This window comes from Dermacentor variabilis, chromosome 7 (genome assembly GCF_050947875.1).
Source record: "Dermacentor variabilis isolate Ectoservices chromosome 7, ASM5094787v1, whole genome shotgun sequence".
Lineage (NCBI taxonomy): Eukaryota > Metazoa > Arthropoda > Arachnida > Ixodida > Ixodidae > Dermacentor > Dermacentor variabilis.
In genome coordinates, this window is record NC_134574.1 from 26,663,253 (window position 1) to 26,719,522 (window position 56,270).

General features: G+C 45.0%; 1 protein-coding gene and 1 long non-coding RNA gene across 2 annotated transcripts; one reads left to right on the top strand and one right to left on the bottom strand.

Moving 5' to 3' along the window:
- Nucleotides 1-7,567: 7,567 nt before the first annotated feature.
- On the bottom strand, nucleotides 7,568-45,024 carry LOC142587378 (AB hydrolase superfamily protein YfhM-like). The gene is made up of 6 exons (XM_075698333.1): nucleotides 44,649-45,024; nucleotides 39,106-39,230; nucleotides 31,393-31,505; nucleotides 27,692-27,860; nucleotides 19,858-19,994; nucleotides 7,568-11,780 (listed from the first exon to the last, which is right to left on the bottom strand). The coding sequence occupies exons 1-6, from the start codon at nucleotides 44,850-44,852 to the stop codon at nucleotides 11,503-11,505; spliced, it is 1,026 nt and encodes a 341-aa protein (XP_075554448.1). The 5' UTR covers nucleotides 44,853-45,024; the 3' UTR covers nucleotides 7,568-11,502.
- Nucleotides 45,025-45,158: 134 nt separating this feature from the next.
- On the top strand, nucleotides 45,159-51,900 carry LOC142587379 (uncharacterized). The gene is made up of 3 exons (XR_012829505.1): nucleotides 45,159-45,443; nucleotides 48,977-49,004; nucleotides 51,553-51,900. It is a non-coding gene; the product is annotated as an uncharacterized LOC142587379 (long non-coding RNA).
- Nucleotides 51,901-56,270: the final 4,370 nt, after the last annotated feature.

The window sequence follows — 56,270 nt, forward strand, 5'->3', positions numbered from 1 at the left end:
CAGTACTCACCTACGGGGCAGAAACCTGGAGGCTTACGAAAAGGGTTCTACTTAAATTGAGGACCACCCAACGAGCTATGGAAAGAAGAATGATGGGTGTAACGTTAAGGGATAAGAAAACAGCAGATTGGGTGAGGGAACAAACGCGAGGTAATGACATCTTAGTTGAAATCGAGAAAAAGAAATGAGCATGGGCAGAACATGTAACGAGGAGGGAAGATAACCGATGGTCATTAAGGGTTACGGACTGGATTCCAAGAGAATGGAAGCGTAGTAGGGGGCAGTAGAAAGTTTACGTGGACGGATGAGATTAAGAAGTTTGCAGGGACAACATGGCCACAATTAGCACATGGCCAGGGTAGTTGGAGAAGTATAGGGGAGGCCTTTGCCCTGCAGTGGTCGTAGCCAGGCTGCTGCTGCTGCTGCTGCTGATGATGATGATATGAAAGAAGAAGTGCAAATGTGCACATGGAGCTATGTGGCCAATGGGAAAAAGAGACACATAGCCGAAGACAGCGGTCCAGCTGCGCTCTGGAACGATGAGGGAAGGAGCTGGAGGCCAGACAGGGTGGGTGGAGCGCGGAGACGGCGACAATCCAGTGGAAGCTGCTCTTCAGTTGCTGTGGCCACGACTTGAGAGCTGTATGGGAGCTTCACCGGAGATCGCATGGCTACAGGCCGACGGAGCTGTTTCCCGGACTACCTGTGGCTACGATCTGCAGGCTAAGAGGAGTCGGCCGGACGATTTAGGCGCCTTGGTCAACTGCGGGCCAAACATCGGACGCAGCGATGTCGAGTCCACAACGCATTGGCGGGCCCAACGACGTGTCGTCGGAAACAGTGACAACTAGGCGTGGCAGCTACGTCGATGGACTTGATGTAAATATTTTGAACTTCATAACACATTGTGTGTAAGGACTTTAGACAACATTTTCAATTAATTCGCTTTGTGGATAGTCTGTCATGTGTTAGGTTTTTGCTATTGGGTTATGTAACGCGTACTTACTTGACATATGTATTTTTCTTATGCTCATGCCCCATAAAGGCTTTTCCTAACTCAAACGTTTTTTGCATCGTATTTACCACCATGCGACATTGACAAAATATTGGCGAGACTGCCAGGATTTATTTCCTGAATACTTGGTCTCACACTTCGCAGAACATGGATTATGAGAAGCTGTTGAGAGTAGTAAGTTCTCTGGGACTGAGCCGCGAAAAATCGCTTAGCCGTTTTGATCGAGCGCAGAAAGAAGCTTGAGAAGCACGCGAAGCGGAAAAAGAAATTTTGTTCTTAAAGTTGCGTTTGGCCGATGTGTCTATCGGATGAGATGAGGCGGACAGATCGTCTGTTTCTTCGGAAATGGAGCCACAAAGAAAAAAGGACAATTTGTCCACGAAGGCTAATGGCTCCATTTTACGATAAGAGAGATGACCTTGATGCTTACCTGCATCGTTTTGAAAGAATTGCTTTGGGACAAGGTTGGGAGCGATCTGAGTGGACGACAGCGCTTAGTTTGTGTTTAGTTCGAGAAGCATTGAACGTGTTTGGAAAAGTGCCAGCATCTGAGTCAATGGGCTACGACAAAGTCAAGACAGCATTACTGCAGAGATTCAGGCTAACTGCAGACGCATTCCGTGAGAAATTCCGGAATAGTAAATCAGAACGATCAGAGACTGGTAAACAGTTTGCTTGCCGTTTGACAAATTATTTTGATAGATGGATGGAAATGGCAAACACAGAGAAGACGTATGAAGGAGTCAGGGAGCGCACTGTGATTGAGCAGTTCTTTACTTGTTCTAGTCGAAAACTCAATGTTTTTCTTAAAGAACGTTCACTAAGACGTCTAGATTACTTTGCAGAATCTGCTGACCAATTTCTGGAATTGCAAGGCTTCAGGAATTTAGGTAAAAACGAAGAAGAAACGCATAAAATAGGCGATGATGGAATCCAAGTTAGGCAAGGTACGGTACTTAAGGTACTTAGATGTTTCTTGTGCAACCGCGTCGGTCATCGTGCAGTAGATTGTCATGTAGAAGGGAACCGACCGCAGGCGCATATCATTTGTCAGCACTGCAAGAGACGAGGACACCGCACAGAAGACTGCATACTACAGAACCGAGAAAAGGCAGCAGGCGTGGTTTCCCTGAATGGTGGAAAGGCAGCATCAACGCAAGAATCGACCAAGGATATCCAGGATACACATGATGTGTCGAAAACCATGGTTTCGGACAAGGACGCGTTCGAGAAGACAAGACTATCACTGGGCTTCCTGTAGTTGATGGAGAGATCAACAGAATACAAGTCTCGGTTCTACGATATAGTTGGCACCAACACGGCCTTGGTGAGACGGAGTTTGGTTCAGGAGCAAGAACTAACAGGAGAAACAGCGGCGGTTATCATGGTCGACAGCACGGTTAGGCATTACCTGAGGCCAGAATTCAAGTTTCTACTCCCTATTACTCCGGATGGCTGATAGTGAAGTGCGTAGATAAGCCACCATATGATTTAATATTGGGCAATCTACCAGGTGTAAGAAGCGTGGAGGACCCTGATATCAAGTGGAAGAGCAAATGCACCGACACCGGAAAAGCGAGAGAAAAACAGCAAGAGCACGATCCTAACATGGCGACACAAAAATTAAGACTACGGAAGAAAGTCCAGCAGTTTCGTCGGCTGTAGCTACAAGATCAGGTCCGCAGCGAACTTTGAAGGCACAGAAGGTACGTACGACCGAAGTACTTGCAGTAATGCCAACAGAATTTGCGGAAATGCAAAGAAAGGATGATTCGCTACAAGCCTGCTTTGAGCAGCAAGGAGAGTCAACGACAAATAAAAGAGGAAGAACCATTTTTGAATTCCAGAAGAAAAATGGATTGTTGTACAGGAAATGCAAGTTTACCTCGGGCAGAGAAGTGATGCAGTTGGTGGTCCCTAAATCACTACGACAGACAGTCTTGAATTTTGGGCATGACAGCATCATGGCTGGACACTAAGGTTCAAAAAGAATGGTGGCTGGGATCGCAGAAGAATTTTTCTGGCCAGGACTACAAAGCGAAGTAAAGAGATATGTGAAATCCTGCTACATTTGTCAGTGGACGATACCAAAAGGGCGAATGAATCGAGTTCCACTGGGAAATATGCGAACCATTGATATGTCATTTCAAGAGTAGTCATAGATATCGTAGGACCTATAAAACTGATATCAGCAAAAGGAAACCACTAAGCTCTCATGATGGTCAACATGGTGACAAGATATACAGAAGCCAGTACCTTAAAAGGCATAGATTCAATTCAGGTTGCCAAGGCCCTGATAGAGGTGTTCTCTCGGTATGGTCTTCCACGAGAAATTCTTAATGACCAGGGATCCAACTTCACATCTGACCTAATGAAGGAGTTCAACAGGTTGCTCTCGATAAAGCAGTTGCTCACAACACCATATCATCCTATGGCGAACGGCCTTGTGGAAAGATTTAATGGCACATTGAAGAACATGATAAAGAAGATGTGTCAAGAAAGACCTATGGATTGGGACCGTTACCTAGCAGCATTATTGTTTGCAAACAGAGAAGTGCAACAAGCAAGCCTCAGTTTTTCACCATTCGAGATGCTGTATGGACGCATGGTTAGAGGTCTGTTAAATATACTCAAGGAGGTATGGGCAAATGAAGGACTCGACAATGAAGTCAAAATGACATACACGCACATGTTGGAACTTCGAGAGAAGCTGGAAGAAACATGCAAGTTAGCACATCGGAGTTTGGAGGAAGCCAAAAAGTGCTATAAAACCTATTATAACAAGAAGGCAGTGACACGACGCCTCAATCCAAGAGACAAAGCACTTATCTTTCTGCCCAGTGATGGAAATAAACTGTTGATGCAGTGGAAGGGACCACTTGTGGTAACCCAGAAAAGGAATGAGATGGATTACAAGTTCCTGGTGAACAATTCTAAAAAAGTACTTCACTTAACATGTTAAAGAAATATGAAGAGAGACATAATTTGCAAGAATCCAACGTTGTGAACATGGTAGTCACAGAAGAGAAAGACGACTTGGAAGTACACACCTATAAGTACAAGAAAATCATGGGGCTAGACAAAGCAGTCATTAATCCATGTCTGGATGGAGAAGAAGCAGCGGAGTTAAAAGCATTATTACAAAAGTATGACAAATTATACTCCAACCTACCAGGAAGAACAAATGTTATTGAGTGCAAGTTAGAATGCACCACGGACGCACCAGTGAACGTCAAACAACACCCATTGCCACTCGCAGTTCAAGAGCCCATTGAGAAGGAAGTTGACGAGATGTTATGTCAAGGCATCGTTGAGAGGTCTACATCAGCTTACAACACACCCTGGTCATGGTAAGGAAACCAGATGTCTCTAATAGGTTTCATGTAGACTTCAGGAGGTTAAACAGCATATTAGTGTCTCATTCTGAGCCAATACCAAGAGTGGACATTGTTTTTATAAAGGTGGCAAGAAAAAAGTTCCTTTCAAAGCTTTACTTAGCGAAGGGGCACTGGCAAATACCCATGGAGCAGACATCCAAAGAAGAGACGTCATTTTCTAGTACAAATGGGCTATTTCAATTCAAGCACATGCCATTTGGACTAAAGACAGCCGCTGTAGTATTTATGAAACTCATGAGAAGAGTACTTCACGGTCTGGGAAATGTGGAACTGGGAATGTGGGAATGAAATGTGGTCTGGGAATGTGGAAATGTTGAGGAAATTTTGGTGGCGCAGACACTTGGGAAGAGCACCTGGAAGCATTAGAAGAATTATATTATAGATTACAGGAAGCCAAACTGACCATCAAGCCAACGAAGTGTGAATTTGGTTTTCACACGGTGTCATTTTTGGGACATAATTAAGGCATGGGATGCATATCGACAAAAGAGGAAATACTAGAGAAGATTCAAGAAGCAAACCCACCAAAGAACAAGAAAGGAGTACAGTCTTTTCTGGGAGTGAGAGGGTTCTACAGGGACTTCATTCCACATTATCCAGAGATAGCCGATCCTCTGGTGGAATTAACAAAGAAAGGTGCAAGCGATACAGTGAAATGAACAAAAGCCCAAGAGGACACATCTGAAACACTCAAGCAGCACATGGACAATCCTCCCATTCTGTTGGCACTCAACTTAGAAAGAGAGTTTGTTTTGTGCACAGATGCATCAGAGAAAGTGCTTGGGGCAGTGTTGCTACAAGAAAGAGAATGTGTTACATCTGGTATTCTATGCAAGCAAATGATTGCTTGAAAGGGAAAGGCACTACTCAACCGCGGAAAAAGAATGTTTAGCTCTTGTATGGGCCGTCAGATGGTTTCACATATAGCTGTATGGAAAATATTTTAGGGCACAGACAGATCACCAACCCCTTGATTCTTAAACAAAGCAAAGTTGACTAATTTCAGAGTGATGAGATGGAGCCTTATGCTGCAAGAATATAGCTTCCATGTAGAAAACATCAAGGGAAGAGAAAATATTGGAGCAGATTTTATGAGTAGAACTTCATAGTACATGGCGTGACAAGTGTTATACCAGTTTATTCTAGCAGCGTTGTGGTATAGGAGTGTTCGACAATGCCTTTTTTATGAGGAATAGTGAACTCGATGATGAGTACAGTGCAGTGAATAAGTGAAATGAAGTGAGGTGTGGGGAAGGTACCCAGTGGTGTAAATGACAAAAAATGGTGAAAGACAGCAAGTGTTACTGTTGGACCGACATATGAAGACAGTGGAAACATCCAAGTCAAGGAAAAAGTAGTAGTTTTTCACAAGGAAAAATTCTTGAATGTGGGCATATGTCATGAGCCAATAAAATTGGAGGCTTATCAAGGTTAAGCCCAGTGGATGCTTCGCATCCACTGGGCTTAACCTTAGCGTATCCTTAGCGTTTGGAGGCATCTTGACCGCATACACGCCCGGCGCAAAGACGCTGGCGCGGTTGCGGGCACAGAGACTGACGCGACGGCGGGCGCGCGCCACTTCATCCCTGGCGTGACGTCACATATCACGTGATGCAGCGATGGTGGCGCCGCCGCCACGTCGCGCGCGAGGGCGCGAACCGAAGCGTGGAGGCCTCCGCCGAGCGACGTCCGACGGCGCGATATGAGGCCCCATCTGCAGCCGGTGTGACGTCATCACGTGACGTCACATCATGTGATCTCACTTCAGGGTCAATGGTGGCCACCGCCGGGAGGCGACCGACGGCGCGATATGAGGCCCCATCTGCAGCCGGTGTGACGTCATCACGTGACGTCATGTCACGTGGCCTACTTGAAGGTCACTTGAAGGTCAATGGTGGCCACCACCGGGAGGCGACCGATGGCGCGATATGAGGCCCCATCTGCAGCCTGTGTGACGTCATCACGTGACGTCATGTCACGTGACCCCACTTCAGGGTCAATGGTAGCCACCGCCGGGCGTCGTGCGAAGGCCCGAAACCTACGTTAATATGCTTCGCATAAAAGAAAGAAAAAGCAGCAGATAAGAAGAGGACCAGAAAGCACGAGGAGTCAGTGGAAAAAAAAAAGACGTTAGAAAATAAGAGCGTCCGAATAAAAAGAACACAATATATGAAAGAAGAAGTGCAAAAGTGCTTGTGGAGCTACGTGGCCATTGGGAAAAAGAGACATGTAGCCAAAGACAGCGGCCCAGCTATGCTCTGGAATGGCGAGGGAAGAGGGAGCTGGAGGCCAGACAGGGCGGGTGGAACGCGGAGATGGCGAAAACTCGGCGGAAGCTGCTCTTCAGCTGCTGCGGCCGCGACTCGCGAGCTGAGCGGGTGCTGCACCGGAGATCGCATGGCTGCAGGCTGACGGGGCTGTTTCCCAGACAACCTGCGGCTACGATCTGCAGGCTAAGAGGAGTCGACCGGATGATCTACGTGCCTCGGTCACCCCACTGCCCTGACTCCCTGACCCGGTCAACCGCGGGCCAAACGTCGGACGCAGCGATGTCGACTCCACGACGCATTGGTGGGCCCAACAACGTGTCGTCGGAAGCAGCGACAACTAGGCGATGCGGCTACGTTGATGGACGTCGTGTGTAAGGACCTTATACAACATTCTCAATTAACTCGCTCTGTGGATAGTTCGTTGTGTGTTAGGTTTCTGCTACTGGATTTGCAATGTGTGCTTTCTTGATATATGTATTTTTCTTATGCTCATGCCCACAAAGGCTTTTCCTAACTCAAACGTTCCTTGGGTTGTGTTTACCACCATGAGACTTTGATAATGATAACTCGAAACTGGCGTCATTATGAAAATTTGTTTCAAGTAGATACACTTGGAAACTCGCAGGCTACAACTAGAAGGTTGCAATATGTGCTGTGACATAATAATCGAAAAGTTATTTTGTCAACTTTTGTTCATATGTTGATTACGCATTTCATTTCTCATGCAAGTAGTATCTGTCTAGTAATCCAGCTCAACGACTAGAATTATGCTATATGCCAAAGTCGATTCTTAATAATTCTGCATGGCAAAAAAAAAGAAGAAAAAAAAAACGGTACAATATTATTTCAAAGCGTGCCTACAAAGCTTCAGCTATGTAGCATAGGAAGAAATTCACTTGTAAGAAAGTTGTTTTCCTCTTCATTCATTTATTGTCGATGATAATCACTGCTTTTTATGTGTCTTCTTGGCAGATCAAAATACACCCATTTCTGAGGAGTATCAAACATTACAAACATCTCCTGACACCTCAAAGTAATGAAAGTGAACACCGCAAGATTGGAAACATACCAAACTGTGCCCATGCCCAGACAGAATGTCTGCAATTTGGCACAAACAGCTACGTGTGTTTGTAACAGTGTCAGCAGAGATCTGGCTCATAAAACAAGCAGTGAAAAAAGTGGTTTTAAATCACAACTGCCACACTGTCATGACATTACTGCCTCAGCATGAGCTGTATTATTATACTACTTTCTTGCATATTCACATATGTGGGAACCATAAAATGCCCCGAAATGAGTACCGTGACACAATAAAGTTTAAAAAAAAAAAGCCACAGCAAAGTCACAAGACCACTGCATTGTCATGTACACTGCTCATTACCACAATACAAAAACCACTGTCACTACTCCCCACAGAGAATTGGATTTAAGTCACTTTTGTACAAAACAACGCATATTGCATGTTTGATTTAACACACACAAGAGCCACACTTGTAACCTTGGTAACATTTAGTTAATTTCTTCAACCTTTGTGATACTGCATCTACCAATTTTAGTACAGTCGTTTTAGGTGTAGCTAAAGCAAGTCGCAGTAGTGTAATCAACAACTACGGGATAGTTGGCATCACGCAACATTGTGATGGCTTTGCCATGCAGCACTAGTAGAGATTACTATCACAAAAAATTTTCAGCAGGAATAAAGGACTGCAACTACCACTATTGCTGCCAAAAAGGCATTTTTGTAACCACTATGTCTCTGTAATCTGTACACTTTCAAATATGGTTGCAAAAAAAAGGTATACTTCTGGAGTATTAAAATTTTGTCATTTCTGTCTACCATAGACATAGGTGAATATGCTTTTATCAAATATTGTTTCTCTCTAGGATAAAAACATTAGGCTAGAAAGATATCTTCTACAGAAAGAAGGAGGCTAAAGGTGGCTCACAGTAGCTGCAATACAGAGTATATGCAGTTGAACCACAATTTAATTATTTGCGTTCACAGCAAAATTTTGTTCGTTGTATCAGAACTTCGTTGTAAAAGAACAAACAAAAATTGCTGCTAACAAATCCGTGGTTGGAGCTGCAGAACTATGCAAACCAAACCAGGCCAAGCCAAAGCTTTCGTCTGAGATGGACTCTGCTTTTTGTTAATAGCACCAGTGACCAAAGCACTTTTTTCAGTATAATGGTTTAGCTGCACAAAGGAGAGCATTCGAAGCTGCAAGGGTTGCAGCTTTTAGCTGCTGGTGTGTATAGCACTTGAAGCCATGTGCAAACAAAAATTTGCTTCGCTATATTCTATGCTGCAGTGGATACCGAATTTTGTTATAGCAGTAAAACACTAATCGAAGTAAGTAATTGCCAACAAAATTTTGTACCTACTTTGTTATATCTGATGATTCATTACATTGAGGTATATTGGAATGCAGTCAGTATGAATACACGGACTCTCAACCCCCTGAGTAAATGTGCAGGTAGCAAAAATGAGGCCCTGCTGCAAATGCATATTGAGTTTGATCATTTTCATGCAACGAAAAAATAGTTGTTATGCACAGTTGCCGAAATTAGTGCAACTCTACGACAGATACATTCAGAAGAGCATGACAGGCATGCAAAAGCAGTGACATTTGATTCCAAACTCTTAATGCCCTAGTTTAAAGCTGCACCATCCATAAACTCTGTCTCAAAAGGCTGATTGTATGGATTCTTTAGCCACAATTTTCTTTTTTTTTTTTCCATACTGCACTGTTTTTTAATCTACTCCAAAAGCCCCTACCACAATGCCATGCTGTGCAACTATAAAGAAAGATATCGTGCAAAAGCGCTTTCCCACAAGATGTTTCAACACCAACTAACCCAATCAGTTAGGCTATAAATGAAAATAAGGTTAACAAGGCAGTGCTGACTTGACGCTTCCAGAGGAGCATAAAACAAGTCGCAACAGTTGAAAGTTGTTCTCACCTGCACGTCAATGCATCAGCATTCAAACCTTGAAAAAGTAGCATTTGGTGTTTCAAAATGACATCATTAAAGACCATCCTTCTATACTTGCGGACAACTTTTCTTGCCGAGGAAGAGAAAGCTATGGGGGCGGTGCTTCTGCAAAGAAGTACATTTGTATGTAGTCCAGACGAGCTTGGCACCAGTTTGGGTTTCCTCAACTTTGCACAAGTTCTTTACTTTAGTGAACGAAGAGACAATTAACTTGATGTGAATCAATCAATGTTTAAATAATATGATATGTACCGAGTTCTGAACAGTTCTGAACAGCAAGCAACACAGCCTGAACCGGAAACCCAAAGCGGCCGTTTGATCTCGGCATCGGTTGGGACTTGGAACGCGCAACCGACGCTGGCGTTGGAAGTGCCAACGCCGCCGTCAGCTAGCTTACTCGCTCGTTTGTACATGCCGATGGTTGCGATTTCTAGAGGCAGTTCGCATAGTAACAGCTCAGAAGCTGCAAGCATTTGTTTTGTGTACCTTGGCAGTATTTCGTTGCTGAACTTCTTCAACAGCCCTCAGGAGAGTTGATTGGCAGGACAGGAAGCGACGAACACTCACCAGAAGATGCGTGCGCCATTTTGCCTTTGAGGAATGTGTAAAAAATGCGACGGTCTCGGATGCACAGAAGTTCGAAAGGGTAAACTAAAAATACAATAAAATACCAGTAGCTGACTGGTGAATGTTATGGATCATTTCAAATTTGGCAGTTAAAAAGCAAAAACGAAATATTATTCTCTATTTCCCACTAAGAAAATGTGGACAAAACTGCGGGACTACTTCCAGCAGCAGTAAAACAGGCCCCGCTTTGTTTCCGCAGCCTTCACTTCATAGCCAAGAAAAGCTGTCGAGAATTTCGAGTTTTCGTTCAATACTTAATGAGCCCCCCCTCTCAGCTCCCCCATCATTCTGCCGACTCATCTCAAAACACTTCTGAATGAAGTTCTTTTTCTAACAAAAAATTCTGGCTAAACACCACCTAGTGGATGCCCATCAGTTCTTACTGCATGCTTAGGGAACAGATAAGAAAAGAAGAAACAAGATCAGTGATATCATTGTCTGCAACACAATGACATGACCACACATTAATTAACTCAATGGTATAAGGGTTAAAAACAACTGACTTAAAAGCTGTCCACCACCACAGGAGCTACTGTGTCTGTCTGCTCAATACCGATGGATCGGTGCACATGAAAAAAAGAAAGTTTGCACAATCACAGAATTATAAATAATATGCGCCCCCAGTGTGACATGATTCACACCACATGCACATGCTTTACTACATGCATGGTGCACAGAGCACAATTCTCGTGATTATTCCAAGAACTAATTTGACAGAAGTCAGCCAACAATAGCAGCACTAGTTTACGTTCTCACATGCCTCCCCACATGTTTGTGGCAGCAAAGCACTACACTCTGTGAAGCTTAACAACAAGAAGAAGCTTCACTGAGACCTACGGAAGAAGGCGAACTGAGCCATCAAAAGACTGTACACATCTCAAACACGACACCGCCCAACTCGGCTGTGCATGATGGCCTACAACCCATGCAGTACTGCGACAAGTACGACCCATTTTCATTGATATGGTCCAAACTATCCACAATTGCACCTCTATTTAAAGACACCCTTGCAAATGGCAGAGTGGCTTGGCTTGAGTTGAGTCAGAGCTGGACATTTGCATTTCCACGTTCATGCACACACAACAATAGCGTTCGGGAGTCTCACGAGTCCTGGAACTCTTGTTTCACTAGAAAAGCACAGCTGTTTTTCCAGTCAAGCACTCGCATGTAAATGTTCATGGGCGCTGTCCAGGCGCTAGCAGAGGGCCTCGGTGCTCTTGAAGAATTGCCGGATGAGGTCGTTCACCCGCTCGTCCCGCTCCCTGTGCACCCAATGTCCCGCGTCGGCCAGGTACTCAACACGACCAAAGGCCTGCAGAATGCTGAGCTGTGCGAGTTTGAGTGTCAGGTAGCGGTCACGCTGGCCCCACACGATGAGCGTGGGCGTGTTGAGGTAGCGGAAGCGCAGGTCTCGGAGGCGCTCGTCTCTCCGCCACAGGGCGCGGTAGTGATTCAATGCCGTCGTGAGAGCTCCTGGGCCAGAGTAAGAGTATGCGATTTGAGGCAGTACATGACAACGCCCACTTTAGTTGCCCTGCCCAATGAGGAATTGATGTTTTTGAATGAGTACTGACATGATATTGACTCCTGGCTAACATGCCCCCACCCTGATCACATTTTCTTTGTTACGACTTTGTTATGAAACCTTACCAAGATGACCACTGTAGTGCTACAAGAGCTTCCGAAGTCAGGTGTATTTTTCCTTGTCTGTGAATATCTACATAAAACGTTTACAGCAGTATAGAATACCAACTCACCCATTTGTGGACAGAGAGGAGATGTTACCACTCAGAATGCAGAGACATGAGCCTTGCGAATCTAGCTTTTGTGACAGTCATACAAGTGGCTAAGTTGTAATCAATTCCTGCAAATCTCTGTTTAAGCAACGTCCATCAAGACCACAGAAATCAGCAGATCAAGCACTGAGCCCAAGCAAGGAGGGGAGAAATTCTCAGAAATATGGTGTTGTTAAACTAGTATACGGACACGGCATTTTAGGCAAACTTTCAAATTGATAAAAATCCCACAGGCATGACAAGGGTAGGGGGTGATGTAATAGCATACATATTAAAGATGACTGACCTTTAGATGCTGCACACAAGCAGCAGCTAACTTGGATCAGCAAAGACCGACAAGCAACACATTACTTTAAGGCCACAGTGACTCATTTAGAAACTTTGCTGTCACCGATGTCACCTCCGTCAGGAACTTCTCCTAATAAACTGGCTCAAAGTGAGCACCCGTCTGAGACATGGCATCCAGTGGTGGCCCAAAAAGGAACCACACGTAGCATCACAATTTTTTCCATGTATGCATCTTTTGCAACCTTACGCCAACACATCCTTCAACACCTCGAGAATTCAGCAAACAGAACCTATTTTTCCTAACGATGCAAAACTTGTGAAATCGCACAATAAGCTCAAATTCGCAAACCTTTAGAAGAGTTCTGTATGAAGGTCTGATCATACAGAACTGTACGTTTGGACCTTACAAGGTCTGTGCTAAGGTCTGTTCCCATCTCAACCCCCCCCCCCCCCCCCCCCCGCAAAAAAAAATATTAGAAAAAGTCAATGTCCTGAATAGTTCTACTTTTTCTAGGAACCAATTTTGGTTTCAGCACCCTGGAGCTAGATGCATCGTGACATTATGATCCACTGGCTTGGCTTGCTCTCTTCCTGCGATCCATCCTTGTAGCTACCGCCCGTGAGCATGGCCAGAAGAAAGGAGCACAGCACACTGATATTTACAGTGGTATGTTATCTTAGTTCGTCGCCCAGTTCTGGGCCGCCTGCCGCAGAAGAGGTGAAAGAAAGGAGGGAGGCACCAGAATGTGCTTCTAGGGATGGAACTGTGAGTGGCGTCACGCATGGTTCCACCAAAGACAGAAGAGCGTTCGGTGATGTGACCGAAGGCACGGTTCCCTTCAACACCACTGGACAGTAGTGTCCTCCGCACATAACAAACATCAAAAATCACCATTATGCCTGCCCTATTGTGGAAGTTTTGCCATATTGCAGTCATTCCTTGCCTTTCGCTTTGCGTATAGATGACAGTTTGCGGCGGCATAGCGTCAACCAGAAGGCGTTTAAGATCACGGCATCGGGAGCACTGGCAGCAAGGCTTTGCTCGGCGTGCTGCTGCATGCCCACTGCGCCTTGTGATGCTTAGAAGGCCAGGAAACACTCAAGCATTGCAGAAGAGTCTACCGGTCTAAATGAGAATGCTACAAAATATCCCTAACACCCAAATGTCATGCAGGAAGCAGGACCTTCAGCCCTTCAAGCAATTTAGTGAGCTTGAGACTGGGAAAGAAATCGCTTAGTCTGCACTACAACCTAGCACTTAAACATTTACGTTACATACTCATAGCCATCCTGCGAACTTCTTTAGGATCCACATCATCATATATACGCCTTATTGTTACACAACGTCAACAAATTTTGCTCTACGTCAAGACATCATGATAATGTCAATAATGCGTAGTCCAGCATTTTGAGACGAAATTTAGTTACCAAATTGATATAGCGCCTTATGTTTCTCAACCTTCATATTTGCTAAGCGTCACATGCAAACCATGTATGAAGCGCATAAATTTCAAGGACAATAAGATCATAATGCACCATATGTGCTGCGGGTGCGAATAAAACATGCAAGGCTGAGCTGAGAAGGATGGTGGCTTGATTAGAGGTAACGTGTTGTCTTCCTGTGCACTTAGTGCTGGAAGTCACGAAATCTAGAGTTTTGGAGACGTGTGGAAGCAAGAGGTCAACAAAGCATTTGTTCCTCTTTGCCTGCACTCTTCATCACGCTGGCATTGCGACGGGGAGTGCTCGCGATCATCGAGCGAGACCTGTTTGTGTTTGCCTGTGCATATGTTGAATTGCAAAATATACCACTTTGGATGGACTTTAGTGCGCTCCAATTTCATTCCGGTTCAGAGAACTAACAAATTCACCGATAATTACGATACTCCTTAATGGGAAATTTGAGCGGTGCTCTATACATGTTTTAATTTTGCAATAGAGTGGACTCTTTTTAAACAGAACTTCTGTTTCTGTTTAACAGGAGTTCCATTTACTAAGAGACATTGCAGAGAGCATTGTATAAATACAAAACCAACCAACCATGAGGATAGTGTTCCATTTAAGCGGCAGTTTAGTTTAAGCGAATTCTATTTATCGAGATTCCACTGTATATTGGCTGGTATAGACCATCTGCCTTGTGTGGCACATTGCAAACGGACCGAAGTGTGAAGTGACTGCCACGCTGCCATGCGGAGCAGCAGGTGGGCGCAATTCGCAGCAGCCGGTGACCTCTGCTCAAGCAGCACTTTGTTTCCATACAGACAATGCACCCTATTATGGTGCCACCTTGCAGCCATAATCGCCATTAAGCCAGTCTTGTGCAGCACTACGCCTTTCTTCTTACACTTTCACCATACCCTCACTTTCCTCCTCGTGCTTTTCGCTATCGTTGTCTTTCATCACCCACTGTGCTCCGCATTTGCTTTCATCTTTCGTTGTGCTCGTTCGCTCAGTTATGAGGGACACCGAGGGACGCCGCCGCCACCACTCGCCGCAGGAATGGATGCCTAAGAACTGCGCTCTAAAATTTATAATGGTTTGCGAATCGGTTCACAACACTGAACAATTTTGCAAACCGGTTTGGCAGAGTAAGCTTTATTCTGCCCGTTGGTGACATGCTGCAGAGTGTTAATGTCTTGTATGCATGGTGCACGCGCAGGCTTTGTCAGGAGGTGGAATAAATGGGCTCCCTAACCCATGAGAGACAGAAATCAATGTTTATTTTTTTATGTGAATATCAATTAACTTTATTGCTGCACACCTAAAGCAAGCATACGCAAAAGTACGGTCATCTTAAACAGTGTCGTTGCAAGAGTATATGTTACATGCTGTGGTGCCTCGATGTATCGTTGCTCTTGTCTGTGTTTCCTTTTATTGTTATCTATAATGAGTATAGCAAAAACAGAAGATGTCACGATCTGCCTGGATTCATGAACAAGGGAGGGCTCGAGACACCCTCCATTAGACAGATGCTCCACAGCGTAGTGGTGATGAACGATGACTGACCCCGAGCAGCTGTGCTCGTCGGTGTTTATTGCGGTGCGGTGACCAATGTTGCTTACCGAGCTTGGCGGGCCAACGAAGATTATGCCCAAGGGGGTGTCACATGCTTGTTACACCCCCTTACCCTCAGTTTGTTTGTCGACAACAAACGTCCAAGTTCAAAGTGCAAGGCACTGCCTCTGCCCTAGCCGGGTCGACGGTGCCTGCTACCCAGGCGAGTAATGGTCCGGTGGCCTCCACTGTCGAGTACTCCGCCTGGGCACCAGTGTCGATGGGTCGGGTGTGGCAACGCTGGGTGCTGCCTGAGCCAGCCTCGCTCCATCCGGAGGGTCCACAGTGGTCGGCCTTGTGAGTGGTGACGCGCTTGACACCGGCCCAACAGGCACCGCACCACTGGCAACGCTTGCCGCCTCCGAGGTGGGTGGTGCTCGGCTGGAAGCGACTGACTGGTGCTGCCGCTAGTCCTCCTGCGGGCTGGAACTCGGAAGTGGAAGTCAAGGTGCTGGCCAGGTCCCGAGGCGAGGCCTGACATGGTCGGTGTGTCTGTGCCACGTGGCCCCGTCTAGCATGCAGACAAGCAGCGATGACACCACCTGTCCGGCAGACCAGGGTGGGCCAGAACGGAAGTTCCTGGTGAAAACTGGTGCTTCTGACTCCGGCAAAGCCCCGGGATGGCACCCTTGGTCAGCAGCCAGCTTCTGCTTCAGCTGCTTCAGGAGCACTATGGATCGGAGGTCCGGATGCAAGACGTCCAAGGGTGTCCGACTATCCGACCCAGCAGGAGCTCACAGGGGGCATGGCCAGTGACATCGTGGGGTGTGGTTTGGTGCTGAAACAGTATCCGGGCAATCTGCGTCCGGAAATCCCCAGTCTGGCTCTTCTTGATCTTGTCCTTAATGGTTTGCACCACCCGCTCGGCTGCACCATTCGAAGCAGGGTGGTACGGCGAAACCATCATCCAGCGGATTCCGTTCTTCGTCAGCCAGGCCAGGTACTCTTGTGCTAGCGAAAGCAGGACCATTGTCGGACACAATAACGTCCGGCAACCCTGTCGGCCTGTCGTAACGCTGCAATGGTCGCAGCTGCTGATGGAGTGGTGACAGGTAGAAACTCCACCCATTTTGAAAAGGCGTCCACCACCACCAAGGAAGTAATGGTCCTTGATGAGTCCCCCAAAATCCACATGCAGGTGGGCGTCACAATCTTGGTATCATTAGAAAGCTGAAAGTTTCACTGTTCCGCTTCTGAATTCTTCGGCTGTTGCTATCTTGTAACAAACGAACAAACACAAAAGAAGTGCGGGTCAAATGGATGTGGTCACACGGGCCCTCCGATAAAAGCAGGTCTCTGATTGGCTGCCATGCTAAAAGGAGTCTCCCCATTGGCTGCTGTGGAGGCAGCAGGTAGCCACAGTTGTCTTCTTCACAAACAAGGCAATGACGTGCCCGGCGTGGTTTGAAACCACGCCGGGCACGTCGGTGTTTTTATTTGACATGCAGGATTTGGATTTCTAAGAGCACTCAGGTTAGTGATTGATCGTCGTTCGTTCGAGAATAAATTTTGGATGAAGCTAGCCTTCAGAAAACAGAAGCGCTTGCCTGTTACAGCGAAAAAGAGGTGGCGATTAGCAGGAGAAGCACAGCACCCGAGTGAACATGTTGATAACATGCCACACTGTCTTGCACCGTTTGGCTCCAGCAGCGAAGCCGACAATCACCCTGTGCCGTCGACAGCGCTAGCGCGGTCGACGGAAGACGCGCCGACGGAGGCTTCTGCATCTTGGCGTACGGCCGCATGCATCAGTAGCCAAGATGGCATTGTTGGAGGTGACGCGGGTTGCAGGTCATCATCGCTGTACTCAATTTCTGTTTTATCATGTGACACAGGCATGGAGCCAGAAAGCAAGCCCCAACCGTCGACGAGTTACAGTGTGAAAATCAGATTCACCGGACGAACGGTCGCCTGAACGTCGCACCATTCAGACGCACCTTGAGCCATGTTTCATGTCGGCGGTGACGACAGAAGCATGTGCACGCAGCGTTTGTGACTCCCTTCGCGGGTTGTCGAAACTGAATGTAAATTGAATTTGATGGACCAGCAAGGCCAAGAAAAATTTCCAAAGCCCAACAAATGAAGAGGCAAAGGTGCAAGAAGATGCCTGACAGCAATGATGCCAAATATTACAGCACTGGTGAATTCTAATAAATCTGCAGGCTTGCAAAACTTTGCAGCCCGTTTTCTCAAATCTGTTCCTTCTTTGTCATTCAGCTCGCTCGTGGAAAGCATAGCACAACAATGGCTGGACCTATTTTGATCCTGTCTGTTTTGCTGTGATCCATAAACTGCGCTGCACACCCAGTGAGTCTCAAAATGATTCTTTATCTTTCCATTATTTTATTATTTCACAGTAGCTACGTGGCTCCAGGTAGTGAAGCACAGTCACATGTACCTCATGTTGAGCAAAAAATTATTAGGGCACTAAAAAAAAGAAAGTTGTACCTGTCTTGAAGTAGATTAGGCATTTGGGCAAACAAGCAATGTATTCCTGGCTCCGTACTATGTTTTGGTACTGTGCCAGGCTTTCCGCATGCAAGGAACTTAGAATATTTTATAAAATTCTTATATAAGAAAAACAAATCAAGATATCTTAATGAAATTTTAGATTTGTCTTTTTATTGCAATGTGCTGTGTATGCGCCAAATCTTAGCCCTTTTGCCAAGAAACAAGAAAGTTAGTTCTGATTCCCTCCTCGCCCATTAATTTAATTAATAAGCGAATGTTTACACCAATTTACACAGTCAATAAAACTACTACAAATATTCTGTAGTTGTCTAATACTTTGCTATTGTTATTAATGCTACGACTTTCAAGCAAAACAGACATTTAAGCGATAGCCTTAAGTGGCGCATACCTCTAACGACCTTGAAAAAAACGCATTGTCCAGTCCAATGGTACAAAAAACTATCATCGTCAACAACGGCTCATACCTCCCTAAGCAAGCAAAAAATGCAATGGCTCATCTCTCTCATAATGCAAAAGCAACAAGCACTCATCAAAGTTAAGCGTACAGTGTATACATTCATTGGAATAGTGCATACAACGTACATAAATGTGGCGTCTAGTTGAATCGTGCAAAAAAAACCCCCCAAAAAATGTGATCTTCTCAATGGCTCATACCCCTGTAAGCAAACAAAAATTGCAATGGCTCATACCCCCATGAGGCTAAGGCTACAAGCGCTCGGCACGCTGAAGCGAACGGTGCTTACATTAACTGAAATCACCTATACAGCACACAGACCAGCATCTGTTTCAATCCCCTGCTGAGAGGATCCAATGTAAAGTCAAAGAGAAATGTCGTGGGCATGAGTGTGGTCTGCTATACGATGCGATGCCGCAGCTAAACGTTGATAACGAGCCGAAGAAGCCGGACTGCGAAAGCAGGAACGCGATGATGCGAGATGGCGCATTACAAGTGTGCAGCAAGCTTATGCCTTCATGTGTTACAGGCGTGCATTTGCCTCCACGTGTTACAGGCGTGTAACATGCTGCTGAATTTTTTACTCATGGAACGAACACTATAAACAATGCGTACCAGCTACCATAATTTCGAACACCAAGCCAGATCTTCCTTGATTTCTCAGATATGACACACATGCAGAATGTTGCAAATTTAGAACGAAACAGGGGTCAGGAGCAACAAATTGTCACTCGCCTAGCCGGTTTTGATGATACATTCGTCAGACTATGTGGAGATCAGTCGGTTGATAGCGTCGTCCCGCTATGGGCAACACTACAAGCCTTGGTGACAGAGTGGACATGAAAGCTTTGCAGGCTTTGCTTGGTACCGCCAATGTGTAAATATCGTCGACATGGCATGAAACCGTACCTTTTGTTTCCAACTTACAAATTCAACAAAATGATTTTTTTTTGTCACTGAAATTTCCTTTTCCTGACTGCCCAATTATCCACAAATTTTTTTTGGCACCTTCCTCTATCTATCAGCAAATGTATTTATCTGCATAAAGAAATAAATTTCAATTTAAAGAAATTTTAGTATAATAAGGCAAAGTGCTCATTTTACCAACTTTGTTATATCTAGGTTTAACAGTATGTATGAAATTAGCAAGAGGCAACTGGCCAATGAACGACTGCATGCTACTTGAAGGCACAAAACCAGCTGGAGTAGAGAACCTCACTATGAAATGAACAAGAGGAAGGTGAACCTAGGTGCCTCATTTTCATTAGTCACAACCATATATAAAGCCAACAGATAATAAAGGCAAGGAAAGTATATGAAAAATTACCTTAGGTTTTAATTGAATTGTAGAAATGATTAGATAAAGAGTAATGAAACTCGGCAGGATATTCTCGAATCATTGAAACATTGCAGTTACATTTTTTCACTGTGCTGCAAAGTCTTAGTTGAGAAAGGAAAATATCAACGGTGACTGAGCGTGCTGTACCTGGCCGTGAGAGGGAATGCTTCGCAACCTCCTTGACGTCCACCTGCGATGGCCCAAGAGCTTTGTCGATGAGCTCAAAGTCGTTTGCCTTGAGCATGGCTTCGGGTAGTTTGGGGCTCTGGAAAGTCACCATGTACCTGAAAGAAAGAACAGAGCAGGTGGGCCAAAGGTTGGGCGTTTCCCTGGAGGACCAACATCAGTGCCTCTCCCAGAGATGGATGCTGGTCATGAATGGGCTAATAAGTGATTGAAGAGCTCACCATACATTCACTGTGTAGTATGAAATGACACTCTCGACTTTTAAATGGACACTGGCCGTTGTACAAGGTATATTACTGTAATGTAAATTATGCCCCCGCAATAGCAAAACAACTCTCATTGTGCGAGCAAGCTTGACAAGGCAGAAAAGTCAAAAACGAAAGATAGCTGGCAAGTTCCCAAACCAGCTTGCAGTGACATCATTGATTTTCATGACACCTGCTCGGGCCCAGTTCATTTTTTTACCGGTAAAGACTGCATTTTACAGAAGTCAAAGACTGGACATGGCAAGTTTTTAGAACATTTACTGATCTACAACAGTGCAAATACAAAAGAGCACCTCAAAGTTCGTGACATAGCACTGATGCACCAGCAATGGAGTTCTGGTGCGAAATAAATATTCTAACCTTGACTGCCATTTTCTTTTACATTAATCAACAAAATTAACAAAAACAGAGTTCTCACTCTGTGTAACAGCCTTTAGATAGCTCAAACCTCATTATAACTAGGTTCAAGGGGAGCCTTCATTACTTCGTTATATGCATTATTGCCATTTACTGCAATATATCCCCATTGGGGTGCACCATTGAATTGAATTCTGGAGTTTTACATGCCAAAACCATGATTTGATTATGAGGCATGCCGTAGTGGGGGACTCCGGATTAATTTTGACCACCAGGGAATCTTTAATGTGCCCTCAATGCACAGGGCACAGGCATTTTTGCATTTTGCACCCATCGAAATGTGACCACCGTGGCCAGCATTCGATCCCACAACCTCATGCTTAGCAGCACAACACCATAGCCACTAAGTCAGCGCAGGGGATGGGTAAACAATTGTAAATATGGAAATGAGGAGACGGCTTTTGTGGCTCGTGGAACCGCTACACAGCCACGCATACCATGAAATTTGACTAAAACAACAAAAGAATATTCAGTGTGTGCAACGCGCGACTCAGCGCCTAATGTAACAGCCTTTAGATAGCTGCCTTCTGCTCCATTGTGATGGTTCTTCCCTTCCGCTTTTTCCTTCGCTCATCGCAGTCGAGCAGCGCATGGTACACCACACGGCGTTCTGCTGCGTGATCGAGGAGGCAAGCGAATATCGCTGTGCCAGCTTGGCTCAGCTGGCTTGTGGGCTCCGAGATCGCACTGGTGCCAATGCGATCTTGGAGCCCAGGCCCAGCTGCCACGCCACGTGGCGCGGCGCAAGGAGAGGGAAAATGAATGCACTAATCTTGCACACTGCCACACACAGCCGCACGGGAAGGTGCAGGCACGGCCTGTGTGTGATCCCCGAGATTCCTCCGGGAAGATCTTGGAGGCCAGGGCCAACTGCGACAGCCTCCACGACGAGCCAGAGTGAAAGAGAGAAGTGAATTCACTAAGGCCCATTTGATTTGCCTGCACCATTCTGAACGAGTTCACGGTGGTGCAAGAAATGCAACACTCGAAATGAATGCCAAGGTGCAGGTGCAGTGCAGCTGTTAGGTTTTGGACAACTAACGTGCACCGAGTGCACAGGTGTGACAGTCTCGAACTGCAGGCATTATCAGCATCTGAGGCGTAAATACAGCCTACACTCGCACAGGCACATCAGATGTGCATAAGTGGGGAGTCAACGGCGCTTGCACCTGCGTGCTGCCTCGTCTGCTGCGCTACACCTTTACGCCCGCAACAGGTCTGCACCGACAACAGAAGTGGTGCAGCAAAATCGTGAACCCACCCTGCACCTTTCGTGCACCTTTTGAAATTAATGGCATCGTTCAACGGGTGCCACCGCTGAAGTAATGGTAGGGTGCAGCACCTCGCAAAGGCATTGAGCACGAAGGGCACAACATGTGGCACTGTATGGGTCTCTACACCGAATATATAGAATAGGTATTATAAAAAAAAATGTAGACATTTGATTTGCAAAACGAATTATTTAAAAGTTCACTGTTCAATTCGATGACATTCAATATTCGCACACCCCTATTTCCTAAAGAATAACTGCTTCATGTATTACAACTGCAACTTGTAGACGTTTATATCGAATCCCACATAGTGCAGCCTTGTCCTTCCAGTAGTATGTGACGTACCACGCTTTTGGCAGGAGTGCAAGCAGTGCACTGTGGCCACCTGTTGTAGAAATGAGTCACTCAGCCCGTTCGGTGGCAAACAGGTTTATATCTGCAATGCCTTCCAAGTAACAAGCACGTCCTTACATCATACTTTGTCATAAATGTACGAGACTTAATGTCAAGTAGAAAAGCACGACACAAACCTATATCTTCTTTTCTTAAGTGACATACTATTTCTTTGGTGGCAATGACAGCAGTAGAAAGCGTTCTCTCTAGCTTTCATAATATTGCCTGCTATGTGTCAAATGGCGAGTTACAACTTGAAAGCAGCTTTACCTTATATGGAAATTCCGCCATGGGAATTTCTTGCAAAATTAATTTGCTCCTTTAATTAGTAGGGGTGCGTGAATATCGAATAGTAGATTTCGAATTGAATCAAGAAAAAAAGCCAAATATCAAATCAAATATCAGAAAATTTAATGCTTACAAACTTTCGTTAAGAAAATACTGTGCTGCACATGCTCGTAAGTCCCCTGGCATTGCATAACAAGAATCTAGCAAGGTATCAGTAACTTTGTTACATAGTGTTGCGCTTACACACACCGCAATGCAGGGATGTTAAGGTCGGTGTTCTCAGCTGGCATCTTGGTGCCAGATGGGAAAGAGGAGAAAATTAAAGTTGGGCGGCACGTGCAGTTTGGTTCTAGAAGCCTGCTACGTTGGTCTTTGTTCTGGCGTTCCGTTGTGACCCCTCAGTTCCCAAAGGTGGTGACCCGGACATAATAATCAGAGCACTAAGAAAGACCGGTTCAGCAGCGCCAGCTACAAAGCCCTGCCTGTAGCCCTGAACCAGCTGGAAGAAGAGTTGGCGCCTACCAAAGCTCAACGGCCCTTGGCGTTTGCAACTGTGGCCCTACCGTCCGCACAGCCCTATCGTGTGGTTCGCACAGGTAGATGCACAGCTGTACGTAAATGGCGTGTTATCGCAGCTCTGGCAGTACAGTACCTGCTCCTCAAGCGAAAAATTCACACCAATGTCTTCTCTCGTCTTGACCTTCCACCACCAGACCAGAACATGTATGAAAGTCTTAAGATCACTTTCTTTAGACACTTTGGCAAGCCACTTCCCTGGCAACTACACAGCATGTTAGAGTCTTCTTCAACAACTGATGCTTCTGAAGGAGCGGTTCAAACTGTGTCGTCCGCTTTGCCACTGGCGCGTGGTGAGAGCGGCACCACTGCTTGCAAATCTTCCACCCACAGGGGCCACTGTGGGGAGACAATATGGCAACTGCACCTCCCGCGTCTTGTTCGTTCCAGGATGACTACCAACCTCCCGCCTCGCTGTCTGCCCCATCAACTACACAACCATGGAGCCCACTACTTCCCAGCAACGACCACCTTGTATCCACGCCCGAACGTACTAAAGCGTCCGCAAGCACTGCACCCAAGTTACTAGAGGTCTCCAGTCCAAGCCGTGAAGATGACACAGCCACGAGCTGTGCCTTGGTGGCTGGCGAGACGCAGCCTATTCCGCCAGGTATCACGTGCACTGCACTTCCTAGATGCACCAGTGTGCTTTCCGTAGCACCCTCTGCTTCTGGCCCCACTCGCAGTGCACATGCAGTGTCTCAGCTTGCATGTCCAAAAGCCAGTGCCTTGACGTTTGCTTGCAAAGATGCCTCCTTGACTTACGGTACTCAGCATCGGAAAATTCGTGCCCAGTGCAGCCAACAGCACCACTGCTTCCCTACCTTTCGTTGCTACAGCCATCCCATTTTCCACAGGTTCCAGGCCCCCAGATGCTGCTATCACGTACTTCAAAAGTGCGCAACATCAACACCGAACTTTTGCTCACAAGTTTGACTAACCTTTAGACGACAGCAACCCGCTAACCACAATCGAGCAAGTCCAGTCCCATGGTCATGAGCTTGTCACCTCATTTGCAACATCAGCAGGTGCCCGATTCAATGCTGCTGTCAGGTGCCTCGGAAGCTCCAAAGTCCCCACCGCAACCTCCATCCCTTGACCAGCCCAAATTAAGGCGATGTCATTGTGGCCGCCGCATTCCTCGCACCACTCTGAAGTCGACCATCCGTGCACACCGATCGTGCAGCATCTGCAGCTTAGAGCACGAATGGCATCACCAATGTGCCCTCCGCAGTGTAGCAATAATCGGGGCCACGTTTCTCAAGCTACCACCACTAAAACCTTGTCCACTGCTGCACTCCCAAGCCAGACCACCGCAGTGAGTCATGTACATTTCGCCGTTCGATCTGGGTGGGAGTCCCCGTAGCGCCCACCGATGCTGCAACGCGGCAACATGAAGGTTGGTGCTCTCGGCCAGCATCCTGTTGCCAGCTGAGAAAGAAGAGAAAAATAAAGCTGGGTGGCGCATACTCGATGCGCAAGCACGGCACGCACAGTTCAGTTATAGAAGCCTGCTACGCTGGCTCTTTCGTCCTGGTGCTCCGCTGCAACTCATAGGTTCCTGACAATAGAAATTAAGATATAAAGTATGCTCTACTCTTGTTAAAGGGAATGCCAAACTAGTATGCCAGCACCGATTACAGCACAGTCCTAGTACAGTGCAGTTCACTTATAATGATATCAAGAACAACAAATTTATTGTTATAACCAATCATCGCTATATCGAGACTACCGTAAAAAATTGCTGCCGAACATAACTTCGTAGTTCTGAAACCAAATTTGCCACTTGCAATAAAAAAACCATGTTGTAGGAAGTAGGCTGTGAAAAATAAAAGACTCGTTTATTTCTCTAAACAGCACGTCAAGCTTTAGGCACGCCGAAATAGAAATCTGCACTCGCTTTCGCGGGAGTTTCAGGTTCACAACCGGAGTGTGCGTCACGTCCAGCTGCTGCGTGACCACTGGTGGCAATAATTTAGCGTGCATCAAATCAATTATCAACTCTATCAGCGACAGTGCACTCTATCGGTGTCAATCTGGCCATCACTGCCATTGCTGTCGTCACGACAATGATCACCCCATTGGAGATCTCTTCACAGAATGAGGCAGCACTATCTGCACTGAGAAACTCCTCCATCGAAGCATGATCTATTTCATCATCAGTAGCGACATGCTCCCAGAGTTTGGTAATGTCGGCGGCTTCCACATTGTTGGTTTCACCCACAGGAATTTTCGCCCTGGTGCACAAAGCCTACCTTTTCCACTGATCGGCAATACCCCTATTTCTAGCCTTCATGATCGCGGCACTCCGGTTTTGAGAATCGTCTATATCATCTACTGCATGAGCTCGTACACTTCTTTGAGTCTTGCAAAATTTGCAGCTTAGTCTCAAGCAACACAGTTGCAGAAAGAGAGTGCAGGCACCACTCACTTCTCACTTTTTTTTTTCTCTCTCTCTCTCTGTACCTCTTAAACAGCTGGCGCCATCTTGTGGCACACTGCACCAACTTGCAATGCTCTCTGTGGCTTTCGCAAATGGTGCACAAGCGTGACACGCTGCGTGGTAATGGCGGCAGATATGAACACGCGTAGGCGACCTTTTCACCTCATCTTGGTTAAGGGGAAGTTGGCAACACAAGTTTCACGATTATTTTGCACTGAAAACGCCATCTACAAGGCAAAATTTCAATCGTTATATCCAATATGCAAAGAATAACATATCATAATAACATATCATAATAAGCTATCATAATAAGCTATCAAGCTGCATGTTACATCAGCCTCGTGAATGCAATTGTCGTGATGAGAAGAACACCCCGCAATGAAAAAGGCGCCCTGCGACTTCTGCAGCACTACTGCGCCCGTCCACGGAGAATATGCAACGCCAACGAGGAATATGCCATGCATGTGTTTGCCGAGAAGAGGGGGCTCGCTGAAAAGCTGGCTCGCAGCTTCAGTAAGTTTGAGGCTGCGCTCGTCTCTGTTAGGCCGCCGCAGCATCAAACGAAAATAACACTTTTGTCACCCGAAGTGAACAAATACTGTATGTTTTTTTTTTCCCTTTCATCGCACTCGCTCTGAGTTGTGTTTTTGACAGGTAAGTGGGCGATCTCATGCTATTTTGGTTAAGCAGTACTACCATTTAGCACGTATTTCTTTCAAGCTTCGGCCGACTACGGTTTAACGAGGTTTCACTGTATTTACCTTTTCATACCCTCTTGTCCATACACCATGTATTTAGAACCTCAATATAACAAATTGTGCTTGTATGCGATTTCAATACAATGAAATTTCGCTTCCGCAGCAAAGGAATGCCGAGACAATAAATGGAAACTTCTGACGCAAATGGTCAAATGATTGAATTAAAAGCGGCTGCTTGTAAACGCACCTCTCAAATCAAGCGGGTGGAGTGACAAAAGCGACCGTCGAAGCAAAGCCGCATCATGTTCCGTATAAAGTCCAAGTGCGATAAGATCCTATTGCGCTCCGCACACTGTGTACTTAGGTGCGAGTGAAACTATGCGAGGGCACGACAAGAAAGATGGTGGCTTCATGAGTGCCGCCTTAGCATGCGAGCAAAGATAAAGAGGGGAAGGGAAACAAGCTCGCGATAACGCAACAAAGCGCGGGCAATGGGCGGGAGGCGGGGCATTGTGATTTATGGTGTGCGTCTCGGCCGTGGTTGCGTATGGCTGTAAGCGTGGCTGTGTGCATACACAGTGGCGCACCCTGCTTTAGAGGTAATCTGTAGCGCACGCAAGGACTGGGTGTACTACTACAACGTGGCATCATGTTAGCTGTCTTCCCATGTGTTTAGCATTCAAGGTTGCATACGTAATCTTGACTTTCGGTGACCCGTTGGAGCAAGAGGCAGACGAAACATTCACTCCCTCTGCTGGCGCTTTTCATGACAGAGTCGTCTCAGTGCGGGCAACGCTATCAGCCGCGGAGGCAAAGCGCACGCGAAAGCGTGATTGGCTTCGCTCAATTCGTACCGCCGATGTGAAGACATCGTCGACGTGGCATGAAACCATATCATTCGTTGCCGACCCCGAAATTCATCAAAGGAATTGTTTTCCCATTCAAATTTGCTTTTTTCGAGTGCCCGATACTTCTGAAAATTCTGCGGCCCCTTTCAGTTTTAGAAGAATCGATCGGCGACTGTGCTTATTTGTACAAAATATCAGATTTCAATACGATGAAGTTTACATAAAATGAAGCAAATTGCCTATTTTACTTGCTTCGTTATATAGAGGTTTAATTGTCCTTATAACAGCATAAAGTGGGAATGGAGTTCCAATTACTAATAGGAGCGCTTGTCAACTTTATTATGTGCCGTGACTTTGCCACTGCAGTCGATAATTACTTGTGCCAATCTCTTTTGACGTTGACTTTTATCTCCTACAGCTTTGGGATGAAGTTCACTGACGCAGCCGAGTTGAGCCAGTTCACAAATGACGTTCACAACTGGTTGACCAGGCCGCACAGTCGGGCAGCCAGAATACTAAATGCACGTGCAGCTGAGCATTGCTTAAGGAAATTCCATGCTCTCAATGAGAGGACTGCGAGCAAGCCACCACTGACCACGACTTGAGCATCTGTGCAAAGCTGTTTTCAAGCTGGTAGCGGAAAGCCAACGGGTGGGGGCCGTTGACAACCACCAGGCGGTTGACCATGTCCTCGTGCTTGGTGGCCAGAACCCAGGCCACCATGCCACCCAGGCCGTGGCCCACCAGAATCGCCTTCCTCCGGCCTGCAACACGACACGGCTAATGTGGCCAACTGCACTGAAGGCACAAATATACACAGTGTGTTTCACGTGACTTGAGCCCAACTTTAAAAATACGCAACTGCTATGTAGCTGGACAGAACCAAGGTAATGTCGTTTGCCGTTGCTTGTAGATACTCATATTTTTTGAATTTCACCTAATTACATCAGTCTTAATAATTCAACTTCTCAATTATTATAATTAGATGAAAAGTGTCGATGAGAAAATTGCAGAGCAACACGAAGAACTCCCGATACAGCTTTCTATTGCTCAATACATGCTACATAAAAGTGTTTTTCCGAGCATGAAAGAAGCCCACGAATATACGCAAAATTGCCGGGTGACTGGTCGCTCGAGGCACTTTACAGGTATTCAAAAAATGATCAATGCAAGAAAATAATCAGAGTATCTCCAAGCGACGGCAAACAAAATTACCTTGGTTCTGTCCAGCTATGTAGCATTTCCATATTTTTAAGGTTTGGCTCAAGTTAAGTGAAACACCCTGTATAGTCGTGGCCCCTCTGGCACCTTGCTTAAAGGAGTTGCAAGGTGTTTGAGAATGGCAGGATGGCAACAATGTACCGTATTTACTCGAATGTAAGGCGACTGCGATTGAAACACAAGGGTTAACATTTCAGTGTGCGAAAATATAAAAAATAAAACAGAAGATGTAACGTGAGATGAATAGGAAGAAAAATACTACCTTTATTCAACAAATCAATTCAGAAACAAGTTCTCTTCCCTTATCGTCGTCTGATAAGTAGATAGTACTAGGCGGTATTCGCGGGAGATCACTAAGGGAGACAGTTTCACTTTCGCGAAATTTTTCACGATTCAGCCCAGTAAACATCCCCGACAAGTGTTTCTGGCACTGTGCCAAATTTCTTATCAGTGCCAAGAGCGTTGTCGGCCGTATACATTGAGAGGTTCGGTGTCGAAACATGTCAAGTCTTGCGAAAGTGAAACTATTTCCGAAAGTGATTGCCCAAGAATTGTCATCCGTGCCATCGAGCTTGTTTGAGGTTAGGTATTTTTTTAAAGACTGCACAATCATTTCATTCAGGCACAGTACCAGGCCATTATGAGGTCCTTCTGATCAGCCCCACGTTTACAAAAGCCCTCCCATTGGTGCTACCCTCAGTGGATCGTCGACTCATTAATGTCGAGCCACCAAGCCACAGCGAAGTTTCCCAGCTGTTCGGCCATCAAGATTACTCGTCTTTCAAGGTAATCATAAATTTTGCCGTTATTTGAACGCAACGCGAGGGTCGAGTTCAAGCAATGAAAATCACACACAAAAAAAACTTGCATAACAATCGATTACCAGTAATGCCTGCGTGGTGTTTGACCAGAGCCTCCTAAATAATTTCTGTGCCTGTCAAGCGTTGTTTGAGCAGCCGTCGCTTCTCCTACTCGCCTACTAGTGGTTTACACTGAGATGGCGCCACCGATGTAGACTACCGCCTGCCATGCAACACACTTCCGCCAGTTTTCAGTCATCCCAGCAGTCGTGATGGTGACCATCTGTACCATTTTGTGCATTCTTTCCAAGTATTTTAAATCCCCTCGGTGCTGCCAACTTGTGCTTAATGTTGAGCTGTGCTGACTGTCATTCAACCATGCTTCAGACAAGCATCCTCCAGAAAGTGTAAGAGTAACAAAACCTTCCTTTTTTTTTTTTGCTGCTTAAATATATGTTTTTTCTTTTTTCTGGTCCTCAAGCCACACAGAAAACAAACAAGTTGCAAAAGCTTCTGGGTATGAACATTTACGTCAGTCAGAGCACTTGCATGATGAAAAAAAGAATTGCGAGGAACTCCTCTTCAAGTTGTCAAATTAGTAGTTTGGATTTAGCTTATGCAGAGGTACAAGCTTGCCTCACTAAGGATACTGCAACATTAAACATAATATCCTCATGAGCAATTTTTGGCAAGTAAAATGCTCACTTCTGTAAAAAGAGAACACCTCCCGGCTTTCACATTTGCCACACCTTGTTATGGTAACCAAAGGCGAATTAACCACACATTACAACAGCAGTACTAGCCTGAACACACCTGTGCAAATTTTTTTAACTGCTACGTACAAAACACAATCCGTTTTGACCCTCCAGTTGCTGCAAACACACTTGAACTATTACATACTGCATTTGAGGCACCACTATGGTAAACTATGATGTCAAAAATGAGGCCCCGGCCGTACCGTTGATCACTGTTTCACAATCACAGCACCTGAGACAACCAGCATTGCGGCCACAGCGTGGAAATTTCTGACGGCAGCCCTCTATGTCAGCGACATATTCCCCGAAATGAGCAGCAGCTGCACGCAACTTTGCCGACTGTGCCTGTTTATTGTTGTCTAGATGACTATCTTTTGACAAACTGTGCATGTGTGTTTGCATGTGTGAACATACAAAGTATGTGTATGTGTGAAATATATATGTGTATGTGTGAATACACACATACACATAATATATGTTTCACACATATGCATACTATATATGTATTCACAGATACACATACATACATATGTGTATGTGTGAACAACCAGCTTTTGCTCAAGCAATTGCTCCTGTGTGTCACATGGCCTTCATATCTAATGGCGAACCTAACCCATTGCGATACTTATCCCCTTGACAGACGGAAAGCCTGCTTGCACAAAGGCCAGTTGCTCATACAGACACACACATACACACAAAACGCCTTCTTGTTAAACCTCACACAGCCTCTACCAACACACCGCTGGCAAGTTGCTATCCTTGAAAAGTACCGCATTTACTTGAGTTAAGGTTGAACATGAATATAGGTCGACCCCTATATATTGTTAAGGGCTAAATGGGAAACTGCGCTACGAAGAGGCTGTGCACGAATAGGGGACAATGAGGGAGACAAAGTGCAAGAAGAAAGAACGTCTGTAATAATAAAGTAGTCTTCACCTGTGTGACGCGTTCGCTACATTTTCATCTACATTGCACTCATCTAAGCTGTCCAGAAGTTTTGCCCATATTTGTATGGACTTCATGGTAGTTACCGTCAACAATGCATTTGTCTCGCTCCATTCAAAACAACACTTGACTTAAAAATTGGCATGCTGGTCCCTTCAGCTCCAGAATGTGACATTACAGTTGTCCCATCGAAGTGGCAGAAATTGTCATTTCCCACACGAACGCTTCCCACACCCACATCAACACTTCCCACACCAACTGGGACTGTTTCCTGCCAGGTGTAGTCCGCGCAGTCAACAAGGCCAAGCAAGAGATGATGCAGGCCACCGAGATTTTTTTGGTTTACAGGCGCACTTGACCAATTCCCCTAGACTCGGAACTTCGAATCGCCTGGAACTGTTCAGTTGACTCCCCCGAAAAGCTCTCCCGGTGCCGTCTCAAAGCCAGACAACACCTTCTTAATGCTTGCACTCGAGTTCAATCAGCGAACGCCAACAACACACAGCCTGTGCAGACATATCAATCCTGAGTCCTCATTTTGGTTCCACAGTTGGTTCACCAACCACGAAACTCACCCAATGACAAAATGAGTCTCCTGATATCGTCCACTGTACGTGACATGAGGTAGTCCTCCACTTGCTGTGCCTTGCTGGACAGGCCACAACCGCGCATGTCCACAGCGACCACCCTGCAATGCAGAGAAGGATAGAAGCCAGGCAGGACACGAGAAGATGAGACATCACATTTCTATCATTCACTTTTTCTCATTATTTCTTTTGTGTTGGTCAGTGGTGCAAGAGCAAGGTGTAGAGTGCCAGCATAATGTTCTTAAAATGCTTCGTCCTAATATGACATGAATTGGGAAGGATGTCAGTGACATAACGTGGCTTTATGCAGGCCTAAATACTACAGGCTGTATAGATGCCTAAAATGTATATACAGTTGAACTTTGTTCATACGTATTTAAAAAAAGAAGAAAAAGAAAAAAAGAACGTTGAGAAAAATGCACATTCTGAAGTTAGTAAATTATCGGCAGACTCAACTATAGTTGACATCTACAAAACGGAGAAGTGTTACACGAGTCATTGCGGCACCAGATGTTGACATGTGCCAGTGCTGGATCCTAAACGGCCTTGGGACACATGTGGCGATTTTCCTATTGCAGTGTTTTAAGACTGCGACAGAAAACTGAAGCGCAATCGAAGCGAAGGGCATTGCTTGAATACAACGCCGCCAAGGTGAAACATGACCCTCACTTTGCACCGCCTGCAGCAGGGAATGGTGGCGCATTTGGGTTACATCTACTATAAGACGAAAAGGGCTGACACGTAAAAGATTTGGCAGACGAAATCAAGCAAATGAGAGCAGAAACGAAGGAACTCACAATAAAGAACATGGAATTAAAGGAAGAAAGTAGACAGTTCTCGCAACAATGTGAAGATATGGAGCAATACATGCACCTAAATAACTTGGAAGAGGAGCACCTTCTGGAGTCGACCCAGTAATGGTCATACAGAAGATAGGTGAAAGTGTTGGCCGGAAGTTTGACACTACAGACATCAACATATGTCATTGGATTCGCACCCTGAAGCCTGGCATCCAAAATATTATCCTTCATTTTGTAAGAAGAGACATGTGCAATGCCTTCCCAAAATGCAGGAAAAAAAGGCTGGACACCACTGTCCTTGGTCAGTGGGAAGGAAAGCCAATCTATGTAAACGAACACCTTACACAGCGCAATAAGGCATTGCTCACAGCCACAATAAAAAAAAAAAGAAGGAAGCTAGGTGTAAGTATGTTTGCACTTCCAGTGGACGGGTGTTGGCACGCAGAAATGAGAAGTCGCGTGTGGTCCGCGTTACAGATAAGAGAGATCTTAACTATGTCACAGTAGAATCGTGAGAGATAAAGCTTTATTGAGAATGGATCACGTTTCAAATAACAGTACCGATTACTTTACCACCACTGACTTCAATTCAAAATTTTCTACTGCTGATAAAACATTTGCTGCATTGCACATGAACACAAGAAGCACAAAAAGCAAGGTAGATGACATAACTACTTTTGTTGAGTCATTATCTGTTAGCTTTGATGTGTTGTTGTTCTTTGAGACAAGGATCACCAAAAATAATGAACTGCCTCATCTATAAGGCTACAATTCAAAAGATTTATATTGGGTCAATAAGAAAGGAAGCAGAGTTGCAATTTATTTCAAAGAAACATTTTCTCACAAGATACTAGAAGATTACTGCGTTAATAATGATGATGTTGAATTCCTAGCACTGCGAATTGAAAAAGCAATTACTGTAGTCATTTACAGACTGCCTGTGGGAAGAAAAAGTCATTTTATATGTTTATTGGAGAATCTACTCGAAAGTTTTTCGCCGAGCTATACGATTTTAATTATGGACGACATCAACATAGACATGATGTCCAGTGATTCATGTGCCAGAGAAATGGTGATGTTATTGTCTGCCTATGGTGGCACAAATTACCCCTCCCCATCAACTAGCCCACTAGAATAACTACAACTACCACTACACAGCTCGACATCTGCATTTCAAATCAAAACAAAAAGGATTTAAAGAGTGGGATTTTCCCACACAATATAAGCGACCAATAACCAATATTTTACCAATATACCAGTATTACCAATACTGTATTACCATTTACCAATATCCAGGGAAAACATGGGGAATGCGGAAGATGGAAATTCAAGACGATGACCAAAACGAGAACAAGGTGAAAGCAGGAGCCAACGTTTCGACAAGTGGACTTGTCTTCTTCAAGGCGACGTATGCTTTCCTCACCACAGTATATATAGGTGGGGTTCTTCTAAAGGGGGGTGGGTGTAAGGTGGGTGGGTGGGGCAATGAGGGAAGGTGTGTTAGCGTGTCCAATTGAGAATAAAGGAATGCTGTGCACAAGGCCCAAGGCCAGGGCCAACCCCCCCCCCCGTCTGTCAACCACATGTCAATGCACGCATGTTAGCCAGCGTGTCAATGGCGTCTGACACGCCGGCTGAAAAAAAAAAAGGAGGGAAGGAAAGGAAAAAAAGGGATACACAAAGGAACCAAACTAAGTGTTGTTGCCTATAGCTTGAAATTTAGCCGTAGTGAGGGACTCCAAAAATTTTGACCACTTGGGGTTCTTTAAGGTGCACCTAAATCTAAGTACACGGGTGTTTTCGCATTTCACCCCCACCAAAATGCGGCCGCCGTGGCTTCGTGCTAACCTAACATCACAGCCACTAAGCAACCGCGGCGGGTAACGTTTCGACAAGGGCACTTGTCTTAGTCGGGGCAGTCAAACAAGCAAAATTGCTCATTGTTATTTATGCCCATTAATTAACCCTTTGACAGTCAATGACGTAAATATATGGCGCTGCGAACAAGTCCGAAAATAGTCGATGCCGTATATTTACGGCATCGTCTGTACGTTTAAAAAGCGTGCCAATTTCCTAACTTTTTCTCTTCTGTCATGTGCTGCCACTATGTGGGGATACATGGAATTTTTTTCGCACGCCTCCCTCTCTCGGTTTTCGTTGCATGGTTTGTTTTAGCGCTAGTTTACTCCCGCGCATCTATATACTACCGCTTGCGCATTACTGCGGCGCGTGCGGCGGCCGTTTGGATTTTGTTTCGCGGGCAGTTTCAGCTTCTTGCAATTGGAAAAGTGATGACTATCTCGTTACTAATCGCTCAAAGGGCGACTGCTAGTTTCTAGCTCGTTTAGTGCTCACAGGGGTGCGCGTAGGAAGGATGCCGCCGTGCATGCGTTTCCATTTCTTTTCTTTTTTAAGACTCGCGAAAACTAATTGCCCTAGCTGGTTGGCGATAAGATGAAGATTAGCGGAAGTTTGTCACACATGTTGCTTTTTTGATGGGCACACAACCAAACAATTTTCTTGAGTGCGCACCTACGCAGTTCGATTACGCTATGGACGTACGTATTAGTGTAAGAGCAGGAACATTTGAGACTTGCGAAATATTCTCGTGTGCGGATTTTCAAAGCCTTGAACTATGTGCATAAAAATGCATCAAATTTTTTAATTCTGATAACTTTATTTCCTTTTTTATTGTTGTTATTCATGAATATAGAAAGCACACATACCCACACAAAAGATTTTTTTCTCACTTTATGGTCACCCTAGAAAAATTACAGTAAATTTTTTTCGAAATAAGTCCCTAAGAAGAATTGGAATCCGCAATAAAAAAAATCGACCCTGAGCGGTCGCATATGGCGAAAAAAATCGACCCTCAAAGGGTTAAGTTGATATAGTAGGTAAAAATAAAGGCTGTAAGGTTTGACATTAACAAGTTGGTTTAAAAAGTATGTCTGCAGAAATATAAACACAATTGTCTCAGCTTTGTTTATTTTGGCAAAGGAGTGACCAGATTAAATTCAACTGACATACATATACGCCACCTGATGCTGGCGCTCTGCAATGTCAGTCCATTTCCAATGCAGGAACGAGATTGTGGGTATTCGTGTTTGCTGCGAACAATCATAACCTGGAATGATCTGCAGGCACATGTGGTAACAGAGGATGGCATCGAAAGGTTTCAAGCTATCCTAGAACATGATTACGTTGCACTGAGTTTTATACTGGCAAAAATATGACGAAGAAGAAAAGAAGGGTACAGATGGGTAAAGCACAAACTAGCAAGTCTTTATTTTCGTTAGAGAACATATTAATAAACAAATGAAAAAAGGCGGGATGAGGGGGGGGGGGGGAGAGAGGGCGCACTCATATGCCATGTGACAACGCAACAGCCAGAACCACAGAATTCAACTGCACTGATTCCATCCCAAGAACTCGATTTTGGCTTCTGTAAGTGCGACAGAGGGAGTGCTGACGCACTGGTCTCTTTCATTCCACATGACATATCGTTCTACTCATTTCACCATTAAAGGAATTCAATGAACAACAGGTGCTTGAAGAGTTACATTAATCTAGAATACAGCACAGATGATGCCTAGAGTTTTTTTTGAAGCCACCACGAAGAACAACCTACCTCCCGAGCATAAGTTTAAAGGGGCCTGAACTACTTTTTATCAAAGTGCCGAAAGCCAGTGGAAGATAAAATAGGCTATTTCAGAAATACTTTGCTGCAAAAAGTACTTCAATGCATTCAGCAGAAGCAGAGTTATTGGCAAACCCGCCCTTCACAGTGCTCCCACTCCTTCTTCAATGCCTTGCACTGCGAAGGCTACAGCAGAGCGGGGCGTGACAACGCTTGGCCTACTGAACGTCAGAGTGGCGTGCCATTCAAATTTGACTTTGGATATTACCATAGATGTAACTACTTCTGATTTTGGTGCCTATGGCATGCCAAATGTAAGCCAAATGCGACTGTCCTCAGCGAGCAGCCAGTTGACTCGTTGCGACACCCCGCGGCGGCTGTGGCATCTGCGCTACGTAGCAGACTGCAGCTACATGCCACTGTGGTGAGCATGCGCAGCGTTTGCTTTATGCACGACCGGGCACTCATGCTCATATTCTCCCGTGTTGATCGTGTTACGTGGCGTGGACCGGCTTCGTCCTTCACCAACTTGACTGACGGATGGTAGCCACATCCAACTTAAGCATTTTTGAAACGCTATCAATAGCTCGATACAAAGTGAAGTCTGCCAAGGCGTCTAAACAGGAGCGGCCAAGACTGAGCACGTGCTGGCATGTATGTGTGGTCTGACCTTAAGTTTCGCATGGTTCGAGGCTAGTTGAATGTTCAAGACTAGTCGGAATTAATGAGACCCAACGACTACGGCATCGACAAGCAGGGTGGCCAAAGTCTCATTCATACGAGGGCGGGCACGGCCAAGCATGAGCAGACGAGAGTCAGCTTCTTCTGGAAGTGCGTAATTATTATCGAAATTTGAAAGCAGGTTTTCACTTACTTCAGAATGTTTAGTAAACTTCGTCAATAAACATACACAGTTGCAGTAGGAAGAAGCGCACTTATCCAACCACCCTTCTCTATTGATGTCAGCTACTGACCAAGCATGGGAATCTGCACATACTGTTATGAAATAAAGCATCCAGGAAAGAGTGAGGAGCAAGCTTCTGTTGGAAAAGAGAGCGTTTAAGAGAAAGGTGACAAAGGTGACTTCGTGCTCCGCTTGCGAGTCGCACGTGCTGCGCACGAGTGCAGCACTTGGCTGACAGAGAGAGAAATGCTGCACAGAAAGGCAGGGGGGTTAACCAGAGGCAGTTCCGGTCGGTTGGCCGAGATGTACACAGCAGGGTATGTTATCTGCGGACCATGTTTCTCCACCAAGCCCGATGGGTGGTTGAAGGCCACTTTAAGCTTCCTGCATCTCTCCACCGATCCACAATGCCAGTTTACTGTCGTTTTCAAGACATGCTGCAGTGCGCTTGTGTGGCAATGCACAAGTGGATATACATACAAGTAGCATATATCCTACTGAAACAATCTTTGCAACATAATTGCATAATTTTCTTAATAATAGCCTTTGAATAGCACCTAAGCAGGCAATGTGTGCTAATGGTGTTTAGTGGATTTGACATAAATCCTAGCACATGCCCCCTGCATTTTCATTGCACCACGGTTACTACATAGCAAGTTTCACACCATTTTCAGCAAGAAATATTGACCTTGTTTTTTAGAGTTTCAGTTCCAAAAACATACGCTAGCTTTTCATAATGCATTCACTCATACATCAAATGTAAAATTCGTAACCTAGTATACTTCCCCAAAGATAACCTACAAACTTGCATAACGAACCCACTTACATAATAACTCCCTCTTGCCCCCACTTTAGCATCCTTGAGATATGTTTTTATTTTTATAAAAAACATGCACCTCACTTCCGGGGTCAGAGGTCAACATCAGTCTGCTTTATGTAGAAGTGACTGGATGGTGCCATTGGCTGTCCTTCCTTTTTTCTTGTGACTATGCACATATGTGGTAGGGAGCACAGGTCCAGTGAAGCTATTTTTGTTCAGTTGTTTTGTCTATGCTCCTGACGTGCACCAACCATGTCAAACGAAGATGTGATTTGATCCCAAAATTGTCAGATAGTGTCATGGTACAGCAAACATCTCTTGCAGTGAAGAATGCTTAAGAGTCGCAACACGAGTGTTCGCAACATATTGACCGTGCACTTTTGCTGACGCCATTCAGGCGTTTCCCATTTCTTCACTACTTTTGCGGTGTTACTTGGGTGCTGTGCTCTGACTCTTACAGCTTAACCCTTTCAGGGTCAATGACATAAATCTACGGCGCTGCGAATAAGTCCAAAATGGTCAATGCCATATATTTACGGCGCCGTCGGTATGTTTAAAAAGAGCACCAATTTCCTAATTTTTTCTTTCCTGGCATGTGCTGCGACTATGTAAGAATACAGGGAATTTTTTTTCTCGCGCCTCCCTCTCTCGGTTTTCATTGCATGGTTTGTTTTAGAGCTAGTTTGCTCTGGCGAGTCTATATGCTACCGCTCATGCAATGGCGTGTGCGGATGGGCACCGGTTTTGGTTTTGTTCGACGGGCAGTTTCAGCTTCTTGCACTCGCAAAACTGATGGCTATCTCGTTACTAATCACTAAACGGGAGGCCACCTGTTTCTCGCTTGTTTAGTGCTCACAGGGGTGAGCATAGGAAGGATGCCGCCGTGCATGCGTCTCCTTTCCATTTTTGGGGGGAGACTCGTGATATCTAATTGCCTCTGGTTGGCGGTAAGATGAAGGTTAGCGGAAGTCCGTCACCTTTTGCTTTTTTGATGGGCACACAACCACTCAGTTTTCTTGGGTGCGCTCACCTACCCAGTTCGATTAGGCTATGTATGTAAATATTAGTGTAAGAGCAAGAACATTTGAGACTTGCGAAATACTCTTGTATGCGCATATTCTAAGCCTTGAACTATAGCAATGCATCAAATTTTTAATTCTTATAAGTTTATTTCCTTTTTTATTGTTGTTATTCATGAATGAAGAGTACATATGTACCAACGTAAAATGTTTTTTTCTCACTTTTAGGTCACCCTAGAAAAATTACGGTAAATTTTTTCCAAGTGGAAGTCCCTAAGAAGAATTGGAATCTGCAATAACAAAAATCGACCCTGGGTGGTCGCATATGGCAAAAAAATCTATCCTGAAACGGTTAACTGCTACAAGAAAAATTTGGTGGAACATTTTCCTTGCATAATGGATGCTCCCCACATATTAACATCAACTTCTCGGGAAAAAAGTGGGTTTGTTATGCAAGTACAAAAGGGAGGTGCCCCATAACGCCCATTCCCCTTCCAATGCCAAACAGTTTCACTCACCAGTGGTCCTTCTGGAAGTGCCGTATCTGCTTCTCCCAGGTGTACCACGTGTCCAGGAAACCATGCACGAACACCATCAGCGGGTTGTCGTGACTTCCAGCTGACACGTAGTGCAGAGTCACATCCTGCAGCAAGACAAGGGAGGCAGCAGAAGCGGTGGCTTCAGCTGGGTGGCGCACGACAACACTCTGGTGCCACTCAGCTGTGGCTCGCATAAACAAAAGGCACACATGCCAGACTTCAAACAGAATCCAGGCTGACAGGCTGGCCATGCTACCGCAGATAATTCCACTGGACATTTCGTACGATTCCACGGTAGGAGGCAGTGTGAAATTGAAAAGGACACAGGATCAACAATATGTGAGTGCAGAATTCAACTGATTTTAGTGAAATAACACACTTACATATATCCTGTGATGACAAGAGACAATGAAACCAAGGAAAGTATAGGGGTGAATTGTTTTTTTGTTGCTGTTGTTTTTTATTGTACAAGAAAAATGAAAGTGGACAAAAATACAAAAAGAAAGCAGCTGGCCACTGGTGTGAACCAAACCTACATCCTCGGCATTACATGTGTGACACTCTTATAGCGGCACCATTTTCCCACCTACTTTCTTGGATATTTAAGTATGCCTGCTAGCTCCAGGCATGGTAGCGGATGTAGAATGCCCTGTCCATCGCAGGCATCACCTTGTAAAGGAACTTGCAAGAAAATAACTGTCCAATAAAACCTCGTACACTAACCTGTGGTGTCGAAGCTTGTGTTGCACTGCTGTTTCATTAGCTTGTGTGTCTGTCAATTTCATTTCATGCATGAGGTGTTGGAGAAGAAATGAGGTGAAGCACAACATGATGACACAAATTGCCCATATACCCCAACAAACACTCAAAAAATAAATCTACTCACAAAGTGTCGCTTAGGCCTGTTGACTCGCAAGAACGAAAAGCACCTTCTGCACACGCGACACATGCTAGGTGCTTCTCTAGGGGGCCTAGAATGCTCCCACTGCCAGGCTCTAGTCGGAGTGAAAGCTAGCACAGTTGTTAGAAGTACTCTATGTTGACCACTACAGTCACACACAACACGTTACAAGTCCTCGGGGAACAATGCAAACAGAGCACACTGGCAAGTTCGAGTCTGAACACTGAGCCTTTGTGCTTAAACTAGTTTGTGTGGGTCATGTTGAACCTGATACTGCAGTGGAGGCACACTTGATCTGTTCTACCAAGGCCTCAAAGTATGTAGCAGTAAAGAAATTGTATGCGGGGGCCTGTACTGAAGGCTCACATGGCATCAGAGAGAGACCACCGTGAATGCCACTTTTACAGATGAAAACAACAGCACACGAAATGTATCAGGTGCCATTTTTTTAACAGTAGTAATGAGGTTAGTGAAGAATGACTGCCTTACGCAGGATAGATTTGCACTGGAAAAGTTGTATTGGATGGCTGCAAAGATGAAAGAAAAATTATGTATGCTGTTTCCACACAAGCTGTAACAGAAAAAAAATAAGAAAAAAAGACCAGAAAGATTAAGAGACAAGGAAAGAACAGTTTGGAGGTACAGCTTCAAAGCAATGCATTATTTCATTGCACATAATTGTGGTATCAAAAGCGATTGGCAACTCTCCCAACTCACATTTTAATGTTACCACCGCTCACAGTAAAATCACCAACTTCCTTGCCTCTCGATGGCTCCTCATTAAAAAACTGCATTAATGGTGCTGTCTCTTCTAAAATGACAGCAAGGTTGCATGCATCTGCAAATGAAAGAGCATGCTCGAAGTACTTTTGACGATAAGCAAAATGTGGAGTGGTATTTAGCTCCAGAATCAGCAATGCCTCGTCACATTGTTGGAATTCAAGTGTTTCTGGCAGTATGTCTGCTATGGGACAATGACACAGCTAGTGCAGTTGCAGTGCAGTTGCAGTGCAGTATGAGCGTGTGCACTCGCTGTAGTTACAGGAGAGATGCTGATGGTTAAAGAAGACTCTATTCCCATCCTGTTAGACCTCTGAATGTACCATAAAAAGAGAACAAAAGAGGGTACCTATGGAGTGAAAAAAGAAAAAAAAAAGAATTATATGGGAATTACTTGAATTATTATAGTATTTGATTATATTAATGGTATTTAGTACACTCCGCCTGGTGCCACTCCACAACCACAAGAGCTGGAAAGGTTCTTTCTTTTTTTTTGGGGGGGGGGGGGCACTAATTGTTGCAGACATTGCTTGCTTCCAAAAAACAACAGACAAATGAAATTGCATGCTTGATAATTCAGTGTTAGTTTTGATTCCGAGTACATATACCAGTTTTTTTTTTTCGTGCACCAAATTTTATATATAATCTGTGGCAGATAGCAGAGTTCTGACCCTTGAACTAATTTACTTGATGAGGTGAAGATTACTTCTACGAGAAATCAAACTGGCTAGCTGAATAATTAGCATACCTGCAGAAATTACCTTTTGATTGAATACAGTACATAATGCAATTTATTAACTGTATCCGGTGGTTCACAAGGCACATTCACTTGGAATGAATTCACAGGGTGACAACAGTTTCGAGATATGCGAGGTGTCCAACGAAATATACTTCTTCCTATTTCTTGGAGGTTAGCGATGCAACGGTGGCGGATAGACTAATATTTTTTTTTTGTCCTCAGGAAACACTGTGCATCGCAAAGGGCCAGCAACACAGGCAGTCCTCGTGTATCAAGGGTCCGTGAACTTGATCACACAGATTCATTCCATTTCTCAATATGCCAGTCACTATTTTGGAGTCAACAACTGCACACGTCTTCCCTGCACTGTTCCACATTCTGCAGCATGAATGGAGCGCAGTGTGTTTGCGCACACCCAGTTGCATTTCTGACAGCTGATTGCACAGAAGCGGGGCAGAAATTGTAATGGTTTCTTATTACTGGGCTTTTGCTGAAGCAATGTACAGCATGCCACCAAGAGTGCCATCTTGTTCCTCCGAAGCAAACTGCTCCATGAAAAGGGTCAAAGCATGTTCGGCGCTACAATGTGTCATAGGGAAGAACGAATGAAAGAAAAGAAAGAAAGCAACACACAAAGAACACCTGTGTTCAAGCTATCGTGTCACATGGCGGTTGTCAGCAGACAATAGCAACAAATGGCAGGGCACACAGCTGTCCTCCGATTAAAATAAACTGCCAAGGTCAGCAGAGTGGACTCTTCATTTCTTCTTTCTTTTTAAACAATTGAAGGCTTCATTATTAGTGTGTAAGCATTCTTTGGCGAGCTCCCCAGCCCTGTGACACGAAAAGTGTAATGCCTTATTTCTGCACAAAAATACGTAATTTGCAAAGTTAAGACATTTAATGGTAGACTTTAAGCGATAAGGAAAAGCAAAAAATAGAAGAACGAAAATACCCATAAATATACATAGGATTCCTGAGAAAATGAATGGGGAAGTTTATAGTAGGGGTGGGCCTACTGAAATTTGGAGGTGTGCCAACTGAAATTTGGGGGTGGGCCAACACGGAAGTTGAGAGTGGCCCAACTTTAATTTGAGAGTGGGCGAACTTAAGTTTTGGGATGGGCCAACTTGAAATCTGGGGGACGACCAACTGAAGTTTGGGGGAGGGCCAAATTGAAATTTAGAGGTGGGCTAACTTAAATTAGGGGGTGAGTCAACTTAAATGGTGGGCCAACTTGAAATTTTGGGGTGGCCCAATTTGCTGAGTGGCCTTCGAGTTAGGGACACCTTGCTGGCAAGCGGGCAAGCCGAGACGCTTGGTGCGTTTCCATTGGGCCTTAAAGGCGCAGTCAGAACGCAGGCGAGAGCTTGCACGGACAGGAAAGGACGCGTAACACAGGCTTACGAGAGCGACAGCGAGGGTGACATGTTATCATGGCGGTGCACTCTCTCCTCACACTATGCTTCATGCGCTAATATGGTAGCTGGTGCTCCCTTTCGACCGGTCTGCTCCATCGAGGCATGCTCGTGCCTGCCATTCCGGCTGAATTGGCACGATCACATTGAAGGGGTTGGTTGCGGCAATAAAACCTGACAATTCTAAAGCGTAAGCATTCAATTGCCACCGCAAAGGCCATCGGTAGGCAAGCGCATAAGCTAGGAAAAGCAAGTAATCAAAACTACGCAATAACGAAGTCACAGCCGAACCAAACAATGCTTACGCATTAGTAGACAATCCTCAGAATTTCTGTAAGTTTTTCTTGCGACAGGAGGTAACTGTTTCCATTTATATAAAATGGGGTCTTTTATTCTCTAACACACACATATGCGCCTACAACCTGCTCCACTGTTTATACAACATGGCCCGAATTGAAGTTAGCCGGGAAGACGAAATGGGTGCAGTTACGTAAATTACGCGCCCCGTTTTCGTTTAATTGCCTTCCAGTGGTCCCGAAAGCGGTCAGACGCCACGGAGCGAGGATTCGCGCGAACCTCCTCGCACACGCCTGCACGCCCGAGTTCAAATTTCCCGCGAGCGCACACGTACTCGCTCAAACGCATCCGCCATCTCCGGTCGCGCGGCGGGTACGCAGAGGAAGCAAAATACGCGCCCGACGGGAGGCGTCGATGCCGAATGAATGAAGCACGGCGTGACAGGTCGCGAGTGGCGCGCTCAAACGCGCACGTCGACGCCTCGAAAGCGGGCAGACGCATGCAGGCGGACAACAAACAGCCGAGAGAAAAGAAAATAAAGCAACAGCTCCGCAAAAAGCAGTGGATCCAGTTTGCGGTAGCAGTTTCATTTTTGTAGCTGAAAGCTCAGTTTGTGGTTGCTTGAATTCGCCTGTAGCCGCGCGCTGCCCGTCAAGTTCGGGGAGGGCTTGCCGGTCCCACCGGAGCGAATGCGATCGCAACAAGAAACAAAACCGTGACAGGCGGCTGACGGGGAACAGGAGGTCCGCTGGCTCCCAACTGGCAGCGCGTCAATAACTTCATCGGACATGCCTCGTCAGTGCGGTGACAGCTGCAGGGCGGTCGAATTACTGGGGGCGTCGGCTCGCATCACTGAAAAACAACTGCGCCGTCAGGGGGGACACGCACACCGCCAATCAGCAGGGGACGTCCGGGCGCACAGAAGTTGCCCAGACTGCGGCGATAGAGGAGCTTTGCGATAACCGCCGTGCACCCCTGAAAAATACCGCCTCGCTCGAGAGCCTTCTAGGCCGCCCGCCTACGTGAAGGGCGACGCGTTCTCCTACGGCGTTACGTAATGAAACAAACGTCAGAAGCGGCGGCCGAGCGCGTCGCTTTCGATAACGATACCACGCTCCGGCATGAGCAGCTTGCAAATCGAAACAAACCTCAAACTAAGTGCCCACAAGTGATTGACAAGGCAAGGTGGGAGCAGTTTTCAGATTGACTCGCATGCACGGTGATGCGAGACAAGCCCCGGAATAATTAGGCTGACACAAGCAATACAGCGGCCCATTAATAACAAGACCACTACACAAGTTGATGCAAAACGCGCTTAGGTCATTCATACGCGAATGAGTCGAAGCGAGGCAGCCGGAGCAAAGCGATCGTAGATGACATCACACACCTGCAAAGTGACGAATTCGTGGGATCCCAGAGCCGGGTCGCGGAGACACGCCGGCTCTTCGGGACGCTGCTTGGGCGTCAGTATGGACTTCCCTTTAAACAGCACCTGTAAGCCGATCCTGAGACACACCCAGAGTCCCAAGCAGGTGCCGATCGTCACCAGCAAGATCTGACTTAACGCCCGTCGCAACGTCTTGAACGCCATCGCTGCGCTCGATGCGCCCTGTCTTGGGATGGGTCGCCTGCGATGCCTGGTTGCGCTTCGCCGCAACACTCGCGTCACCCGTTGGAAATGCACCGGTGCGCAGCTCGGCGACTCACGTGGAGCGCAGAACGCGGTCTGCGCGTGCGCTAAAGAAATTGCTGCGCCAACAAATGTTATTTGTTCTCACCACATGAAAACATTGTTTCACACGGCGTAGAACACTTAGCGTGCCTCGATGTCGGCGAAAGAAATGAGAAATGTTGAGCAAAATGCCACTTCCGCTCATATTAAAAATGGCTGCGCCCATGGATTTTTTTCTACGCGCCATCCACGCTAACTGTGCGTTGAGCAGCCAATATAAAAGATGTTTAGGGACGCAGCGACCTTAAAGCGAGTTTAAGTTGCAGATTTTGTTAGCACATAGTTAAAAATAAAGTGTGGAAGAAGCAAGTCTAAATACGTTTGACAACGAAAAGCGCCGAGATGCGAGACTGGTTGTCGAAATGCTAGTTTGTTTGGTTTGGGGCTTTCGAGTTATGCGCGCCAATCTTGCGACAACGTTTGGCAAATGCTTCGCACAGCGCAAAATGTGTATGTTGCTTCGATCTTCCGTACGGCAGACGGCTTGACAGCTACTTGTGCTTGGAGGATATTTACTACGTGGAAACAGCAGCGCCTATGGCGACGCCGTGTTCATTCGCATTGCTTTCTTGGCTTGCGTGGATCACAGCTTCGAAGAAATAAAATATGTCAATAGCTTAGCCTTAGTGAAAGACAGTCGCTAAGTAATCTTTATACCGACTGCTGTAAAACTAGCACAGGAGGTGGGTAGTGGACGCCCCAGTAGAGATGCCAAGAGTCCAAAAATTTTGAAGACGTGGAAAATACTATGCAAAACATTTTTTTTTGCATAGTATCATTGCCAAGTGAGACAAGCGTAATGCTAATGATACATAACGGGTTTTAGTTAGGGATCGAATAACATCTTTGTCGGTGCATTGTTACAGTGGAAGCTCTATTTCCGTTGCTGTTCTTTTTGCTATATTCGAAGTTTATCCAGTAGCGCCATATATTGTGTCCTATTGTGTCAAAGTCTACTGGTTCCAATTAAAGTCGTTCTATTGAAAACAATATCACATGTAGTATTACGGTACATGAACCTTTATAACAGCGAATTCTCGGAACTAAGAAACTATGTCTAATTGATTATCTCATGTTTATGATGACATAGGAGTTAAGTATGGCTGTGGTAGTTTGAGAGCTTGTTGCACAGGGAGACTGCTGCAGGTTGCTGCAAGGCAGCTAGTGACAAGTGCAACATAAAGCACGCATAAAAATGTTCCATATAATAGTGGCGTTAATAAAGACCGCGCAGCGAGCGATGGAGCTAAAAATTTTAGGCGTAATGTTAAGAGATGGGAAGATTGCGGTGATGGTAAGAGAGCAAATGGGGCTAGCCGGCATTCTAGTTGACATCAAGAGGGAAAAAAGTTGAGCTGGACAGGCCATACAATACGTGGGGCAGGTAACCAGTGGTGCATCAGAGTCGTAGAATGGGCGCCAAGGGAAGAGAAGCATAGTTGAAGCTGGCAGAGAATTAGGTGGTGTGACGAAACTAGGAAACTTGCAGGCACGAGGCCTTTTTCCTCTGCAGTGGGCATAAAAGTGGGTTAATTATGATGACAGTGATGTGTGTGAGATTCCCTCGTCCTGTTGTATAACTTCACATAGGACAAGGCAAGAACAGTGGTAGAAACAGGTATGTCACTTCAGCCCACGTTTCAACAAGGGGACTTGTCTTCTTCGGGGCAGCAACTGCTTTCCTTGGCAGCATTTTGTGTAGCTCACTTTCCTGAATAAGCTGGTGCGCAGAGTATGGCGAGGAAAGTCAAAGTGTTGAAGCAAAAGGGTAGGGGTATATTGGCAGTGTTTAGTAAGGAGGGAACAGCTAGGAGTGCTGCTGTTGGTTCCTCCGAGAAGCCAGGGTAACAAAAACAAGTCCACACGTGCAACCAGGACTTGTCGATATGGCAGGCCCAGTCATCCCAGAAAACAGGAACTAATAATATATATATATATATATATATATATATATATATATATATATATATATATATATATATATATATATATATATATATATATATATATACTACTTGGACATATGAAAAAAGAGCAGCATTACCCCTACCTCTATAGCACTGTGTTGCCGCTGTTCTTTTGAACACTTTGATTTCACTCACCATTCTATACGCACCAGCTTATCCTCCCACCCACCCCCCCAACCAATGAGTGGGGAGTCTGAGCTGCATGACCACTGCTAAGCAAACCAGTTGGTGCCCCAACTCTAAACGGCGGCACTCCCTGCTCAATCACTCTCCATTGCCTCTAGCCTCCATCTTCCCATGAACTTGTTTGAAGTAGGATAAACTGGACGATAGGTTGACTTGGTGCTAAGAGAGCACAGCACAATCACCAGAAGTCTCGCCTTGCATAATGTAGCCTTGCATTGGAAAACGTGCAGTTTGCTCTCCTCTCTTCATGAGCACTAACATAGTATGCAGTCATAAATATCATATCTTATAGTTGCATTGTCTGTATATATATGACATGCAGACAATACAACCATATTTACCTCTGATAAGCCTCTGGAGTCGTTAATCACTAAACTAAATACTTACCTAATAAACATAACCAACTGGTGCTGTAAAGACAGGCTATAGATTAATCCTTCGAGAACCAAGTTCGTACTCTCTTAGTCCTTGCCAAAAACAGCAATCGCCTTTCTAGAATAAAAGAAGAGCATAGCATATGGTATCCAGATTATCAAAAACTTGTCCCTTTTTTAACCATGCCACATTTATCTCTATTACTTATTTATTCATTCATATATTAATTACAGTATATCATGCTGGGAAAGCGCATTCACTTCACCACTGATCAAATGTTGCAAAATTAGGCTATAAGGTTGCTTACATCAAGGTCCATTCCATATTAATCACAACACTCCTTCATGACAATAACATTTTCACAGTCAATATGCGACTTAGTTACAGCCTTGGTATGATTTTGTTCTCAAGAATGGAACTCCAATAGTGTGAATCCCAGCAGCACATCTTGTCAGCAATAACAATACTATGTTTGCTTCAGCAAACAGCTTCTTTCCTCTGAAAATATGAACTAACCAAGGTATGCTAACCAGTGTGTTTGCGTGCCATTTCAATATGACAAAATTTTACTGCCGCTGCAAAGGAATGCCGAGACAATAGATGGAAACTTCCTTGGATGCAGATGGTCAAATGGTTTAATTAAAAACGGTTGCTTGCAAATGCACTCAGCACGACAAGAGCGACCGCCAAAGTGGAGCCGCATTGTGTACCGTATAAAATCCAAGTGCAATGAGATCCTATCGCACCCCACGCACTTTGAGCTGAAGGTGTGCAAGAGTGAGAAAAGAAAGATGGTCGCTTCATGAGTGCTACCTTCCTGCGCGGGCAAAGGAAAAGAGGGGGAGGGAAGCGAACTCGCAGCAACGCGCTCAAGCGCGCCTTGGCCGTGGTTGTGCATGGCTGTAAGCACGACCGAGCGCATATGCAGCCGCGCACCCTCTTTTAGGGGTAATCCGCCGCGTATGCAAGGAGTTGTCGTGGTGAGATGGCATGGCATCATGTAAGCATTGCAGGTTGCGTACATAATCTCGAGTTTCGGTGACCTGTTGGAGAGAGAGGCAGACGCTTCGCTCCGCACTGCTGGCACTTTTCTTGATAGCGTTGTCCCAGTGCGGGCGACACTGTCAGCCATGGGGGCAGAGTGCACACGAAAGCATGGCTGGCTTCGCTTAATTCGTACTGCCGATGTGAAGATACTGTTGACATGGCATGAAACCGTATCATTCGTCGGCGACTCCCAAATTCGTCAAAATAAATTGTTTTCTCATTCAAATTTGCATCTTCAATTGCCCGATAATTCGGAAAATTCTGCAGCCCCTTTCCATGTAAGAAAAATAGATTGGCGACTATACTTATCTGTATAAATGGTCAAATTTCAATAGAATGAAATTTCGATATAACGAAGCGAATTGCTGATTTTATTTTTTTTAAATTTTATTTTACATCATACTGCAGGTCCTGTGGCCCAAGCAGGAGGTACAAGGTAACAAAATAAAAAATATGCATACAAAAGTCAGACTTGCAAAAATACGAAATTTAAGAAATGAAACAATATAGCACGAAACAGCAATGTTACTTAGGAAATGCTAATAATATGAGTTTGAATTGATTCAGGGGAGTTCTGATGATGGAAAGGGATGAGGTTCCATTCTTCTATAGTTTGAGGAAAGAAAGAAAATTTAAAGAGGTTTGTCCTGGCAACATAAGGGGAGAGAGCGAGGGGGTGGGAATGAGGGGTTTTCCTGGATGCAGAAAGAGGTATGGACTACGATCTAATGAAAATTTACAGTTTATGAAGGAGTAAAGGAAATTCAGGCATATTATTTTTCGCCTCGTTTGAAGGGTGTGAAAACCATTTGTCCTCAGTAATTCAGTTATAGACTCTTCTCGGCTGTATTTGGAAAAAATAAAACGTATGGCTCTTCTCTGTATCCTTTCAAGAGCGTTAATGTTGGTTTTGGTAAACGGGTTCCAAATAACGCACGAGTATTCCAATTTGGGTCGAACAAATGTGGTATAGGCTAATGATTTCACTTCATGGGATGCATGTTTAAGCTTATGGCGAAGTAGACATAGCTTTCTGAAAGCAGAAGAGGTGGTAGCAGCAATGTGGCTATTCCAATTTAGGTTGTTAGTAATTGCAATTCCAAGATACTTGTACTCGCTCACTTCGGCCGAGGGATCTTGGCCAATAGAATAAGAAAATTTCAGGGGTAGTTTTTTGTTTGTTATACGCAGAAGCACAGATTTATCTGCGTTAAGTTCCATTCCCCACTTGTTGCTCCACTCAAGAATGTTGTTTAAGGCTAAATGAAGAGATAGTTGATCATGAAGTGCATTATTATCGTTAAAAATGATACAGTCGTTGACAGGGGCCTCTATTACATCAACTATGTCGTTACAATAAATAAGAAATAGTAGGGGGTCAAGGACGCTGCCTTGAGGCACGCCAGAGGTTACTGAAAGAGAATCGGACTGCTGCCCATCAATCACTACGTACTGTTTTCGACGCGTCAAGTAAGCAGAAACCCAGAACAGGATAAAGGCAGGAAGACCAAGGAATTCTAATTTACAAATTAATTTGTCATGAGGAACTAAATCAAATGCTTTCTGAAAATCCAAGAATATCACATCCACTTGGCCAGCCTTGTCAAGGACAGAAGCAAATGAGTGAATGACTGTGCTTAATTGGGTGACTGTCGGGAGCCCCTTCCTGAAGCCATGTTGGAAAGGAGATAAAATATTACGCTCGTTTAAGAAATCAATAATTTAGTCAGCAACAATGTGTTCAATTAATTTACAAGAAGAGGATAATATGGAAATCGGTCAGTAATTCAAGACTGAGCTTGGGTCACCTTTTCTTCATATAGTTTAAATATTTTTTTAATAGGGACAACACATGCAACTTTCCAATCGAGCAGAAGTACCGCGGAAAGTAGAGATGCCTGAAAAATTACTACAAGGAATTTACTTAAATGTTCCGCATAACGCCGAAGGAAGGTGTTGGGAATGCCGTCTAGACCAACAGATTATTTTACTTGTAACCGGAGGAGCATGTTAAGTAGACCTTCATGAGAAATGTTAATGTCAGAATAGCAGGACGGTGAAGTTTGGAAAGAGGGTTCAGTTGGTGGGGAGAAGTCACTGTGGAAGTGGTCATTTAAAAGGTTAGCAACAGCCTTGGGATCAGTTATTGGAATGCTATCGTGGATAATGTTTGTTATGGATTTATTCCGTTCCTTAATAATGTTCCAGGACTTCTGGGGATCTTCCTTAATAAAATTTATTAAAGTGTTACTGAAATAAAAAATTTTTGCTTCTGCAATGGCATCTGAAAGGGCGACACGAACACTGGTTAAATTGTCAGTAGCTGGGCCTTTCTTTCTTAGGCGTTTGGCTTTATGTTTTAATTGAATAGTGCGTCTATTTATCCATGGTGTATGTTTAGCTGGCTTTTTAAGTTTGTTTGGTGTAAATTGATCAATGCAGAATAAACACATTGCTTTAAACTTTTCCCAAAGCTGCAGAATGTCATTCTGGCAAAATTCAGAAAGACAAGAATCCAGATAATCTGTTATTCGCACATCATCAGCCTGCGCAAAATTTTTCACAATCGTAGGCGCATACCGCCTTATACCCCTGTTACATGGCACATGTAATGTCATTCGCAGTGAATGAGATTATGTCTTAATGCCATTTTTGTTGCTTTTACACGGGCATAGCGAATGACATTCACAACTAATGGCATTTGCCCATTGAATGAGTTTCCCAAACTCATGCAAGTGTGACTTGTGTAATCTTGACGACAGGGGCTTGTCAAAAAATTACAAAATCGATAAGTTACAATGAAATGTAATCAGAGTAAAGTTGTCATAATTGCTGTTATGAAATTTTTGATCATTTTATGATGTACAGCACAGTAGTTGAAGTAGTTTGTTCAGTTACATTCTTGTTCTCAGTCTCCGGCTCTTGTTGGTCATGTTTACAAACGCTCGTCTGTTTTTTTTACATTTCTGCATATTGTTTTCAAGATGGTGCCGCACTAATGCCTATCTGGCAACCACGGGAGCCAACTCTGTGGCTTCGTCAGAGGAGAATGGGAAGCGTAGAGCACATTGAACCGACGAGACACACACACTGCTGAAAGTGTGGGAAGACCACCTCACCGATTTGCGCAGGGTGAAGCGCAACCTGAAAGTATACACGTTGATTGCTGAGTGCTTGCATGCACAAGGTGCCGATAAACATCGCCATGAATTGCGAATGCCATTTTGTATACCCATGTAGACAGGAAACGCAAGACTGCAATGACATTCGGTATGAATGTAATTTACTGTGAATGACATTACACATGTGTTGTTACGGAGGCATTAGTTATATCGAGGTTTAACTGTATATTTTGTTGCAATTTCTTCTACTAAGTTTCACATCGTAGGGGGCCCTGTACCGTCTCCGACTATGGGACCTCCTCCTGTATATGACGCCCATCTAGATGTGTGTAACTCTACTGCACCGCTGAAATCTGATTTTGGAAATCTGGATCTCCTGACAAGTTGTCAAAGCAAATCACATTTGTAAAGAAGAGGAGCAATGTTAGCTGAATGTAAATTGGTTTGCATCACAACAAAGCACAGTCTCTGCGTTCTCGAGTCTGGCTGCACTGAATGACCAAATGCAGCTCCTGTCACATGTACAGTCAAGAGGAATTAAGGGGCTAAATTTTTTTTTCATTCAAACTATATGAAGCAAGGACAGATTGTGGCCCCTATCTGCTGCAAGTTATCTTTTCATCTACTTTAGTTTACATTTTCATTATTATTTCTACAGTAGTTAGTTTCTCCAGTACTCTCCCTGGCTTCATTGTCCCTCTTTGCTAGATATCATTATGTGAAGTCCATTTCGTCTCCATTTCTATATCTCACTGCATCAGTAAACACTTCATCTGAGAGTTGAGCACTTGTTACTCTGCCGTTCTGTCCAGCACAATTTTACTTGCACAAAACATCAAATGGTGCATAATTGACAAATTAACAAAATTTAATTATTTTATAGTACATATTCCAACTCACAAACTGTAGCAGATGAATTCTCAAGCCTTATCCATTTGGAATTAATTATCAATATGACACCAGTTTTGTGAAATTCACCTAAAAGGTGTGCATCAAATTTATTGTCGTTCATTACTTTTGTGGCACTTTGCTAAAAACAAAGTGGAACAACAGTGCATCTTCGCCACAATTTTAATAGCACATAACCCGAAACCAGTGCCATCCTCAGAATTTGTTCCAAGTAGATATGTCTTGTAATTTCACTAGCTACAATCCTAAAATAGCAATATGTGCCATAAGGTAATTAGGTGTACAGTTAACAAAAACTTGTTGGTCAATTTTGCTATTTCATTTCTCGTTCAAGCAACACTCGCCTCTTACATCAATCCAGCCAAGGATTACAATTGTGCTGCAATAGGCAATTTTAAAAACCTTGCATGGGCTAGGAAAAGAAAAACCTGGTACTATATGGCCACTGCAGTAAAAGTTTGCTTGGCGCTACAAATACCTGAAGATCATGTACAGTCAAATCTCTCAGATAAACTAATTATCACATATGAAGCAATTCTATGACGACCTGCAAGTAGAAGTTCAAGCAAGACAAGGGGCAGGGGGAGAGAAGAGAATAAAGAAGAAGTGCGATAGAATAAAATGGAGTCTGTGTTGTAAAGCTGCAAAGTGCAGTTTTATTACATATTTTGATGCAGTCGGCTTTACACAATCCATGTGGGTAATCTTCGTTCAGCCAGCCAAAGACAGCCTCATGAAATATGCGCTCCCTGGAGACCTGCCAGTCGATCTTCCCGTCGATGTGATGACAGGTGAGCTCGTCCCTATTGTTCTGCAGAAGGCATCTATGTCTTTGGATGAACTCTTAGAAAAAGGGTCTGTGAAGATAAATCTTCGTCTCCCTTTTCAACTGTCTTGCGCTATCGCAAGTAGAGAAGTCAGTCGCATTGGAGCCAACTTACCATTCAGATCTCTCTGCTATGCTTCAGGCGATTCAACTTCAACAAAAGCAAGTTTCACAGCAAAATGAAATGATTTAGACTCTTGTCTCGGCTCTGAGTCTCGATGAAAGCGTTTTCACAGAGTTTGCGGAACCTGAACCCTTTGATGCTTTGTTGGGGAATCCAGAAGCTTGGATTGTGTTCTTTGAATACACCTGTCGACAAAATGGCTGAGACGCAGATGAAAGAGTGAAGCATATGCTAACTTTTCTAAATGTCACGGCAAGAAAATGGTACAAGCTGCGTATCACGGGACATCAATGTGAAGTATGGAGCACGTGGAAGGAGAGCTTCATCTCGTCATTCCACAGCAGCCTGCTTGAGCGATGGGAACAAGCTATATTTTATCGCTACAAGTCTGGAGCAGTGCTCGAGCATTTCTTCGAAAATCGTCGACTACGTCAACTTCCATAGCCAGAACTTCCACTAAGATCTCTTATAACGCTCATAATACATGGCCTACCTTGGGAAGTTCAATGATAAGTTCAAGCTGCAGCACCAGAAACTATGGAGGCTTTGCTGGGGTCACTTCAAGAGATTGCCCACCATTGGATGGAGAGAACGACAAGGCCGCGTTGGGAAGTCCAAGGAGAGTTTCATAAATGGTTACCAAAGAACGGTTACCAAAATGGAAGTCACCATAGGTCGTTGCATACCGCGGAAAGACAGTCATTGCCTGAGGAATGCAGTTTGCCAAGAGTGGAAAAAAACTAATAAATGAGGGTTCTCAGTCTGACCCTATGACAAACAAGACTGTTTGTTTGATTTCTGCGAGTTTGTTACATATATAAATTGAGGTTAATGGATAACGTATAAGAGCACTTATAGATAACGGAGTTTCTGTATCCATTCTTAAGAAAACCAACGCAAACCCACAAGATATATTCCGAGGGAGATCAGTGCTTGTGCGTGGGTATGATGGAAGCAAGATAGAGTATTGTGAGTCGGCACGCCTGAAAGTAAAGTACCAATCTTAAAGAGGCAGAAGAGGTTGCATTAGTTTTCGACACTGTGGAGTACGACTTTCTACTATCTCGTCCGGGCATGAAGTTGTTGAGACTGAATATTTATTGGGACAATAGGGTGTCTTGATCAAGAGGCTGACCAAACGGAGTCGGGACAAAAAGAAGACCACCTATGGATGCTGAAGAAAGACAGCTCTACCTCGAACTGGTATGCCTGGGAGGATATGCACCAGCGACAACAAAGTTCGAAGTTTCATTTCACGTGCGCAACAAAACAGTTGTGAGAAATACGCCATATAACTTGACGAGAGAAAAGAAGGCATGGCTAAAAGAAGAGCTACAAAAGATGTTAGATGCTAATGTAATTCGCCCGTTGGTGTCTCCCTTCGCTTCACCTATCGCCACTGCTTCGAAGCAGGACGGCAGCTAGCGGCTATGTATGAATTCAAGAGCAGTAAATAACCAAACCCTGTTGATTGCTTTTCCCACGCCAAGGATTGACACTATCATCGATGAAACCAGAGGCTGCACTTGTTCTTCTTGCATAGACTTGTGCAAGGGCTTCTGGCAGGTGCCCCACTGCAAGAAGACACCAAGCAAAACACCGCATTTAAAGGGATAGTGAACAAAAAAATTGTAGCCGAGATTTCTGTCTCCAGTGGTAGCTGTCGCACCGAGAGCGACCAAAACAACACTTTTTCTGAGGAGAAGTGAGCGAAAAGTAATTATTTGAGTGAATATTTCTCAAATCACAGCACCTACCAGCCTCCTCCGAAAGCTCCAGCAAAACTGGATATCGTGTCACGCTTACCCACCTCGAGGCCCATTGCAAGCGATCGTCCACGCTGAGCGCACAAAGGGGCGAGTTGACGTTTGCAGCGACGCGCTTTCTTCGTTCGACCGTCCTATTCGCACCGCTTCCTCGTGTGAGCTGTTTGGAAACCTCGTCTTTCATCTTGTGATTTTGTGGATTGATGTGTGGAGCAGCCGTGTCAATGCCGCAGAATGCCGAGGGTCTGCTGCGTGCAAGGGTGCCGAAATAGTATTGTCGGGCGAGACACGCTGTGCCACTTTTTTCCGAAAGATGAGAAGCTGCGCAGAACCTTAATTTGTTGTTTGTACGACGTTCTGAGCCAGATGTTTGGCCAATTCTGCTAGAATGAATCGAAATCCGCATCGTCTGAAGCGACGGCTGACGAAAAAAACTAAATTCGCCGACATGAGACTGGTGGTGCCATCTCGTTTGCACCAAGGAAAAGAGTGCTCGGTTGCGATGAAACAACGGGAGCAGGCGCGTTAGCCAGCGCAAGTGTGCTGAGGTGCATGTTACCTGCTTACCACTTGGGTTCCTTGTTGGTGGCAATACTGCAGGCTGTGCCTAAAAAATCGGCCTGCGATTATGCTTCTTGGTAATGCAATTTTTGAGGACAGCTGCTGTCTTATTTGAATCGTAGGCGACCGCATACACAACACGCAGTGCCGAATGAAGGCGGCTGTGCGTTTAGCGATCCTAGCCGGCACTTCGGCAATCGAACACCATGCTCGAGGTCGCCGCCATGGAGGAATGGGAGGGGGGGGGTGTAAGGGGTGCACACAGTGGATAACGGAGATGGCTCTGTGTTTCGGCTTGGCGGAACGGGTGTTCTGGCTACTGCCGCGGATGGGTGGCACTGGAGCATGAGCGAAGTGGAGAGCAAGATTCGCGCCCGAGATTGAGCCGGGAGCG

What these genes read in the sequence shown, in the direction of transcription:
- LOC142587378 (XM_075698333.1), bottom strand. Translation starts at nt 44,852, where the DNA reads ATGGCGTTCAAGACGTTGCGACGGGCGTTAAGTCAGATCTTGCTGGTG. An exon ending in GAGACTCATTTTGTCATTGG is followed by an intron (nt 27,861 to 31,392) that starts GTGAGTTTCGTG and finishes GTCGTGTTGCAG; the next exon opens with GCCGGAGGAAGGCGATTCTG. An exon ending in GCATTCCCTCTCACGGCCAG is followed by an intron (nt 11,781 to 19,857) that starts GTACAGCACGCT and finishes ACTCTGGCCCAG; the next exon opens with GAGCTCTCACGACGGCATTG.